This window comes from Perca fluviatilis, chromosome 6 (genome assembly GCF_010015445.1).
Source record: "Perca fluviatilis chromosome 6, GENO_Pfluv_1.0, whole genome shotgun sequence".
NCBI lineage: Eukaryota > Metazoa > Chordata > Actinopteri > Perciformes > Percidae > Perca > Perca fluviatilis.
This window is the reverse complement of record NC_053117.1, coordinates 39127246-39199334: the sequence shown is the minus strand read 5'-3', so window position 1 is coordinate 39199334 and position 72089 is coordinate 39127246. Positions and strand designations below refer to the sequence as shown.

At 41.6% G+C, this 72089-nt stretch overlaps 1 long non-coding RNA gene across 1 annotated transcript; it reads left to right on the top strand.

Moving 5' to 3' along the window:
- Positions 1–30771: 30771 nt before the first annotated feature.
- On the top strand, positions 30772–36616 carry LOC120559961. The gene is made up of 6 exons (XR_005639394.1): positions 30772–30975; positions 32188–32217; positions 32338–32497; positions 33915–34042; positions 35153–35248; positions 35825–36616. It is a non-coding gene; the product is annotated as an uncharacterized LOC120559961 (long non-coding RNA).
- Positions 36617–72089: the final 35473 nt, after the last annotated feature.

Sequence of the window (72089 nt, the reverse complement as noted above, 5' to 3'; positions counted from 1 at the left end):
CTCTCTCTCCCCCTTCTCTCCTTTCCTTGGCTGATTTATTGGATGATGATCCCTTCTTTTCCTCTCAGGGTGAGCGTGTGCTTTGGGCACCCAGCCAACGGGCCCTGCTTTAATTGATGTCAGTAATCTGGTCACCTTGAGAGATAGTTAAAAGGGCAAATCTCTATTAGCTTTAGTTTATGGCGGGTACATTAATACACACACACACACACACACACACACACACACTTTTGAAAGACAATGTGTTTCAACAATGTGTTGAAAGCTGCGCAGGACGGAGAATGTATGGTAATGTAATACACACTGCAGATATTAGCGACAATTCTCTGGGCGCTAATCTCGCCGACTGCTGTTTGGGTAAACACGAAGGTGTAGTCTGTCTGCCGAAACCCCCTGTTTCCCCCTTAAACGCTGTAGGAAATACATTACGACCAGTGCAGAGCCAAGATAAGTTATTTCTGGTTGGATAAGCACAAGAGGATGTATCTGAGGGAGCCAAAAGAATCTACATTAAGGAGAGATATCTGTTAATTAAATCTGTCCCTGCCTGATCTCTATCTGTAGAACGTAACTTACACCGCTGCTGTTGCTGCCGCTGGATGAACACACACACGAAAACACACATGCACACAAACACATACAACTTAAAGTCCCAGACTTCCTTTCTATCACCCCACAGAAAAGAAAGCACATTTCATAACATAAAGGCAGTTCAGAGTGGTGTAATATATTTTCAAACGGGTGATATTGATATTCTTTATCATACCGTAATACCTAATATTACAGCTTTTATGCCCATATTATATAATTATATGCATAAAGGCTAACAATCTTAATATAGCTTTTATGCCCATACTATATAAATATATGCATAAAAGGCTAACAATCTTATAGAATCAGGCCTCTCAGTCAGCTTTCGTATGGCGTTTTTTCTCAGTCCATGCTATGGAAAAGAAAAGAGCTCTCCATTCCCACGAAGAGGGCGGTAAGAAGCAAAACATTCATGTAACATCAAATTATTCAGGCTGTTTTACTGAACCATTCGTACCGATCGCTACAAAAGGTAATGAACTTAAATTTCTGTATAAGAGTGTGAAGATCCTTGTAGGGAGGACGTCGGGGGGGGGAGGGGGGGTGGTGTTTGGCTCCTAAAACACAGGGCTTTCAAGACAGGGAGCGGAGTTCATGTCCTGGAAGAAGTTAAGGTGAAAACACAAGACTTTCACTCAGGAAACGGGTGCTTGTGTCCTGGGAGTACGACTTAAAGGGACCGGGGTTGCCAACCCAAACCTCAATCCTTTTTTAAATCTAATCTTAACTAGTCGTTTTGGTGTCGGCGTGGAATGACGCTAGGGGTGGGAATCACCAGAGGCCTCACGATACGATATCATCATGATACTTATGTCACGATGCGATATTATTGCGATTTTAAACATATTGCAATATTCTTCGATATATTGCAATGTATTACCTTTTTTCCAACTTCAAATTTTTCCCAATTTCAAATGATGTCCCCAAAGGACAGTTTTGTCAACATCTGTTTTATCTAAAAATATACATTTCTCTGTCTGTTCATCTCACTTCCATTGTATTGCTGCAAAATGGGATTGTCAAGCAGACAAACTGACCAACACATATATAATAAAAGATCGATACTTGGCGTCTGTGTATCGATACAGTATTGCCACGAAAAATATCGCGATACTATGCTGTATCGATTTTTTCCCCCACCCCTAAATGACGGTCCCCTGTTGTCAGCTAAACTCAAAGGCAACGACTGCTGAAACGACCGACACCTTGCGGTGCTCTGTACCCGACTCACAGCAGTGTTTCCTTTAGGATATTTTTCGCTGCAACACAAACTAATATATTTATTCACTTCTATTCACACACAATGAGGCATTACTTCAGTGTTGTGATTGAACTGTAATTTTTGAGGAACTATAGGGCACTTAACAGGTCTACGCTTAGAACGGACCCACCGCGGTGACCTTTTTGGTGGAGCTGTTGGTTTAATAGTCGACTCTGAAGAAAGCAAATGTTTTGACAATTAACTCCATCAACACAACAGTATGTGGAGTTAAACAGGACGGGTCCAATAACCTCTGAATAGTTCTACTTGTTGTTAAATTGCAATGTGAGCGGCAGCCAACGGGGGGGTGCCTCATGTCGGCAGGATCATTTAAAAGGCAACCGTGACTACATTGTTCGTCTGCCCTATTTCTTTTTCTACCGTGGCGGCGGAAATTTTGCCATGGCGGGCCGCCAATACAAAATCAACACAGAGGAAACACTGGGCCGCTAAACTGACGTAACTGTCATGTGACTGGTTGTCACATGACCAACCGGTCGCAACGTGATCAACCTGTCGTAATGTGATAAATGGGCGGCCGCCGTAATTTCATACAAATTGTGCGTACGTTTTCGTACGATATCATACGGACCCGTTCGCGAGAATGTGTTGAATCATTGTACATTTAACCAGTCATCTGTTACGAATCCATCTTTATGTTATAATACAGCACGTTTTGCTTCACAGCAAGGGATTCATAAAGCTTTCTGTGGCTTCACAGAAAGCTTTATGAATCCCTCATCTGTTTCTTCCTCTTCACATTCATGTTTTTCTTCTTCTTCTTCTTCTCCATCTTGTTGTTCTTCAAGCGCTCAAATGTCTTGGGACCCAGTCTGGTTATTCCCGAGAAGGACAGGGGGCTCGGAGGTGACTCAGTGGGGAGGGGGGGGGCGGGGGATGAAGACTTGGGGGTGTATGCGGACCAGATGTCTGGGCTTTCATGAGGCCGGGGAGGGGCAGTGGGAGAGGACATGGCTGTTCTCAATTACCCTGATGATCAATGGAGGTGGGGGGTGTGAGTTGGGGTGGAGGACACAGATTGTTAAGAATGAGACAAAATAACGGCAAGATCAAGTAAGAAGTGCAGAGCTGCAAAGATGTATCTATTAGTTGTCTTTTAAATTGATTGCCAACTATTTTGATAATCGATTAATAGGTTTGAGTCATTTTGTATGAAAAATTCTCTGTCAGCGTGTTAAATGTGAATATTGTTCTAGTTTCTTCTCTCCTCTGGGACAGGAAACTGAATCTCTTTGAGTTGGGGACAAAACGAGACATTTGAGGACGTCATCTTGGGCTTTTTGGGAGACACTGATCCACATTTTTCGACCTTTTAGAGACCAAACTACTAACCCATTAATCGAGAAAATAATCGACAGATTCATCGACTATGATAATAACTGTTAGTTGCAGCCCTTAAGAAGTGTCATAACCATCACAAAAGCTTCGTACGGGTGAAGATGAACGGTACGCCAAGGCCACGTCCACACGTACCAAAACCATCTCCGTTGAAATCGGAGCATGCGCAACTCACATCGGCACTCGACACACATCGGGTAGTGACAGGGCATTAGGACGGATGCGTGTTTATGTAGGTGTTGTTGTTACGAGACGTCGCCGCGTACGCACTTGCGTATCGATGATGTCGTCGCCACACTCGATGATGTCGCCGCCACACCCCTCGACCTCTAGCCTTCGACCTCTTACCCCGCGGCGATGTCTCGTAACAACAATACGCAAGTATGCATACTTGTGTATCGATGATGTCGTCGCCACACTCGATGACGTCGCCGCCACACCCCTCGACCTCTAGCCTTCGACCTCTTACCCCGTCGCCGCGCAAACGAAGCCGCGAGGGCGGCGTTGTAGAATTGTTTTCACCCCGGGACCAGGTTTTATAAAAAAAAGTGCGTCTTCAGGCAGCAGGTTTACAGGATTCGTTTGGACGATCGGCCAAAACGATGCACAACGTGCGTTTGCACCAAAAAGCGTTACCATGTGGATGGCCCCTTAGATTCTTTGCATTGATTTCAATTAAAAAAAAAAAAACTTTCATTTTCTGCGGTGTTAAAGGCATTCAGTAATGTATACCTTCAGATTATTTATACGATAATGACCTTCTGGTATGGCAGTGGTTTTCATGCATGCGCGTGCTACAAATAGGGGTTTGCATGGAGCCAAGGTATTCATTAGAGCCGTGTAGGATAGCAATAATGATCGCTGGATTCGCTTCTTTAGACTGTGACCATTATTTGATTATCGTGGCTTCAACAACAATAAAAGATTCTGAGCTTGATGACGGTCGGGCTGAAGCGGAGATCAAGTGGAAGCTCTGCTCAGTGTTTTAATTAGGATTAGATGTCCTCTTTAAAGGATCCTTTTCTCTGAAGCCCTTTCCCCCGGTTTAGAGCCCTATAGGGTTACACAAGATTAAAAGCACTTTTCCATCTTTACCCCTCTGATACATCTTTGAAATTGTGCTTGGTTCCCTGTCTCTGGAACACTTTATCTCCCCCTAAGAAGGACCGCGGCGTGAGAGGAGGGGCGAGGCGAGCTTTGGGTGGTATGGCAGACTTTTTTTTTTCTTCTTCTTCTTTGTATTGACTTATACACAGCGGTGGAAGAAGCATTCAGATCCTTCTGTTAAGTAAAGAGTCCTGCACTGAAAATGTAACTCAAGTAAAAGACTGTAAGTATCATCAGGACAATGTACTTCAAGTATTTAAAGTACTCGATGCAGAAAACTCCTCCCATTGTAGAAAGAGTAAAGGATCCAACCAGCTGTGTGTTTAATGGTCTCATCATCTCAGCTGGAGACTTGTAGCCGTTATATTGTTGGCTAGTTTACTTTAGAATCAAACATATTTTATGCGTTTTGTGTGCAGAAATCTGAATGTGTAAAGTAACTAGTAACTAAAGCTGTAACAGATGAATGTAGTGGAGTGAAAAGTACAATATTTCTCTCTGAAATGTAGCGGAGTAGAGGTAGAAAGTGGCACGAAAAGAAAAGACTACAAGTACAAGTAGCTCAACATTTGGACTTAAGTACAGTACTTGTGTACGTAGTTGCATTCCACCGCTGCTTATGCATTTACAAGGTAGATCGCAGTGGGATTTTGGTCGTGATACTTTGATCAGCGGCAGGAGAAGTGTCACGTTACACACTCTGTAGCTTTACTGTGTCCTCGGCGTTTGATACAACAGGCCTGTGTCCAATCACAGAGATCTTCCCCCGTGACCTCCGACCTTTACTCCTGCGAGTAGAGAAAGAGAAAGGAATTGGTTTCAGCAGAGGGAGGGGTGTTCGGGCTGGCTGTCTCTAGCTGCAGACGGCTCAGTTCTTTGCTTTACCCCCCTTCCCCCCCCCACCACACACACACACACACACACAAAATTTTTTTGCTTCTTCTTGAAACTAACTTTATTCTAAACACTTGAAAATTCTCCACATGTGCAAGCAATTAGGTTTCACGACTTGCTCTGGATGAGAACGAGCCACACACACGCACACGCACACATACACACACGTAGAAAATATGAATACATATAGGCGAAGACACAGACACATATAGATAATGCATTACCCAGACATACACACAGATTTGTAGCTGAACACCTAAAACACACACACACACACACACTGAACTGTACTATGAATCTACTTTATAATTCAACAATTAAATTAAGAAACGGAGAATCACATCATATCCTTTTGAAATATATTCTGCCCCACACGTGTCACAGCGCGACTCACATTCTTCATTTTTCCACTATGGGAGGAATTTGTTGTTGTTCGTCCTTGCCAATCAAGTTCTGTGCAAGTTCCCAAATAAAATACTTAAGAGTTGCATCTAATGCCTTAAAAAGCTGTGGTTTCCTACATGTGCTCTCTCACAATGATGTGTCAGCATCGGCAGCAAGTTTTAGTATTTGCAGCTGAAACTATCTGGAATAAAAACACGACAACAGAGGGGGAAACAATCACAGACCAAACAACTGCTCTCTGTTAGCTCCAGTGGAAAAGCAGGTTCTTTGTGCAGGAAAAAAAAAAAAGCCAAAAGGATTTGTCTGTCTTCTGTCATTAATGAAGGGAAATGGCTACTGTTTTCATTTTGTCTCTCAGACCGTCCTAACTGTATAATGCACAAGGAATCACTGTTGACTGTTGTGAGACGCTGCTATATCGATATTATATCGTCATTGATTCATGAGATTAGATATCGTCTTAAATTTTGAGTACTCTTAAATCGTTAATTGTTCTTTTCAGGTTCCACTGAGCTGCTGACCTGTCGGTGTGTTCGGGGTTCAAGCTAAGTTTACATCAAGCCCAACCAGCGGGCCCTGAGCCAGATGTTTTTGTGCCTACCTGAGCCAAAAACTCCAGACATTAATTACCTGTAGCATGAAGCACTTCTTATCCCTGGAAGAACACAACTAGACCCGCAACTACCAATTGTTTTCAGTGTCGAGTAATCTGTCGATTGTTTTCTGGATTAATGGATTAGTTGTTTGGACGTCCTCAGATGTCTCATTTTGTCCACAACTCAAAGATATTCAGTTTACTGTCACAGAGAGAAGACACTAGAACAATATTCACATTTAACAAGCTGACATCAGAGAATTCATAGTTTTTTTTTTTTCATAAAAGAATTACTCAAACCGATTAATTATCTGAATCGTTTGCTATTATTATAATAGTAATTACTAAGCGATTTATCTTTGCAGCTCTAAACAAAACATAAACTGGTGGAAAGTATACAACTGCAATAGAAAAGACTGCAGAATATCCTGTAGTCTACACAATGCTGCCCACTCAATAGTCTCACATTGCCAGACCCTCCTCCACAGCGCTGCCGAGGAGGGTCTGGCTAGTCCACACAGCATTCCGGGATGGCAGAAAAACGTCCTCTGTTTTATTGGCATTTCTTTCAACCAATTGCAATCGTCTTGCTAAGCACCGGACGGCGCCACGGAGCCGCTGCAAAATAGCCTCATGAAGGAACTTGTTTTGGTGGAACGTGTACGTTCAAAAGTAGTTTTAGTCGTGCAACAGAAAACTCATAAATCCACCAGAGGTTCGAACACCAACACAAAGAAAGATGAAGGTAACTTACATCCGGCCGAGAAGAGTAAAATCCGGCAAAATTTCCGTCGCCAACAGAGCAATCCCGGAAGCGGAACGTCGTGGATATAGACTGCCCACTCTGACACAAGCGACTCACAGCATAACCCTTCTACATTTTATTCCTATAGGCCTGCTTGCGTACGCCTTTCTAAGCTTTCTAAGCTTGTGCATTTCAGTAATCCATGTGTGGGACAACTGACAGCTGTAAGTGTTCCACTTTTGTTGTTTAAAAAATAGTATGACAGGCAAATCAGGATATCACAGTTTGTCCTCAATCTGATGTCACAGATCTGCGGCTAATGACCAAGAGATGAGACAGAAAAGAAAACAAGCAATGGAAAAGTGTCCTGCAAATTACAAGTAGTCCAATTGGGCAAATGACTCTAGAGGGGAAATTTGTTTCAGGTTTAAAGGGGAATTATGCAGTTTTTTTTTAGCTTAATTTACTTTAACTGAACAGCTTCGGAGTCATTTGAATGGTTTTATGACTTTTTTCGGGTTGAATGGTGGTCGTCTCGCTCCCCCCTAGCGCCTGTGAGCCGCCTCACGGCACTGCACACATATACGCCCATTCAGGAAACCGGCTAACAAGGTAGCGATGGAGTTTTTCACACTATCGTCATGGCTGAGCCGGCTAAAAAAGAAGCAGAAAGCTAGGAAAGCATTGTCGGAGGAACAGAGGAAGAGGAAACAGCAGACTGACCGAGAGAGGAGTCAGACACGAGGAAACATAGGAGCTGCCAAACCTGCGAGCAAAAGGCAAGAAAACGGCAAAGAAATGGCCAAAACTGCATAGCGCCCCTTTAAGTAAAGCAAAGCAAGCATTTGTAAATGGTTGAAATGTAGATTCATAAAACGTACAATTTGTTTGGGCCGTTTACTGACAAAAGGCATCTTTTTAATTGGGGTAAAAGATATCTTCACTACTCCTCTTCAGACAGTGTTTCCAGGCTTAGTTACAACCGTTTGGTAGCAGCCAAACAGGGGCATTTCTAGCTGGTCGGCCATTAGAGTAGAAGCTTTTGTACATGCTCCACATTAACAACAATTTAGTTAATTAGCTAACAGTGATTTGTATACCGAGGGCTAATTCCTTAAGTGGCTGTCAGCTGGACATGCGGTGGCTTTGGTTTAATTGATTATATGTACTTTTCCCCCCCGCTGTTGTAAAAGTCATCGGCTGTGGCGTTTGTACTTTACCGAAATGACCCGCAAATGAGGCGCAGCTGGGGGAAATGACACCGACCAAGCTAACGGGAGGGTGCCGCCGCCACTTTTACTCCGACTATCATTTTATTGAAAAGGATTCTCAGAAAGATTTTTGCCTGTGTTTGATGATGAGTGTGACATGTCACCTTATCGAGACTAAACGGCTAAAGATTCACTGAGGTAACATCGGTGCGATGTGGATAATCATTACATTAATGACACACGCTCACATGGAGTGTAATCTAAAAGCAATTATGGGATCAGTAACCTTTTTAATCCAATCATCAACCGAGAGTAGGCGCCGTGTGTCATGCTGTATCACCTGAACCGGTGGCAAATGGAAACATTAATAAAATGTTAATCAATCACAGAGAAGGGGAGGAAGCTGACAGGCAGGTCACATAGAGTTAACATATTGATAGAGGCGTTGACTTTCTCCCCCAGATTCTGGAGAAATATTACATTACACGCTTTTGCCCAGAATGTGTGTGACACATTTTCCTACGAAGTTAACTCAATATACTTTACACTGAATTTTCCAAAAAGTGCCATACACCATACATATAAATGGCAACAGACAGACACACACACACACAGACACACACACACACGCATGAATTCATACGTGCTTAAAACACAGACCTCCAGTTTTGCCACAGGTTGCTGTTTTCCAGCTGTTTAAACCACGACTCAAATTAGCTGCTCAGCCATTGGAAGGAAAGGCAGGCAGGATACCAGCAATTACTGTCTGATTGGTAGAGCGGCTGCAATTAGCAAGTTTAAGTCTTAAAGATTTGCATATATATATGAAAAGCTCGGTGTAGCAAGGTGAGGTAGCTGTAGTCCCTTATAGTTTAGAGTTGCAAAGATGAATAGATTATTACATCTACATTATTTTGATAATCGATTGCTTTTTTTTTTTTTATGAACAACAAAGAAAAACGATCTGATTCCAGCTTGTTAAATGTGAATATTATCTAGTTTCTTGTTAAGAATGAGACAAAGTTACGGGAAGATCAAGTAAAGAACTGTAGTGCTGCAACGATTAATCGATTAGTTGTCAACTATTAAATTAACCGCCAGCTATTTTGATAATGGATTAATAGGTTTGAGCCATTTTGTATTAAAAAAAGATTCAAACTTCTCTGATGTCAGCTTGTTAAATGTGAATATTGTTCTAGTTTCTTCTCTCCTCTGTGACAGTAAACTGAATATCTTTGAGTTGTGGACAAAACGAGACATTTGAGGACGTCACCTTCGGTTTTTTGGGAAAACGCTGATCCACCTTTTCACCATTTTCTGACATTTTACTGACCAAACAACTAATCCATGAATCCAGAAAATAATCAACAACTTAATCAATGATGAAAATAATTGTTAGTAGCCTTAGCATAGTTTAGTGGTCCACTCAACAGCTAAGGATGAACAAAAAAAAAACGTAACTGCACAAAAATAATCCAACAAATCTTTGTGGTATTGGTGACACAAATATAAAAAAATTTCAATGATGTCATGTCAATGGGAGAGACTGAAAAACGCTCCCATAGGTCGTTTCTTAAAACAGCATTTACGACTCGTCTTTAAATTTATAGTGGCGGCGCCCTCTAGTGGCCGTAGTAGTTATGAATGGAGCAAAGCAGGAAGTGAGGTGATGAAATATGAGAGTGCCAAATTCAGCGTAAGTTGGCAGTTTGTGTGGGTGGATGGGTCAAACCAACACTTTCACCCAGGAGAACGGTGTTCATGTCCCCTTTTTAAAAAAAATAAAAGTACACGGCAAGTTTTTTTTTTTTACTTTACCAAACAGAAATTATGCAACGTTCAGCGTCACTTGTGTAACTGGGAGTAAAGTTAACATCTGATTTAAACCCCTAAGGTTTTGTGCCTAAACCTAACCAATCTGCGACTGTCTCTTTACGTTAACGACGTGTTCAAAACCGCGACCGTTCCCTTCTCTGTTCTAGATATGAGGACGGAAAACTCTCGTGTTGGTCGGATTAGAGGGTACAAATGACCTGTATCGTCGTATAGTTTGGAGTAGGTTTGCAGATGATCTGTATCGGTTTTCTTATTTGCCTGATAACTGATAAAAAATCAGTTTTTTACTGTGTATAATGTTGAAAGTTTCTAATTTATTAAATAATTGCTTAAAGCATTTAAACAAAGTTTTGTGTTGGAGTTTGTAACATCCCACAATCTTAGATTTTCATTTTCACTGTAAATGCATATCGTTTCCAAATATCAGTTATCGGTTTCATTAACTGCTAATAATCGGTATCTGCCTAGAAAAACCAGTATCGGTTGACCCCTAGTTTGGAGGACTTGTTGCAATGGTGGCCGGTGTTGTGTATACACGCCATCATTGTGTTATCTCAGCCTAATGCAGGGCCAACCACGGAACAGATACAATCCATTAAAAACAGTGTGTAGGAATCTATTTTGCTGCCTGTACAGTATCTGCGTGCCTCCATCCCAGCAGCATCCGAGGAGAGTCTCAGCAGTGGTCCTCCCTTATCATAGCACATTTAACAGGGGGCTAATCCAATCAGGTGGGATAACAGGGTTGCTCTCTGTGAGTGGAGGAGGATCAGGCGAGTGCTCCTCTGCTTCCCATTAGTGTGTGTATCTCCAGCCGGGGCCTATCCTAATCCCATTTCCCCATCTAAAGCCTTAACCCAAACAAGCACGCAGGACAATAATCTTAGGTCGCACTCCTGTCTGCTGCCCCGGGCCTCCTGATGCCGCTAATGGAGGGGTAGCCGGAGAGATGCCAAGACACAGTGCAACAGGGGGACTAGATGCGGCGTGTTCAGCCAAGGAACCACAGCATCTACAGCTGTTTCTTTGTTTATCCCCTCCGTATTGTTTTTCTCCTTTTTGTATTTAGTAGTGGTGTGTATCTGTTGCTGGTTTGCATTTCCTTTTGCGCCACCAAACACATTTAACCACAGAGAAAATCTTTGCAAAGATCATTTTTCAATTGAGCGTGCCAGTCAGAATCAGAATGGGGGTTTATTGCCAAAGTAAGTTAGACTTAAGGAATTTGCCTGGGTGCTTGGTGCATACATAAGCATAGTGAACATTTATATGAAATAAACAATGAATACAGAAACAAATATATACAAAATAGCTGTTTAACATAAGGAAAAAGCGGCTAAATGGATTAAACGCATTCGATTATAAGCCGTTTTATTGGACTCACCATTCATTGCCACAAGAGCCGTTTATAAACGACATTGTGAAGTTATAAAAGGGAATAGGTACATATTTGTGGCATGGTTAGGAAAGACATTGGATTTTTTTTTTTTTTTTTGTTTAGACAAAGGGAAAAAAAGAGACTGAGCGAGAGAGAGGTTTTGGCTCTGTATCCCAGTCTTTCTGTCCCTGTTGACGGCACATGTGCCCCAGATGCAGGGTCCTGATCCAAACCCAAGGCTCATCCAGACGCCACCCTGAGTGTCTCAGATCACTCACACACTCTCCAAGGACATTGGAAAAAACAGCCTCATCCATTTCTCATTTCTCTCGGTTTCCATAAGAAAAATGTAGCCCCTATTTTTTTTTAATGAATTCCAACTGAAATATGGTTGGTGCAACAGCATGTACCTCAAACAAGGCTTTGCGGCTCAGTGTTTCAAGTTCCATATGGAAGATATTAGTTTCCCCTTTTGGCCATTGTACAAATTTGATCGTTGGATTTTATTTTTTCGGGGGATGAGGTGGAAAAACCTAACCAGAAGTAGAAAAGTGTCTTTTATTTTTTCTGTAGATATTTCCTCCCCATTTTGAATAAACCTCTAAGTAAAACTGATTTTCACCCATTTTCTGTATCCACCCCCGAACCTTGCTATCATCAAACCAGTTGAATGAATGACGGGATGGTAAAGGTGCTCTGTGTGTACACAGCTGCCAGCAGAGCTAAATCCCAGCTATTAGACTAAATCAATTATCAGGCTGATTTTTCTCCTCATTGGCAAAGCCCATACCCGAGTGTGATTGCTGTCCGTTTAAAATATCCTGTTGAAGCGAGACTTTTATTAGACAATAGCTGCATCTCAGGTCGCTTAAATTGCCTCCTCGAGTCCTCCACTTGCCTCCCTTCCTCACGTCTTCGTCCCTCCCACCGAGGAGGTATGGGAGTGACGCGAGGAACTCCCGGGAGGAGAGAGGCAGCGAATGTGTTTCAGAGGGATGAGACGTCCGTTCCTCTGAAGCGTGAATTTGTCAGTTGCTCTCGTGCATCCTTGATGATCCCTCCTCCATGCTCGGTCCTCGCTCCTCGGGGCAAAAATAAGAGCTTTGAGACGGCCTTCACCGAGGAGGGACTGAACTAGTTCCGGTTCAGTCGAGGACCGAGGAGTCGAGGAGCATGGGATGTACCTATTGAAGCGTTCGGAAGAACAACGGTATTCGTTGATTGCTCCGTTGAACCATCCTGTTGTTTCTTGTTCTTGAAATTTGGGTTTCCATCAACCAAATTGCCGAATTTAACATGGATGGTTCCATTCGACAATCTACGCCAAGTGAAATGAATTATCAGTTCACTACTTTCATTGAATTTTGGGTCTTTTATTCAGTTTTATAGAATTTGATAAAAATGTTTAAATGGTTTCAAAACAGCATCCTGACTAAACTTTCAGTTCTACCAGTCCATGATCATCCACTTATCATCCTCTCATCTTAACTTTTAGTCAAAATAATTCATAGTTTCTGCTTTTTTAACTCATAAATTAGATATAATTGCATAGAAATTAGGCTTATTGACCATGAATTCCAAGAATAAGTGTAAAATTTGTGGTAACAAAGTGGTATTAGTGGTTCCAATAATAATGGTAGTGGGGGGGGCGTTTAAAAAAAAGGGACGGAAACGTTAAAGAAAAGCATAAAAAATGTGTTAATCTTAGGTTTTGCCATGATACGATAATATAGCGATTCTAGGCACGATATTGGAAAAAACTAACATTGTGATCCCCCCCCCCCGCAATATATATTGCAGTATGAAAAAAAGACAAATTTTTAAAAGATGACATAAATAGCATTATTTAGAAATACTAAATAATTCTCAACTACTGGCGTTGTTTTGTAGGGGAGTGCATCTGCTTTACATAGAAAATAAAAAATGAAAAAGGAAATTTTCAGTCTTAGTTGAACTTTAATGCTTTACAAAAACCAAAGCAAGTAAGCGCTGTGACTACTCTTCTGGAGAGGGACATTAGGAAGAAATACACTGGTTGACTGACATGACACCATTGTATTCATATATGCTATCAATCCAGGCTAAAGTGAATGATATTAATAATGCATGCATGTTGCTTCCTCTAAATGTCAGGTTGTGGTCGACTGGCTTTGGTTGTTTGATAAATTGATCAATATTGATTGCGAACTGTTGGTTTGCTGTGTGTGCAGATATTGCATGTCACACACACGTAATACTGTATATGATTATTATTGGAGTGCTCACAATGACTGTAACATGGACCTGTGTTTGACTTACGGTCGCTAAGATTTCAGCAACATGGAAGCTGTTTCATTTAACATGGAGCTGAAGTTATTGGCTAGCTAATTAAGTTGAAGTTACAGTTCATACTATTATCATCTAACAGTGGCTTTACTATTCTCTGGTCCCTTTTAGAAAACATATTTTTTTTGAAGGTAGGCAATGCTTCTTTTGTAGAATTGGCTTATTTTAAATTATAATGGGAAATGAATGTGTGTACTGTGTACATTAAACAAATATTACTGTATTTATCAGATTGAATTGTATCTTGTATCGCACCGAATCGTTTCGACATTGAATCAAACTAAATAGTTTAATATTAAAAGTTATCGTCCCTGAACCGTATCTTAGCACATGCATCTAGATACATATCGGATCGTCTTTATAAGGGAGAGATGCACACCCCTACAAATTATTATGTGAGCGAAAAAAGGAAGCAAAACGTGAATTAATAAAACGCTTATAACCATTAACTCAACATTTACTTTAGTCCGCCATGTTTCTGCGTAATATGACGCTATCTCGGCAAGTCGTGTAGCAAACCTCGTAGACTTTTAAAGTTGTTTTTCCGACTTGAGGCGGCATTCACGTGAATTTTCTCAGTCGGGAAAGTAGGGTTGGGTATCGTTTGGGTTTTTCCTGATACCGGTGCTATGATACTTTTAAAATGGTGCTGGTGCCTGAACCGATACTTAAACAAATAGGGTATTTTACAATAACTTTGAATGCACCACGGCTTACTAGTTTCAAGTGAATGCACCGTCTGTGTTGTTTTTCTGACAAAGGCAGGTGCACACTGCGTAACGTCCCGCTGTTGGAATCCTCTACAGCGAAATACAGTCACACTTTACACCGTTGAGCTGTCAGCATTTTAACCGTGTTTAATCCAGCTGCTAGCTAACAGTAGGCTAACGTTACCAGCTGTCAAGTGTAGCGTTAACTAGCGTCACATGCAGCGATGCTCCTGTTGCCTTTAACGTCTTTTTCGGAGCCTCAGAGAGCAGCGCAAAAGGCATTTAATTGGCACCGAAATCTCCGTTGCAATTCGATCGTTTAGGCACCGTTACCGTATTAGCACCGGGTTTTGGTATCCAACCCTATCGGGAAGTCATTTTTCGATTATTTCGACACCACATGAATGCAGATAATTCCTGCAATACATGGTTAGATGTTTAGTTCTCTTTAACAGCCAATTGTCTGCTTTAGCTTTCTACTTTCATGCTGGGCTGCAGTAGCTTATGTCTCTTGTGTGAGCTCATGTACTGAGATGGGTTGCCACAATTTTTACTGTATTTTGAGTGATGGAGCCGTTGGTCAACCATTTGCGTACAGAGATTCTCACTGGGATTAGCACTTGCAGCCCTTCATTCAGTGGTAATATCAAAACTGTTGCTCAGTGGAGCTTTAATCAACCATAATAATACTAGAGAATCTTTTTTAATCTTGTCAGCAAGTTTATGGTCTCAATTGCACTCATGTCTCGGAGTCATCCCTCAAATCTCCGAGATCATTTTGTCAACTGGAGATGCCTGCTGTTGTTGATTTACTTAGCAGCAGCTAATGACTGCATGGGATTGCTGCGTTACTGGCAAACTAACCAGCGCAAGTCTTCTTGAGAAAAAAAAAAAAAAGAAGAAGAATCATCAAAATTATTCTAAATTGTTCTAAAATTATTGACAGCTGTGGAATGTGGCAGGAGGAAAAGTTCAGCCATCTAAATCATCGGTGCTAATCAGGTTTTTAGAGGCAGCCGATTCGAAAGGCATGGTCTCAGTTTTACCTCAACGTTCAGCAGTCCTACGGGGAGAGAATCATTGTACAACAACCTAGAGCCAACCAGTTCCTTCACCAACAACCTCAATGATGCATTAAACATTATGTAAGGCATTTGCGTCAGGGGCGACTCACTTTTTCTCAGCTGGCAACAACAGTTAGCACTCTGTCCACCCACGGTGTAAAGGCTGTGTACAGCCCACGCCAGGCTCCATCAATCAAGTGGTTAAAGTTAACTGATGGGTTTGGGCCTTTTCGTGTGCCAGGTGGATGTGTTCAAAGCTTTAAGGTAATGAACTCAGAGTCGGGGGCCATTCCAGGAGTTTTTAAGTGGGGTCACACAGTGGGGACCAATAATCAGTCAGGCCCAGGGGGGTAGGGAGAGGGACATTTTATCATAAATATAGGAAATATTAGATAGGATAAAACGACATAATGTAATTCTGCTAAATAAAACCTCACATCCATTATTCGTTTCACATGTTTTCATTTTAAACAAATTGTATATCTGAATACAATACACATTTTTTTCTATAGGCTCAGTCTGCCACAATTCCAGTACTGGTTCCATGGTATCTGAGTTTTGGATAGTTGTCATGGAAACATTAATTGGGTCATGTGACAAGGGCTGGGAAAGTTGGGATAACCAATGGATTGGTGTGTGTGTGTGTGTGTGTGTATGTGTGTGTGTGTGTGTGTGTGTGTGTGTGTGTGTGTGTGTGTGGGTTGGGGCGGTAATCTAGCCCAGCCCCTGTTCAAAATCTACAGACGTGTTTGGGGGAGCGTACTGCAGTAGTTTTCATATTGGATGTTATTTATGTTATTGCTTTATCTATAGGGCTGCAACTAACCATTGATTTCACTGTCGATTAACATGTTGATTATTTTCTGGATTGATGGATTAGTTGTTTGGTCTATAAAATGTCAAAAAATAGGTAAAACTAATTTTAATCAGTGTTTCCCAAAGCCCAAGATTTCCTTGCATGTCAAACACAGAAAATAAAATGTATAGTGTTTGGACTTACCACTGTGCTAAAAAAAAAAGAAAAAAAAAGAAGCTTGTTATGGTACATTATTCAGAAAAATAGCTATGCTATGCGACAGCTACTGGGAAATGTAGTTCAACTAGTAACACCACTACAGTATATGTAGTGCGACTATACCATTTATCTCCCGCTTAAATACATGCTCATCTTCAATATATGGCATTTTCATATGTCAACATTGTATTCAAAATACTGTGTATCTGAAATAATGTTTGGCATGTCATGGTTGGGAAGTCTCATCATCTCCAACTGTTAAGGAATTGCTTTTGCCCACAGAGCACCGTGGGGCCTGTGGATCAATTTCCCCTTTCAAAAATATACACTGTGGTCTCAATGGAGGGAGCACAGTATGCATGGAGCAGAGAGGGAACGTGATGGACGGGAGGGGGGGGGTGACGGAGGAGGAGAGTTTGGCCCTGGAAGTCTCCACCTGGTTGGGTGGTTGAGGGCCAGCGAGGAGCCCCCTCTCAGTACACAAAGCTCGCCTTGTGCGAGATAAGCGGTGGGCACCAGGAGGGCCCTACGGCACTATTTTCACAATCAGAGCCAGTTTGTTTTCTCTGGGCCTCCGAGCCGGCGCTTGTCAGGAGCGCAGCACGCTGGCAGGGCTGGAGGTTGTGTTCAGGGAGCACCGTCATGGGAGGGAAGGGGGGGTCTCCTACAGGGTGGGCTCCCTAAACATTCACCTCTGTTTACTTAACCCTCATGTTGTCCTCGGGTCAAATGTGACCCCTTTTCAAAGTTTCTACATCAGAAATATGGCTTTCTTTTTAACCAGATTTTCCAAAAGTAACATGGGTGGCTCCATCTGCTAATTGATGATAGCTACTTTTATAGTCTACCCGGGTGAAAATCTGTAATCATCTATAAACATATGTTTCTCTGACCTTAACTATTAGTCAAGATAATTCCTAATTTCTGCTAATTTTACTCAAAAATTACCGATAATTTCATGTAAATTATGTTTATTCACCATCAATTCCATAAAGAAGTGTAAAACTAGTGGTAACAACTCATGAAGTTGGCTAAAAAGATATAACATACAATTGGGTAATCATTAAGAGGCTACTTTATGCTTTATAAACAGGTAAACCGAACAGGAGGACAACAAGTGCATGGTTGACGGGAAGACAATACGAGGTAGGGCTGGGCAATATGGAGAAAATCCAATATCACAATATTTTTGACCAAATACCTCGATATCGATACCGCAACGATATTGTAGTGTTGACTATTGGTGCTTTCACTAAATATTTATACAATGAGATTTTTGATAAATAATCATCAGTAATGTGGACATAATGTCTAAGTGGGGTAAAGGCAAATAATAGAACAGCTAGAACAGTCTGGTAAGTTCAGAAAAGTACATCACTTTACTGTAATGCAGCCTTTAAAACCAGGAAAAGACAACGCTTATGCCATATTACGTTATCCAAAATCTAAGTCGATATCTAGTCTTGTATCATGATATCGATATAATATCGATATATTGCCCAGCTCTAATACGAGGGTTAACGGATCCCTTACTAAACAGATTTCCAGTTTTAGGTTAAACATGTAGATGTATAGAAAGCCTTCAGGAGCGCTTCTCCTGATCAGTGCTGAAGAGATCCAGGAAAAATAATATTACAAGGACATAAAAACAACTTGAGCAAGCAGACATAAACAGCCAGCAACACGGGTTCAAACCTAAAAGTAAGCAGAGCTGCAAAGATGAATTGATTAATCAGTTAGTTGTCAACTATTTCAATATGTTTAAAAATCCGATCCAGTCCAAATGGGATTCCAGCTTGTTAAATGTGAATATGTTCTAGTTTCTTCTCTCCTCTGTGGCCGTAAACTGAATCTCTTTGAGTTGTGGACAAAACGAGACATTTGAGGATTGGGGAAAAAAATGCTTGATGAAATATTTTTGTTACTATTTTCTGACATTTTATAGACCAAACAACTAATCGAGAAAATAATCAACAGATCAGTCGAACAATGACAGTAATCTTTAGTTGCAGCCCTGAAAGTAAGATATAAATCCACTGTAATCTAGAATACGAGTTTGTATAACGCTATCATAACTGTAAACATTACACAGGTGTGGATGCAATTCAAACATAATAGAATAATAGATAACAAAATGTATTACTCTCTAGTTAGAAAAAAGAGCTTTGTGATTATTTGTGTGTGCTATTTTTATTATAACCAAATAATTTGGGGAATAAGTACTTAATTATAACTTCAAGTAATCTGTACAATGCCTACTTCTTTAAGAATAAACTCATTATAGTCTCTCTCCGATAATAGTAATATATTATTCAATTTGCTGCTGCCAAAGAGGCTGAATTGTTCGTTCTTGCCCTGTACCAATATTGAGATTTGTTTTGCTCAAAAGTGTGTTTTAGAGCGTGTTGCGTAACGCTGTGATAGCTGCATGTACATATTTTCATATTTAATCAAACCTCCAGCATGCAAACTCCTTTGCTAATGTTTCTTTCTTTTTTTTCCCCTCCCTTTGGCAATAAAGTTGTGGTGTAATATTATGAGTGTTTATAGTGCAAAAGCCACAGTGTAAAAGACTCCGAGTTATAAGAATGTTTCCTTGGTAAAGACTGTGTGGAAAATGATACTAAAATGTAATTAGAAACAGTTGTTTTACTGTTGTGAAGATGAGACGCCTCGAGCAAAGTCTTTTTTTGAGTCGACTAGTTTTATCCAGACGGGAAACAAAGAGAATACAGAGAGCTAATATTCAGAGGACGAGAAATATTTCATAGGAAAAGTGGCTGAAGTTAAGGAACCGCAATATGCAGCCGTTCCTGCGATTTATTTTGAGTGCTTATCTGATTATAAGTTAATTTCTCATTAGGACGCTGGTGGTGTATAAAGAGCGCTCCAAGCCGTGCGTTGGGATTATTTAAAAGTGGTTTCTCTGCAGGCAGGTTTCATGATTTTTTTTTTCTCTCCCCATTCCACAGTGTGTCTTGGCCCGTCGGAGGCGGCCGGCTGCCAGGACTCCTCTCAGCTCGCTCCCCGAAGACCCCTGGCTCCGCAGAAACAGGAAATGGTAATAGTATTGCACTGCTTTTCCTCCCCCTATCTGTATCCCCATTTCTCTCCTCTGAATGAACAAAAAAAAAGAAAAAGAGGAGAAAAAACAGACGTGTAATAACATATGTGTGGAAAAATGGCCCTAGACCATAAAATAAACCAAAGGTACACATAGTGTTTTTTTGCACTTTCTTTAAAATCCATGTCGGGGGAAAAAAATTGCTTGCCATATGATCAATCAATAACAGTTGTCAGACTGTTGTTTGAAAATAAAATCTTGAGCTTGACCTACATCTACCCAATCTTTTCCACAAGCATGTGTTTTTTTGTTGTTGCAATAATCCAACAGTGTTTTTGTCACTGCAAACTTTTTTCGCCTTTTTAATTTTTACTCGTGCTTCGGTAGAGTCGCAGGCTGTCCTCATGAACCATGCGTACGGAAAGTACTTTTTTATTAAGTGCACTGTAATCCGTATGTATTCCACGTTTTTATTACTGTATGCTCCAAATTAACTGCCGCTGTATTAGAGCGTGAAAATCTGCATAAAACACAGGGCTTTCTAGCGAGAGAGCGGAGTTTGTGTCCCGGAAGAAGTTAAGGAGAAAACACAAGACTTTCACCCAGGAAACAGGTGTTCATGTCCTGGAGAAGTTTAGGAGAAAACACAAGACCTTCACCCAGGAAACAGGTGTTCATGTCCTGGAGAAGTTTAGGAGAAAACACAAGACCTTCACCCAGGAAACAGGTGTTCATGTCCTGGAGAAGTTTAGGAGAAAACACAAGACCTTCACCCAGGAAACAGGTGTTCATGTCCTGGAGAAGTTACGGATCACGATACTTATGTCATGATACAATATCATCACGACACTTATATGTCACGATATATAGAGATATTATTGCGATTTTCAACATTTGTACAGTTTTGTACAATATCATACGAACCTGTCGCAGGAAAATAAATGAAATATTATTTAAAGAAAAGAAGAAGAAAAAAAGTTGTTCGCAAGAATTAGGGAAGGAGACAGGCTAGGGGTGGGAATCAGCAGAGGCCTCCCGATACGCTATCATCACGATACTTATGTCACGATACGATATCACGATACTTATGTCCCGGTACTTATGTCACAATGCGATATCATCACGACACTTATGTCACGATACAATATCATCACGATACTTATGTCACGATACAATATCATCACGATACTTATGTCACGATACTTATGTCACGATACAATATCATCACGATACTTATGTCACGATACAATATCATCACGATACTTATTTCACGATACAATATCATCACGACACTTATGTCACAATGCGATATCATCACGATATTTATGTCCCGGTTACTTATGTCACAATGCGATATCATCAACGATACTTATGTCACGATACAATATCATCACGATACTTATGTCACGATACTTATGTCACGATACAATATCATCACGATACTTATGTCACGATACAATATCATCACGATACTTATTTCACGATACAATATCATCACGACACTTATGTCACAATGCGATATCATCACGATACTTATGTCCCGGTACTTATGTCACAATGCGATATCATCACGATACTTATGTCACGATACAATATCATCACGATACTTATGTCACGATACAATATCATCACGATACTTATGTCACGATACAATATCATCACGATACTTATGTCACGATACAATATCATCACGATACTTATGTCACAATGCAATATCATCACGACACTTATGTCACGATACGATATTATTGCAATTTTCAACATATTGCAGTATTCTGAGATGTATCGCAATTTCATTTATTTAATTTTTTTCCAACTCCCAATTTTTCCCAATTTCAAATCATGTCCCCAAAGGGAAACTTTATATCACGATACTATGCTGTATCGATCCCCCCACCAATGAAAATGCGTTGCATAAAAATTTAATATATGATTAAAAAAAGGGGAAAATAAAGTTCAATTGTTGAACGAGAGACGGTACCAGAACATCCGAGCCAGTTCTGGCAAACAGCGTCATTCCCCAGGCTGTCAGGAAGCTCAACCCCCTCCCCTATCTCCCTCCCCTCCCCTTCTGTTTCCAAGAACTCTGGACTCTACACCCCCCCCCCCCCTTTCAGAGACCACATTTCAAATATATTCATCTTTAGTTTTCTGTACTGTTTGACTTTTGCCTTATTTAAAATTCATTACTTTTGGTATATATTACTTATCTTTCTTTATTTGTATATATTTGTTACCTTTTATATTATATTTGTTGTTCGTGTTCTTATTGCACTATGTATTTTCAATTGCTCTGTATGTCTGGCACATATTGCAGAACTGACAATAAAGTTGACTTGAAGTCTCCGACCGCTGAGGCTGAGTTGTGTCCGTCCACACTGCAGGTGGATGAACACACACACAGCCACAGCCTCCGAGTGTTTACAAGTCCCTTCACCCCCGGCCAAGCATGTGGTGAAGCCCCCCAGCTCCAGTCATATCAGTGGGATCTGCTAACTAGCCCCAACGGACACTGCCAGGTTTTTGTAGTAAATCGTGGAGCAAAACCACAATTGACTAAAAAGGAGATAGGCTCGCTCTGACTTCATAGCATTTTGTGGTCTACATCTCCCTTTGAGTTCTTTTTCCTCTTCTTCAGAGTTCTTTCCCTTCTCTTTTTCCCCTTTCATCTTAAATAAAAAATGCAGCTGGATCCACCATTCGTCCTAATAGTTTTCTTTGTTTTTAGCCCTTTTTTAAAAAAACTGTATTTTATCGCTTTGGCTTTTTGGAAGATTTTTTTTCCTTTTATGAAAGCCTTAATGTGTTCAAGAAGTCCCAAAGTTAGCTGCTATATAATGGTCCAGCTGCAAAATTTGTCTTCAAACACAATCATTTGTACAAAGACTTTCTGTCCGACAGCACATTTCTATAGCGTGTTGTCCACACGGGGTCAGCCCTATGTTCCCACAGCCCAATGGTCCCACAGCCCTATTTGCACTATTTAGAATGTATTACTGTATTGTATATACTACTTATCTTTCCACAGCCCTATTTTCCCACATTTCTAGGACATTTTCCAAAATAAGGTCTTGTGTTCCTACATTTCCCTTCAATTTAAGCCCTATCCTCCCACAATATTGTTTTAGTGTTAGGGGGATAAAATCTGATACAAATTTATGAAAAAGGAAATGTGGGAACATAGGGCCTAATTTTGGAAAAAAATCTTAGAAATGTGGAAACATAGGGCTGTGGGAACATAGGCACGCTCCCGTCCACACCTTAGAGCAGGGGTGTCAAACTAAGGGCCACCCTGGAAAATAAAAAAAAGCACATCAAGGGCCAGACATGTAGAGTTAATTGACATGCTTATGACTGTATTACTGCATGTCATTTTTTATGCTTTCTCTGAAACTTTCGTCGCATTTTTGTTAACATTAAATCCATACAAAAGGCAGCAAAAGAGTTTCTTAGCAAATCAAGCAAAACAAAGATGATGTTGTTTTAAAAGCAGGCTACCACACAGCCGACTCACAGCCAACCTGTTTCACAGCCTGAATATGAAAAGTCTCTTCTTCTTCTGGGGGAATTTCTAAGTCTCAAAGTCTTTAAATCTGCCAAATTCTGTTGAGTGTCGCGTAACTGCAGTTTGAGAAACAGTTTCCTGTCTTTCTGGGTTTAGCGCGCAACCAGATTAAATGTATTGTGAACCTAAGTTGATATGCGGCCCGGATAAAAACCTGCGGCTCGCGGGCCTTGACTTTGACACATGTGCCTTAGAGCATCCGAAAATGATCACCATTACCCCATTCGCTCCTCACCCCTGTGGAGCACAGATGTGGTCAGCTCAAGCCAAAGGCACCAGCTCTCTCTGCCAAAGTACAACCATGAAAAATGTGCCGGCAATAAGTAACCATGAAACCAAAATGTCTCTTTTCCTATAGCAGAACTGTGGGATCTGCCCCATCGACTGTGAGCCGGGGTTACACAGGGGAACTCGAGGGGGGTGCTGAGGCCTGATTGGGTTGAAAACCATCTGAGAGCCGGAGTTTGTACTGGACAAAGAAATCTGCACACAGAAGTCATAAAACGTAGTGTGTACTCGCACACGTTTTCTCACACGGACCTTCAGTTTTGTGAGGCATACATCCCACACAGTAAACACAGATACAGTACATGACATTCTTACAGCATATAGCACTTTTCATACCGAGAGTGTGGCTCAAAGTGCTTCGCAACAAAGTGAGAAACCGCAAAACGAACCAAATCGCGCACAATGAAAGCAAGTGCAGACATGTTTGTGATAAAATCAAATGAGCAACAAGAGGCAGCAAGTATCAAGAACAGGTATGCCAAGGACAATAGAATATGTGAAAGATCAAAATAAAACATGGGGAAATATTAGGAACAATTGAACATGTAAACTATGATAATAAAACCAACAGTGTGACAATTAGCAGTGCTGAACTTAACAATTTCCCTCAGGGCATCAATAAAGTCTGAATACGTTGAATAATTGTAAATTGTTGTTTAAAATATGTTCAGGGAGCTAGCATGTCTTATATTCTTGGGTAGGGAGTTCCATAGTTTTGGTGCTGTGCTGAGCTGCAGACTTTTTTATTTATTTGTGTGATAGTTTGTATTTTTATTTGTTAAATTGATTTAAATAGTTTGCATTATACTCTTTCCTTAGGCCACACCTTGCACTCATATCCATTTTTGGCATACCAAAACACATAAGTAGTGCAGAGTCCAGGCATTGCTGCCAAGGGTTTCTTACCCAGTGCCCAACTCCTTTGCTCTGAGTCTGGCCAGAGGCTGGCAGAGTACTGGGCGTCTGTTCTTGTTCCCAGGATTGGATTCACTGTATTTTCTTTTTAACCCTGTGGCTTCTCTCAAAATGCCAGTGGTATGCTTGGCAGAAGTGCAACATTTTTCAATTTTTCATCTTATTCCTCTTCAATGTAGTGATGGATCAGAGCTAGGCCCTGCTTAGAGCTGTGTGTGTGTCTGTTATCGTTGTCTGGGGTTTATTTTCCGTGTGTTCTTGATGTAGTGTGTTGGCTGTTTTTATAATCTACTGCACATAGAGGAAGAAAAAAGTTGCAAACGGTTAAAAGAAATGAAAAAAGTGTGCGAGAATTGCTCCGGTGCCTCCGGAAATTCCGGCGCACGGGCTATGGTTAACTGGTCCTCAGATCTCTGCAGGGTAAATCCAGACAGCTAGCTAGACTATCTGTCCAATCTGAGTTTTCTGTTGCTCGACTAAAACTACTTTTGAACGTACACATGTTCCACCAAAACAAGTTCTTCCCCGAGGCTATTTAGCAGAGGCACCGTGGCTCCGTCTGGCGTTTAGCGCCGCCCAAAACAATTGGTGATTGGTTTAAAGAAATGCCAATAAACCAGAGCATGTTTTTTTCCCATCCCAGAATGCTGTGTGGACTAGCAAGACCCTCCTCCGCAGCGCTGTGGAGGAGGGTCTGGTAATGCGAGACTAGCGAGAATACAATTGATCCACAAAATGAATTTACAAAAATTCTGCCCAAACCACTAATTAGCTTATAACGCTAGTCATCGGGCCATGGGTAAAGTAAAAAGAAATCGCTATGAATCACTTGAAATCTCCCATGGTCCGTGATTTCCCAATGGGTCGATAGGAATTACGTTTATGAAATGTAAATTACATGGAAAAGCATGACAGTTCAGCTCACGTTGCACGGTTGGGACTGTTTTCCCAAGATGGCGCCCGCTTGTATACGTGAACAGTACTGTTTTTATAAACTACCTTTTTAATCAACTGTCTGTCCACTTACAAAGTCCTCAATGCTTCGGTGTTCATGTAGGGACCCTCGTTATGCTACCGTGGAAGTGTGGTGATATTTTGAGCCTTGTTAGTGGTATAGAAATAACGATTTATTTTTACTTTACCCATGCCCTGACTGCTAGCGTTATAAGCTAATTAGCGATAAAACTGGTCACATTCGATTAGCATGAAAACACATCCCAGAGAACGGTCAAACTCGGACACGTGTTATTAACGCCTAGGTTCATTTTGCGCCGGATTTCTCCCTTAACTAAGTATTTTTGGTGCTTAAACCTAGACAGTTTCACAACGTTAGCGATCGTTAGGGTCTCTGGTTCAGACCTAAGGACAGAAAATGCTCCTTTGGATCTGATTAGAGGGTTAGGAATAAACAACCATAGAGCATTGTGTGATTTGGAGGACTTGTTGCACTATTTGATACTTTTGTATTAGGGAGACATTATGTGTTTAGAAGAATTTACCCTTTTTAAAATATTTTAACTGTATAGTATTAAATGTATAGGCAACATGCCGTTTCATCCGTTAATGTTAAATGGATATAAATGAATGATGACTTCCCATCATAGACCAACATCTTAGCATGCTGTCAGTGAGGGTAGTGTGAATGCAACATGTTGTCTTTATGTAATAATATGCTAATTGTCTCGGTGCATTGAGGTTGGCAACACACACTCCACCCTCCTGGGTCTCTCCTCTCTCTCTGTCTCACACACACACACACCCCTGTGTTGCTGTGCGGCCGTTTACTCATGTAATGTGACCTGGAGGGGCGCCAACGAGCCCTGGGAAGAAGGTCCGTGGCCTGAGGCCGCCGACACCTCTCCCCAGCCCTGTTGAAATGTTTATTTATAACTCTCTTCCAGCTCCACCTCCCCCTGTCGTCTGCCAGCCGCCATGCCAATCCAAACACACTAGGCCCCTCCAGACGGATCCAGAGCGTGATTTTCAGAAAGAGGAGAACCCTTTCCCCTTCTTTTTCCCCCCTTCGCATGCCCAAAACTCTCCCACCCTTTCCTCTCTCCCTCTCCCTCTGTCTCAGTGTGTCTTCCAAGGAGTAACGCTCAGGGAGAGGCAACTGGAGTAGAGACAGAAGGGAAAGGAAAAGGGGAGGGAGGGATGGATGGATAGAAGAAAAGATGGAGGGGGGGGTGGTGGGGGGGGTGAGGTTCACTCCATCCAGCCCGGGCGGCTAAATTGGTTTCAGAGCAGCAGTTGGACTCCGGGGATGCACGGCACACACTGCAGACTAGCTGTGTTTGCTTTTGTGGGGTGTAGGAAATGTGATCTCCATCCATGTAGCCAACCCACATCCCACATCCCACCCATCACTACCACCGAGAGTGAAGGGAGCCGGCGAGGACAGTCTCCACAACGCAGGTATCGCCGATACCTTAGGAATAAGAATAACAAACATTCAAAAACCCGAGTGCGGAAAAAGTGCATATTCCGCCAAAATGTCGAACGGTTACATCATACGGGCAGGAAGTCACATGTGTTGTGAAAGGTAGGACGACATGTTGAGTCCCTGGCGAGCCCAAGGCTGAAGGCTCTCTAAATAGGTTTAATTGGGCCAGGCCTAACACTGCCATGCAGACACTGGCAGACAGACTTGAGGGGCTACAGGGAAATGCAGCAGCACCCAAGAGACCCCAGGCGCCGTGCCCCTGTATCTGACTTAGTGCTGCTGCTGCGGCTCATTTGGTACACTCACAGTTTTAAGGACACACCGCTCACACATCGGCGTATCCAAGGGAGCTGTGCCAAATTACCAATACCAGTTGTTTATCTAAAAAAAATACAAAAAAACATGCTCATACAGCAGAGCTATGATTGGTTTGTTGCCCAAGGCAAAAACTCTCGCTCTCAAAAGTGGGAATTGTTTACCTCCTTGTGCCTGTGTGTGTGTGTGTGTGTGTGTGTGTGTGTGTGTGTGTGTCTGTGTGTGTGTGTGTGCTTGTTTACGCGTCTCTGTGTATGCACTTAGTGCATTTGTCTGCATGCCTTAGCACAAACCCTGCAGCGCATGGTAAAATGTAGATCAGCCAAAGCAAAATTGAAATGTATACCATATTATTTCCACTCGATAAATGAAGCTCATATCTAATAAATAATATATGGCGCGTCAAATATTTATTCAAACAGCTGAGAGGGAAGACGGAGGGAACACGTGGACAGACACATGCATGTGTGAAATCTATCGTACATACAGGATATGTTAGCAGACAGCAGTCCAATTAATGCGGCCACCTTCAAGACAGAGAAGGGACTTAATGTGGTGTTAAGGCCACAGTGTTGCTTTGATGCACCAGCCACTTGTCTTCAGATTTCCGAGACACACACACACACACACACACACACACACACACACACACACCCACATATGCAAAAACATCGCCGTGCTCGTGGCAGATCCTCATTTCTCTCTCCGACAGTTTGCTTGCCTTGCATCCGAATGGACTTGTCTCATCTCGCCTGCGCATATGATGACAAATCCTACATTTAATTCACTCTGCCTTTTTGCAGTGCGCACCAACTTCTTTTATTTAATAAATGATCGGGCTTTAAAAGCAACCAAGTGTTGAATGAACCCCTACACACACTAGAACACCTTCCGCTGCAGCAAATGATTGTGTGATTTTTTTTTTTTTGTATCTTTGCCAAGTACGATTGTGAGTGTGCGTTCAGTGAGTGGAGTCTACTGTGTGTGGGTGTGGGTGTGGGTTCCTGTGTGTGCGCATTTGTGTGTTTTATATTCTTGTTTGTGTGCTCGTCATGAGTGAGTCCTGGGGGAATGCGGTCTCCACAGTAACCGTCTCTCTTGGTGGTCCGTCATTAATAGTCTGTCTGGTCTTGATGATTTAGATTCAGTCAAAAAAAAAAAAGAGAACGAGAGAGAGAGAGAGAGGGGGGGGGGTGCAGTCATATATATCAAGCGAAATCCCATAAAATCATTTAACAACACGGCACAATAAACAGCTCGACAAGTAAATAAATAATCAGTAAATCAAGAGGTCAGCCTAAGCAACCTTTGGTGATGTGTGTGTGTGTGTGTGTGTGTGTGTGTGTGTGTGTGTGTGTGTGTGTTCACACATATTGTGCTGTTTGTTTTTCCTCTTTGTCTCATCTCTCCCCCCGCCTCTCCTGAGTGAAGAGAAATTGAGAAACCAATCTAAAATCCATCAGGACTTCCCTGCCCACAAAACCCCTCTCCCCCCAACGCCACTCCACCCCAGCCTACCAAACCCCCACCCACCCACCCCACCTCCCCCCCCACACACACACACGCACACACACACACACACACACACACACACACACACACACACACACAGGTCTTGTTTTGTGTGTTGCAAGAGCCTGGAAATTGGATGAGATGCTCGTTTAGCGGGCAGCTGGTCTGGGGCCGATATGAATTGCGTTTCCCCACGCCAGGAAAGGTCAAGCCCCCTCGCCTTGACGGAGTGCATCGGCCTATTGAGTGGCGCTTTAGTCCATTTACCAACCGCCAATGGCGAGGCGGCAGAGGGGAGTGAGGGAAGCACACAGGACTCTTGTGTGGGAAGAGAGAAAAGAATGGCAGCACGTCGGATATAAATTCATTGTTTCTCATCACCCAGCTGGGGCAGGAGTGGCCGGGAGTGATTGCTGGGATGGGGGGGGGGGAAGTGAGCTAGGAATATTACCGTGCCTGTGTGACAGAAGAGCTAAGCAGCCCTCTTTTACCACCATCGGCTCCCCATTCAGCCTCGCTGCCCAGAATATTTGAAAGACTGTGTCGAGTTAAGTGAAATGGGCCAGTACTCACCAAAACTCACTGGCACTTTAGATTTTTGTCCACACGAGTATCCTTACTTCTATTTGCTATTAACATTATTATTATTAGGCTGACATTTATACTAAAACAGGCAATGTGTTATGATGTATTGGGAAAAACCAAGCAATTCCATGTAAAATCTGACTATCAGCACCCCCATATAGCATGAATGGAATGATCCTTTGTAGGGCTGCAAAATTGAATCATCATGAATTGTCAACCATCAAAACTAATCGGCAACTATTTTGATAATCGATAAAATTGGTTTGAGAAAAATTCTCTGTCAGCTTGTTAAATGTGAATATTTTTCTACTGTCTTCTCTCCTCTGTGACAGTAAACTGAATATCTTTGAGTTGTGGACAAAACCAGACATCTAAAGACGTCATCTCGGGACTTTGGGAAACACTGATCCAAATTCTGATCGATCCACGGAACAACTAATCGATTTGTCCAGGACATAATGAACACATTTTCACACACTGCGACGATTCGACTGTTCGAATCCGGCTCATTTGAATCGCCAAATGGTCGACTTCTCGAGGTCGCCCCTGCAAGATGTAAATATATCCAAGACACGTGCTATGATCGTGTCATGGAACTGCTGAATAAGGGTTTTTTGGCAACTTCTTTGGTCCAATTCAGTCTCTGTTAGCGCCCACGTTGCCTTTTGAAACACCCAAACAGAAATCAGACGACGCGACCTTCCGTAAGAATTCGCTCAATAGAGCCGGCGTTCAAAAGAAAAGAAATTCAGTTGGTTCCCTTTCACGTTTCATAACTCCAGAATAATACCTTTACATTTAAAGAGAGCAGGAAATGTTGCCACATCACAGTTGATGCCTCTGTTAAAAGAGAGAATTTATTCCAACAGCTAAAAATAGGGACAATTAATAGGCTGCTGAAAACAAGACACCTCAACAGCACGCATATACATCGCCGCCTCGGGGCTGCTATCTCTCCCCGTCTCCCCGACTCTCACGCATGCACACAGGAAAAAGGGGTTGCTGTCCCTTTAATTTTCATCCCTTGCATATCTGGAGGAGCCCCGGCAAAGCAATTAAAACAAAGGCATATTTAACATGGGGTTAATGATTGCCTGACCCTGCAGTCAGCACTGTGACAATATCTTAATTATTGAGAAACCTAAAGTCATTACGCCTACGAATGGCCCGAGGAGCGTCTCTATTGATCGGGATCCAGTCCCATTACAGGCCCAGCCTGGACCAATGAAGCCCCCCCCCCCTCCCCATTAGACAGCCTCTCTCTATCTCTCTCTCCCTGTCTCTTGGTCTCTATCTTTCTCTCTCCCTCACTCAAAAAAAATAATTCAAGGGACTTGTAAATGTAAGAGTTACAAAAGGTATTCTTGCTTAAAAAAATACTGACCTTCATTATGATGAGCATTTGGGTTAACTGTATCAAAATCCATGAGTGAATCTCAAACAGCAATCTTTGTGTAAAATATACATGTAGTAAGTAAGTTTATTTAATAAAAAGAAATGATGACTTGACTGACCGATTACATTGTTTGGATATTTGTAATAATTACTGTATGTTTCAACAACATTTTTAAGAATACACTATGAATAGCAATTAGTTTTAAGAACTACAATTATTAGACAACTCAACTTAATATTTTTGGAGACTTTACTAAACAACTTAAAAGAACGAGTAAGTGGGTAGGACGTGACGTCATTTCCTAACGGTTCTGGCTCAGAGAGCCGACACCAGGGATGTGGCATGGCGGGCTCAGCTACTCCACGGTCTTACTGGACTCCACCGACAATACCTCAAGTAAGTAACATTTAACACAATAATAAGTTACATATATCTCAGTTACAGAAGCAGCATGAAATATCAGTCGACCAACATTACTGTCACGTCGAAGTCATTCTTTGCCAAAGCTAATTTGACTTGTTAGCACACTTTAGCTAGCTAGCTAGCTAGTTGAGTCTTATATATCTATGGTTGAGTCTGCACATGCTATGCATTTTCTTCAGAAGGCTAGCTACAGCTAAGCTTAGCTACATTAGCCACATTGATATTACTTACAGTTTAACATTAGTCTCTAACTTGTATAACTACAACACATTTGCACCTTGTAGGTCTAGTTAAGTTGGAGGCAGGTCTGACAAAAATATTTTTACTTGCTCAAGTCACTTAATTGAACGTGATGTTAGCCCCTAGCTAGTTGTCGAGGCTAATGTTTCTTTTTCTTTGACTTTCTTCAAAATCAGAGACAGGGTTATACCACAAAGACAGTGAAAGGCACTCCCCCCAGCGGTCAAAAGCGCGGAGGGGCCCGCGATAATTACCGGCAGACGCCGATGGCCGCTGCCGAACGGCGAATGCGCCGGACTATGACGGGTCGGGCAGCATCAGTAGTTAAGGTGGGAGGCTTTTCTGTGGGAAATCCTGACGTAAATGTAGCGTTAATGAATTAGTCAGCCACGCATGTGGTGGAGTCGGGCGATTGTCACAATAAAAGCAGAACCTATTTAGTTCTATCCTGAAGCTCAGTGTCACAGGCTGTTGCGCACAGATCCCTCTCCTAAACCGCTACAAGGCATCTGTCTCCCACTTGTTCTCAATTTTTTTTATTAAATATGCTTTATTGCTATCACTGTTAGGTTAACCTTTCCAAAGTTTCAAGAATACAATATAATAAATTAAGTAACAATGTAATTAATATAATATATAATATAATAGAAGAAGAAATATTTGAATTTCAATAGGGCCTTCTTACTGTTACTGTATGTTTTTGCATTTGTTGGTCTTTCTCTCTTTGTACTGAAGGATAAGCTGGGCTCTGTCCTAATTTATATGACATGCTGATCTTTAAATCTCAGTCATAGAGGAAATCGTGCATTGCTCTGGCAGAACGGAGCAGTATTCATTAATTGGAATTGCAATTCATGACTCTTGTGGAAAGTTGTTCTTAAAATTCATATCCTAAATTCAAGAGTTGTTTTAATCCTTGGTAAATATAAAAAAAATGTTTTTCAGATGGAAAACAGCAGAAAAAGAAAATATGAGGTAAGTTACTATTTTTTCTTTTCTTTTTGTGGGTAAATGGGTTAATTGTCTGTAGTCTATCAACTTCTATGGCAATAAAGGTTTATATCTCTTTTTTTCGATGTATGCTTAACTTGACAGAGAAACTGGAGCGACAGGAAGGCGTGTGTGAGAAAGAGGGGAGGACACCAGCGAAGGACAGCAGGCCATATTTGAACTTAGGTCACAGCGTAAAGGACTGAGCCTCACAGGACACGATCCACTAGCTATCGAGGCTCCCTAGCTTTTATTCCTCTTTAAGGTAACAGCTCATGGGATGGCAGTGTAAGCTCTGATTTGTCACATCATCAAAGGGTGGACTTATTAAACACTACCAACTGAAACAGAGATTTAGGTCGTGGACATTTTCTTCCTTGTATTCGTGTGAACTGTCCATGTTCTTTTAAAACTTGGGGTGGCTTACATACACACAGATCAGTGGAAACTGAATCAGCAAGATGTCAAAGCTTTTAAATGTAAAATTTGGGACTTATGTTTTCCGAACTACCAAGGATAATTTTCAACACATTAACTCATCTGAAAGACTAGAAACAATAGAGTGTGTGTTTGATGGTTGTGAGTTCAAAACTAACATATGTTATGCTACACATACAAGCCGAAAGCACCAATCCTACTTATGTAAGGACTTAAAAGCTGATGTTATTGTAAAACTTCTGATTTCTACCAGTGTTCGACACCATGACAGCCAGTTTGCATTTGATGTGGAGTTGGATGCCACTGTAGATTTGGATTGTGAAAGTTATCAGTTCTTTCTTGCTTAAGTGAGAAAGCATTTATAACGTCTCTGATAAATGTAGAGATGACTTGGTGGAACAGCTTCAGTTTATCTGCACATCATCATCTCAGTATATTCCAAATTTAGTGAGACATTTTGACACAATAACTGCACTGTTGATGAAATGGTTGTCAGGGATTTTGTTGAAAATTTGTCTTTGCAATCCTCTAGTACAGTGGTTCCCAACCTGGGGTCCGGGCACCCCCAGGGGGGGTGGCAAAGATCACAGGGGGGGCGCGAGTCTTTATCTGTTTTGAGGTTGAGGGGAAAAAAAGAAAATTGCACATGTTAAACAAATTATGATAATACACTAGAATATTAGCCTGACAAGCCAGACCCACATCAAGATGTAGTGTCTGGGAACTCACTATGACGGAGCTCGATCCGAGGGGCGGGATAAACGGTTGTCTTTCAAATTCCCTCTGCACGTAATAGAATAGTGCTACAACCAGGCAGAGCAACGAGGAAGGTAGCGGAGCTAGTTGATAGATTAAACTTTTGCCCTATCCGGTCGGCAAAACTCTGAACACATCTTCCTTTTTTAAGAATGATTTTCTGTGCCATTCTTTGTATCCTTGTTTTTCCTGCCGCTACAGCATCACTATTTTATGAATGAAACATATGTGCTGATAACTCCTCTGTATCAAAAAAGAAAGTAAGGCTCTATCTCGAGAGTTACCTCAACTTCGGTTTTGCGTGGGGGCTCAGCTTTTCTTAGACATGAATAGGGGCGCCAAGGAAAAAGGTTGGGAACCACTGCTCTAGTACAGCTCTTGGTCCTGATGGTCTTTTTTCTAAATATAAGAGGGAAATGTATTGTAACTTATGTGTTAAGCCAGTTAAATTATCACAATCTCTGTTTTTTTTTTGGTTTTTTTTAAAGGTCAACGCAGAGTTTCAACAAATCACCACCATAAATCTTGAGGCAAAATTCATGTCAATTTTGGACCTTCATTCCCCTAAACTCCTTTCCAGAGAGAAACATCGTGCAGAAATGAATATTTCCTACAGGTATTTCAGTATACTCCTCTGTTTAGCTGCTGCTTTCCCCCACCTGGCTTGTCATGAAAGTGCTCATATTATGCTTCTTGGCTTTTCCCCCTTTTCCTTTATTTATTTATTTTTTTTCATGTTCAGGTTTACAAAGTGAAAAAGCCCAAAGTCCCCAAACGAAGAGGTTACAATCTCCAAAAGAACAGAAAGCGCTGTTCACAAACTGCTCCAAACAGCTCTATTGTAGTCCAGCCTTTACTTCAGAGACAAACTGTCACTTTGTAACACACGTTGTAATGCTCGCCTAGCTGCTAGCATGGCACGCCCTCATACTCTGCTTCTGACTGGCTAGTAGTCCTTACCTAGGTACTGTCAGAGCACGCCCTCATACTCTGCTTCCGACTGGCTAGTAGTCCTCCTTACCTAGGTACTGTCAGGGCACGCCCTCATACTCTGCTTCTGACTGGCTAGTAGTCCCTACCTAGGTACTGTCAGGGCACGCCCTCATACTCTGCTTCTGACTGGCTAGTAGTCCCTACCTAGGTACTGTCAGGGCGCCCCTCATACTCTGCTTCTGACTGGCTAGTAGTCCTTACCTAGGTACTGTCAGGGAACGCCCTCATACTCTGCTTCTGACTGGCTAGTAGTCCTTACCTAGGTACTGTCAGGGCCGCCCTCATACTCTGCTTTAGACTGGCTAGTAGTCCTTACATAGGTACTGTCAGGGCACGCCCTCATACTCTGCTTCTGACTGGCTAGTAGTCCTTACCTAGGTACTGTCAGGGCCGCCTCATACTCTGCTTCTGACTGGCTAGTAGTCCTTACCTAGCTACTGAGCATGTGCGACTCCCAACAAAGATGGAACAGAAGTGAGATGTCTCACTCTGTATCAAAACACAAGGGCTCAACACACAGGGTGAAAAGAGGAGCTGCAGCAATGTGCAGTACAAGAAAATATATGGTGTTTTTGATAATTAAACCATATAAACTTATTCTGATATAGCCTCTAAATACAATTATGAACCTGGAAATGAGCATAATATGGGCGCTTTAATATTTCTCCAGGCCATAATGTGCACTGAGTGAATAGGTATCTTGTCATTAAAGAATACATTTTCTCCTTAACAGAGTGGAATTTCCATTCAGAAAACCATAGAAGTCATCCGATCAATCATCAATGATCAATCATCAATCACCTTGGTGAAGATGATCAAAGAGTTTGAGGTGAGTCCAATATATGGATTTCAGGCTTCTCCCTACAATTAATGTGTAAAGTTGAAATTATTGCTTCTGCCATCACATCAGTGTATTTTCTTTGTTCTTTAACCAATGAAAGAACCCTTATTAAACTGTTGTGATTAGAAATACACAGCTATTATGTAGCTCTAGCTGTCCACTGAAAATTAGACATTACTGGTGTGCCTGATGTTGATTTTTGAAAGTGTAATCTAAATACTATAGAAAGCAAACTGAACCATAACTGTTTTTATTTTATACAGTTTAATGCCCATTTACCCTACTGCTGCACAGAGCGCTGGTCACTTGTTTATTCAAGCTTTATTTATATATTTGTATCAACCTAGATACTATTATTTGCATGTTTTTTTATTTACCAACATTCGAACAAATTAAGCATATAACAGAAATAATCAACCCAAAGTTAATTAAAAGAATACTCAACTTACTATACAATCTTTGTACAACTGATTGATTTAGTTGTTATGATAATGGATTTGTTCTATTTTGGTGACATCCTGCCTGCCTGTTCTAACCAGTTTCCTTTTACAATGTGATGCACAGGTGATGGCTGTGTACCTGTTCCGGAATAAAAGTGGACAGGTCAATGATGTTGGGATCGTCATTGAAGGTTCCATTGTACTCAACCATCTTGGGGATCTTAGCAGATCCTGTTGCTTCCTGCTAGCACTGACCCTATGCTTTGGATCTGAAATATCCCAAAACTCATGAATACATTTTTGAGTTTGCTTGTGGAAGTGGATTCCGGAAACCTTTCAGCAAAGGTGCAAAGACTGAAACAATGTGGTCATATAGGTTGCTGAGAGGCAGCTGTTCAGATGAGAAAATATGTTTTATTTAATCAGACAATCTCCAGGTGTGGTCAGGCTCAAAGTGTTGGACAGATTTCAATTCTTATAACAAGAATGAATTTATTACGCTTTATTTTTCCATGTCTTTGGGTGTAAACACATTTACAACATAAGTTCCTTATGACTGGGCCATTTAGTTGTTTATTCCTTTTAAAACATTGCTCTGGGTTGTCCTTTTATATTCGAAGTAGATGTGTATAAAATCAGTGTCTCACCCTGCCTGCAGACTGTAATGTGTTGTGTAAATGTAGAATGCTAAAAGATGACTACAGTATTTTTTGAGTGTAAATGATTGATACCCGATGGCCGGAGTCAAGTTTTTGCATCTAACAGGTTCAGATTGTTATAAGTGTCTAGCGACATTGTGAATAGGATACCTTATGCACTTCTCACTTATTTGCGCTATACTTTGTCATTGATGTTGCTACTAGTGTTTCACATGTGCATGCATTGCAATCAAATAAAACGTTCATGTTTTGTGAGATCTTGGTCGTACTTAAATATTTTTAGGTTAACATGTATTGACATCAAGTAGAAAACACCTATACAATGTATTAAATTGAGTAAAAGAAATAAGTCAGTACAACAAATATTTTAAATAAATCATAGGCAAGTAGTCAGTTATGTCATACTAATGGTTTCACTTGTATCTACTCACTTTCTTCTGTGCCTTCTGCTAATATTTTCTATATGGTTTACACAATCTTTCAATTATATTTACTTAATTCTATTTGGTAATTCTACTAAATCAATTCATTCAGACATGATTAAAAATATTACTAAAATCTACTCATTATTTATGGTTTGTTTTACTTGATTTCAAAGCTTTGTAATCTACTCAATATTTTTGAGTGTAAAAATGTTTCACTAATTAAATTAAGTAAAGTGCAGTATTTGTTTTTAGAGTGCTCGCTCCTTCTCTCTGTCCCACTGCGAGCTATTGGATGTGTTGAATGCCGAGCCAGACGCGGCTTGTGGGCTTTTATTGCTTTCTAAAAAATTCATAACCGAGCCTGACATTTTTGCTGAGGAATGATTATTTTCCTCCATCCCCTCAATCTACTTTCCTTTATGGTCCTTCTCCTTTTCGTTTTTTTTATTTTTTTATTTTTTGGGGTTTAAGTGTTAACAATCAAACACTAACTGGATTGATCACTTCACTTATTCTATACGAACACTGTAATTCCTATGGCTTCTGTGTTTTAATTCTTGCACCAGTGGAATATTTTATTATCATTACTGCAATATTAAAACAAGTGCTTGATGCTTAAACGGCAGCAGCAACACTTGATTTGCACACTTTTGATTTAAAATGTATAGCTTTGTCGTGCTTTTTGTCTATTAACCCGACCGGTGTTGGCTTCCTCTCCTCACCTCCCTTTCTCTCACGTTTCAACTTTCTGTATTTTAGTTTGCTGATGATAGGAAGCTGGATTAGACCCCTAGAGCAGCAGTCGAACCTTTAATATAAATATATATACAGAAAGACTGCATTTACCTCAGACTCCCGATTTTAAGAAAATCAACGGCTTGGTGTTGGAGGTGTGAGTGTAACGGATGTTTTGGCTGAAAACTATTACATAGTTTGAAAGGTTTTGCTGTTATTAATCACTGTAAACATGCACAGATGATGGAGGAGCATTAAAATGATCTGCACTTTGCCACTTTGTCAGACTTGGTTGGAAGCAAGGGCGTAGCGGACACAGGGTTCGGGGTGGTGTCCCCCGCACTTTCCATGTCGGTCCCCCACACTAACAACACGTCTGAGTTGATTTGAACGCACCATAAGTAGGCGATTACCCAGGTTGCATCAGTTGATTGATAGACTCATATAGATATAAGCAATACAAAAATTACATACAAAAGAATGTAGGGAGGAAAACTCATTAAATGCAATAATTAAGATCAGTTTATATGATGGAATTGTGCCATTAGAATCTGCCAGAGGCCACCAAATTTGAGCTATTACAGCCAAAATATCAGTTTTTCCATCAATCATAAATGAAATGTAGGCTACTTGGAATCCGCGATTTGGAGAGACAAATGGGAGACGATCTTTTCAATAAAAATCATCCTCCTGAACACTGTTCCCCCCCCCCCCTCACTTCTGAAATGATGGCTAAACCCCTGGTTGGAAGCATCACATTTAATCTAATGGAATGGAAATTCCAAAATATGTCATCATTCTGCATATTTAATAACTTAGATCAGGGACCTTCAACAGGGGGTCCGGGACCCCAAGGTGGGTGCTCGGAGTCAATGCAGTGGCACCTCCAAATTATTGTTAATTTTTAAAAGTTTTTTCAAAAATTAAAAAGTCTTAACATGAATATAAGCAAATATAAATCCCCATTGCTCACTGGCCTATAGGTAATGTAACTAAGATGGCCATCCAAAGATCCAGTTAATTCTAAGGATTCACTGTGCCATGTTTTTTTTTATTTCATTAAAAAATTATTTATAAAATCATGCCAACATTTATTATTTTAATAGCTTAGTATTCTGTGCAACAAAGGTATGTATAAAGGTTTTAGGTTGCCCTACACATTATTGTAGGCCCAGTTTAATATGTAACTTATATAACTCTTTCAGTTAAAGGGTCCTTGGCTTAAAATACGCTAAAGACCCCTGACTTAGATTACATAATGACATAGCCAAAGATAGAAAAATGACATGTAATTGCTCTGTCATCACATTTACTCATTTAGAGCTGCAACTAACGATTCATTTTCTTATCGATAAATCTGCCGTTTTTTTTTCTCTCGATTAAACACGGAATCGTTTGGTCTATAAAATGATGATAGTGAAAATTGTTCATCCCAGTTTCTCAAAGTCTAAGGTGATGTCTTTAAATGTCTTGTCAGTCCAAAACCCAAAGATATTCAGTTTAATAACCTATAACACAGAAAAGAGCAGGAAATCTCCATATTTGAGAGGCTGAAAACAGCATTTTTTGCCATTTTTGCATGAAAAATTACTTTAACAATTCCTTACTTATCAAAATAGTTGCCGATGATTTTTCTGTCGATCGACTAATCGATTAATTGACTAATTGTGGCAGCTCTAAACTCACATGACATATTTGAAATTGTAGTATTTCAACAGCCAAAGAAAAGCTTTTAAGATGCTCATTTTTTACTTCACACCTACTGTTCCAAAATCACGATGCTGCATGGGTATCTGTGACGTGACTCTGATACAAAACAAACATTTCAAGTCACTGGTGCCTAAATTCATCATATGATACATCTGTAATGTTTTATGACTGCCGCTATAATGCATAATTGGGTATCACGAGTTCATGTGGGCACAATACGAGTGTCTTTATTGTGTTAGTAATCATAAAGATTTGTTATCTGACGTTACTAATTTGCATGCTTTTTTTGGAACTCAGCTTTTGATTTACTACGGTTGAATTTGAGACAAATGTAATGGCCATGATTATTTTAGGCTTGTAACCGTAAAATGATGAATGGTAGTATTACTTTGGTAGTATTACTAGACATGTCAGGTACACCTTTAACTGATAGACATACAATGCACTTAATGTTGTTGCAAAAAGAACTGAGGACTTTTTATTTATTTATTTTTTTTACATTTTTAATGGCCTTTTAAGTTTGACTTTCTGATGTGTAACTTTCATTTATAGGCCAGTTATAATACATTTACTTTTGAAGAAAAGAAAAAAACAAATTGTGCAGCCCTAATATACATGGAATACACTTAATGTTAACAACAACAACTTTTGACTTATTTTTTTATATTTGAAAATAGCCTTTTAAGTTTAATTGTCTGAAAGGGTTCAAAGACATGACACTAGATAAGTATAGACATTGAGTAGTATTATTCTGTGAGAATGTTGATAATGGTGATGATGATGAACATCATTATTATCATAATAGTTATCATTATTTAGGATATTATTCACCTTATGATGGCAATGTACTGTATATAAGTACTGACCCTTATGGGTATATGTAGGCATGTATGTATGTATATATGTAGGTAAGTGTATGCATGCATATGCAAACACTCTGTATGTATGCATGTATGTAGAAAGTTATCTGGTATAATAGGCCTGTAATAACTCAATTTAAAAGAAATCGAAAAAAGCCACTTAAACCCTTTTTCATATATCAAAAATGAAGACAAAATGAACACGTTTGCTTATTGATTGATTGTGCGCTGCTTGTCCAACAACCCTCTCATTTGACTATGGTGAGGCACAACCCAATTCCATCTGCAGGGTTTGTGCGGGGTCTTAAAAAGTCTAAAATTTCAAGATCCAAATTTTAGGCTTTAGAAAGTCTCAAATATTCTCAAGTATTTTGTTCTAGGTCTTAAATAATTTAAAGAGGTCTTTATTTTCCTACATCCATGCAACGCTTCCTCTGATGCTCATTGAAAAGCTCCCGGAGCGCTTTAATTTTTTGTATTCCGTGGTGTTGTAGTTCTTTCTTTCTTTATTCCAAATATAATCTGCTGTGTTACGACTACATATGAGACCAACATGCAACTTATACTGCAGCCAATCCGCTTTCATGTTATTGCCGCGAGTCTCTTTCAGATTGTACCACAGACATAAAACTGATTTTATTCTTTAGTTTAGCGATACTTGGCTTGGATAACTGAATTAAGGGCGTGAAATTCTGAATTTCCAGAAATTCTGCCGTATGTCCCTCTTTTCGGCCGGATGTCCGTAACCTTCCTCTTTCTCTGTGTTGGCGTTCTAACCTCCGGTGGATTTGTGAGGACTATGGTTAACTGCTCCTCAGATCTCTGCAGGGTAAATCCAGACAGCTAGCTAGACTATCTGTCCAATCTGAGTTCTCTGTTGCACGACTAAAACAATTTTTGAACGTACACGTTCCACCAAAACAAGTTCCTTCCCGAGGCTATTTTGCAGAGGCGCCGTGGCTGCATCCCTAGCTCAGGACCACCCAAGATGATTACGATTGGTTTAAAGAACTGCCAATAAACCAGAGCATGTTTTCCTCCCATGCCGGAATGCTGTGTGGACTAGCCAGACCTTCCTCCGAAGCGCTGTGGAGGAAGGTCTGGCAATGCGAGACTAGGGCTTGGTTGAAGCCAGTTGCTCACATATAAAGCCTACTACTTTTGATGTCGTGATATAGGTCTTATATTTTATTCATAGTGGTCTTAAATTTGAGTTGGTGAAACCTGCAGAAACTCTCATCTCTGACGGGCGGCCAGCGAGCAGGACTGCATGTCACGATGTGTTTTATGGTAAATACTGAAGGCAGACAACTTCTCCTCTGTCACACTGCTTCCTCCTCCCGTGGCCCCAGAGTGAAGCAGCACGGGGAGGGCTAAGATGTAATTACCCAATCAGTGTGTGCCATCCTTATTAAAACACTACTAACAGTGCTCCATTATTGAAATACCCCCCACCGGACTCTTCTTAATTCATTAAATAAATTAGCGCCAGCACCTTTAATAATTCATAGAATGATGTCTACGGGTTTTTCTTTTTTACCTCCCCCGCAGAGACTAACTATGACAAAAACCATGGAGCTGAAGGCAAAGGCTGTAAGATAATACTGAACACAGTGGCTGGTCGCACGGAGAACAGGCGATCAGTAATGAAGAAGAAATGAAACGCCGGCTCTTGTGATAGCTGGAAACCACCTTTACTCTGCACATTCTGACCTAACTATTTCAACTTTTAACCCTCTGAGGTCGCGTCCAAACAATGTTTTTTCAATGTCTCTATCAATATTTTAGCAATTTCAGAAATGTGTTTAAGATATACAGACCGTGTCTGTTCCTCGGTTTGTGGAAGACTGAGGTGCGGATATTTGGCGGGGGGGGTTAAGGGGTCCTTCCTCAAGAAAAAGGGTGCAATTTGATATACATTTTGACCGTTATTATCCCCATATTTGTGTCTAAAACGTTGGAGAAGCTAGATCAGATGATTAATAAAAAACACTCAAAAAGCTTAAAGACACAGCTTGTTAAAGAAGTCCAACTACAATCATCTCTGAGAAAAGTCTTTCAGTTTGTTGGATGCGTTTTTCAACGTTTCTGGCGCTTTTTTTTTGCCGCATTTCACATCCATTCGGTTTAGGTGCTGCCAAAAATGGCTCGGGTGCTGCACCTGAAACTTACAATGCTTGGGAAAACCCTGTATAGATTTCTGCCCAGATTTAATTTAATATTGTGCTTTTTCGTGTCTTTCATATATAACTATTTGATTTGAAAAAAGATTTTTATTATAAATGCATCTACTATTTTATTCATACATACTTAAGACTTTGGTCTGATTTACTTTAATCACCAAAACAATTTGTCCACATGAATGGAGGTTTGTTTTCACAAGAGATTTGTAGCGAATTTCAACTTTTCAGCTTCAGGGCCAAATTATCTCTTTACACATTGCTCTAGGACAGATTTGGGCCTCGCTGTACAGAAAGCTGAGTTTGTTCAGAACATTTTTGTATCAAACATATGGCCGTCAGTTTATATGCAAAGACCCAGGGCTGTAGTACTTGAGTCCGGACTTGGACTTGTCTCGCACTGGTCAAATATTGTAGTTGGTCCCGACCGAGTTCAGCACTATATGCTTTTTTTCCTTTAAAACTAAACCATTGAGGAAGCGCGCTGGTTCAGAAAACAGCTATTAGTTTAATTCAAAATCCACCTAGAAGGACGTTGAGATTGGTCACCTGGTATACGCCTGGCTGCATCATATACCTCAATCATCAGGCATCAATTATTTTCAGGATTCTTGTTATTTCTGTCTTTCATTTGGACTCGGTCTAGACTTGGACTTGAACCTCTTTGGACTCTGTCTTGACTTACACTTGAACTGCTTGCTCTTGGGGGGATTACTGGAATTGTTGGGTCTTTGTAAATTATAGAGTGTGGTCTAGACCTACTCTATCTGTAAAGTGTCTCGAGATAACTCTTGTTATGAATCGATACTATAAATAAAATTGAATTGAATTGAACCTCTTTGGACTTGGTCTTGACTTAGACTTGAACCTCTTTGGAATCGGCCTTGACTTGGTATTGGACTTCTCTTGGACTCGACAAAGGTTGCCTTGACTACAGCCCTGCAAATACCCTTAAAGGTGAATTTAAGAAGATATGTATAAAAATGAGAAATATGCCCCAAGACCTGAGAGGTTTAAGTTCTTTATAATGTAAATCTCTTGCTGTATCTGATGATGTCATGTATTTATTGATTGTTTGCCAATATCCGCTTGAAACACTGCTGAATTCGCCAGGTAAAGCTCCAACGCTAGCCCACATGAAGTGACGCACGTCCCCCAAAAGCACATCTTCATTTTCCCCACTCGGCTCCCTGGCTGTCTCCTGTGTCCCTCTCATTTGTGTTGCATTAATGTGCTAATGAGAATATCCTTGAGCTAGGCGGAGGAGCTGAAAGACAAATAAAGGAAGGAGTCAGACGAGGGATCTCGCTGTGAATCTACGTGGCTTTAATTGACACATCTGGATCCCTGATGACATATTTACCGCCTCTGACGACGGTGCGTCGGCGCGTGGCGATCGGCGCTGTGTTGCCGACGGTGATGTCAACGTGTGATTGTGTTATTGATGTTATTAGCACCGGCCTGGTTGAAGATCTAGATGCATCCAGCTTTGCAGAGCCATCGTCAGGGTTTTGCTTTTGCAGATTGTCCCAAGATTTTTTATTTTCTTTTTTTTATATTTTATTCCTCTCAAATGTATGGCATTTACAAAAAGAATTATTTATAAAAACATCCAGGAAGATAAAAGGTTGTGCGAATGATGTGAATTAGGAGAAGTTGAGAATGAATCCCATTTTCATTTGTATTGTCCTTACGATGATGAGTTAAGAACACCCATCTTAAATCCTGAAATTCTGGTGTACTGATGGAACCAAATTTATTTGAATTATTTATTTGACAGGGACGATGCACAGCTCCTTAGCAGTACCAGAGTTAGCTATAAGCTCATTTTCATCTGTAGTCCCTGGAAATGGAGTGGTTTTTTTTTTAGATTTAATGGATATAAGTTTTCGACTTTTGTCTCTAAAGCATAAAGACAAGAAGGTTGATTTGTCTAATTTGTATTGCTGGTCTGATATTTGGTCCCCTGTTATAAATGATGGTGTCTTGTAAGCCCGTTTGGGCTGGGCATACTTTTCTTTTTTTTTACAGCATGACACAATACTAAAATTATTCATTCATTCATTCATACAATATCTAACCCCGGAAAAACAAACTCAGTGGTGTGATTTTGTGCTCCGTGGTGAGACTCTCAGCTGTCAACGAGTATTGTGGATGATGAAAGTGAAGATATGAGATATGTGTATGATTAGCTATGCAGTTAGGACAGGGGAGAGATTCAAAATGCCTCGTCTGTATTTCTACCCACACATCCTGCGTCATTGATTGATGCAAAAGTGTATAGAATGGGATTCATGTGTATGTGTGTGCTGGATTTATCTTTTTTTTTTTTTTGTCTGTCTGTACCAAAGGAGTGTGTGTATGATTGTCTGTATGCATACATGTGATTGTGTGCTGCATGTTTGTGTGTTCCCTGTGCTGTGTGTGTGTGCACGTGCGTGTGTGTGTGTGCATGTGTGTGTACCATGCCTGTTGGGATGTGGCGGCCCTCTCAGCCATGTCAGGGACAGCTTCGTCGAGGGTGGCAGCCGGGGAAAATGATGATGATGAAATTAAAATTCTGCGCCGGGCAGAAGGGGCTGCCGCGATTTCACTGGCGGCTGTGCGCATCGATCTGTTCCAGCATTTGACTTTCAACCATGACAAAACTGTGGGCAAATTAATTGTTCTCCAGGATATTAGGCATCAGAGTCCATTAATCCTCTCTGGAGCGCCACGCCGCATGAATACTAATCGTCTTTCCAGGCAGCCGTCTCATCCCTTGCTCCCTTCTCTCTTTCTCCTCTCTTTTTTTTTCCTGCCTTATCCCTCTTCTTTCCTGACTCTTCTCTCGCTCTTTACGAATATTCTCTGCTCTGTTTTTTCTTTACTTTCTGCTCTCTTCATTGCTTATATCTGTCCCAAATTTCTTTTTTCTCATAGTCTCTGTTGTATATTTTATCTCCATGCTCTCCCCCTCTAAAAAAAAAAAAACTGACAACAAAGCTGGTGTTTTATCTGCGAGCTTTTTCACAGCTATGTGGAAAAAAAAACTGATAAAAAAAATTCCCGAAAACAATCAAGCGATCAGCAGCGGGAGCATTTTGTTCATATTATTGATAACATTTTTGGCTTGACAATAGGAAAGAATGTGGCACCTAAAAAAAAGGTGATGATTAGGAAACGTGCAGAAAATAGTCTGTCAAGCCACTGCAATGGGTTTCTGAGTTATACAGTACTTTTCTATATATTTCATCTATATTACTTTGCCCAGATAAGATTGTGCTAATGGTGTAATATTAGTCTCCATAAGGATCAGCCTGGCATTTGAGAGAGGGAGAGAGGGAGAAAACAATAGCCCCCAACACCAATTATGTAAGATATTAACACATTAGTCGGCGCGCAATCTAATTGGATGGCAGCCCTGTGCACCATGACAACAATCACCTAGACCCTGTTTATCTCGTAATTGATAGTCTGGAGCTTAAGCAGCCGAGGCATCAAAAATTCATACAGCACAGTGAGGACTGGCCCTTTCTTTCAGACCACACATTGATTGGTTTTTATTTTCCTCCCTCTAACCAGGGTAATTTTTAGAGTTTGGGGACGAGCCTCTCATATTGACGTTCGGCTGTGTTTTGATAGATGGCTGGTGGGCTGTGGCAGTAATAGTGTAAGTTATCTGACATTCAGGCAGGCGGGGTCATGGGTCCAGACACAATATATTCACAGCCCTTGCTTATTGACAAACCATCGCAGGTATCGGCTACGTCCCATAATAAATATGTATGCTGCAGATTGGTATTTTTTTTTTTTCGGCACGAATAATCGGTTTCCAGTGTATTGTGGAGGTACGAGCCCGAGGGAAAGGTCTGGCATCATCATAAACTAATCTGAAAAGCATTATCATAACAAATCTATGGCCTGCTTGAAATGAAACCTGAACTAACTCTGACAACACAGACACGAATGACTGCAGGAGAACCATTAATTGTGTTGCACCACTACATTATACATGCATAGAAGGAGCTGGTTTTGATGGTGTAGTTTCAATTTAAAGATGAACAATAATACATCTCTGCTGGTTCTCCTTGGCATTACCTATGCACCTGCTATTTTGGCACCTCAATGTTGCTAAATGTCTCATTTAAGCTGCTATAATTAATATATATTATATTACCAATGGATCAATTGACTATGTTTAATGTAAAAGGTGTCACTTGTGTTGACGAACCTACATAGAATTCCCCCCTTAATCTGCAGTTCTCCCTCAGCTTCTACTTTTGGTTTCGTGGTCCGCAAATTAACTGTTTAGGTTCAATCTCACCGCTCTGATCTTATGTCTTGTTTTAGATTCAGCAGGTTGCTGTTTTCAGACCCCACTGAATGCAACCTGCCAAGCACCAAACGTAGTGACGGGCGGATGATACCGTGTGAAGCTCACTTTTAATACGTTTCAGCTTGTGTTCAATGAAGAAATATATATGTGAAAGATGGTGTCTGAAACTTCAACTTCACTGCTGCTTCAGAAAGTTTCTTTTAGTTAGACAATTCTAAAAGTACCAGCAGTTTGTGATACACCGTAAAGACAGCGTTAATGTAGTCGAGTCTACTGAAGATAAAAGCATGGACATGTTTTACCAAATCTTGCTGAGACATAAGTCTTTTAACCCTTGATGTATTCCTAATGTGAAAGTAGGTTGACTTTGTAATTAACCTTACGTGGCTGATGAACTTCAGGTCTGAGTCCATGACTACATTAAGTTTCTGTCTGTTGTTTTTAACATTTCCGATTAAAGTTGAGCGCTGACTTTTAATCGTTCCTCTTTGCCTCTAACCACAGCTACCTCAGTTTTGTCTTTGTTTAATTGAAGACATTTTTGGCACATCCAATAGTTGATTTGTTCAATGCACTTACCGAGTGTTTGTGTTGGACCGTAGTCCCTGGGTGATATGGTTATGTGAATTTGTGTGTTGTCCGTACAATTATAGAACTTTTTTTTTTGTTTTCCATAATCAGAACTAGAGAAAGCCCCAGAATGGAGCCTTGGAGAACTCCACGTCATATATGCCCGCTCAGACGTTAATTATCTAGTCCCTCTTCTTCACCTGATGTCCTTGTCTGTTCATCAGGTGAACATACAGACAACTTTAAACGAATGCAAATTTTTCTATGTACTGTATCTGCTGGTGTGTAAATTAAATGAGCCACTCTTTGCTAACACATTAGCCGTATCAACTTTATGACCCAAAAAAAATCAGTTAATGCAGGGTTAAGTGGTGTCGGTTAGATGAAACGTCATTAACATATATATTCTGTATCTGCTTGTGCCAGCACTTCACTAAAGCATGACTCATGTGCCTACAGTGTGTGAAATATTTAATGGTGTGAGTCATCTCACATTCAACAAATCCTAGATCCAATTTTTCTGGCTGTATGATATCAGATGAAAAACCTTAGATGTATTTTTGCATCATTTTAAACACATTGGTATGGAATTTAGCCATCTGATATCTTTGTGAACCTTAAGATCTTAACTTGAACTGAAACAAAACGTTCTGTGAGCTTAAACAATGTATGGCTGCGTAACATGTGTTTGTAATGACGGACCATGTGAGGGGTTTTACAGCAAGGTTCTTTTGCTGTATCTTCAGCCAAACCTTTTATTTATTTATTTTGAGGCAGCATTGTTTTGCTCAGAATTACCTAATGAGAACACTTTACAATGAATTTGTAATACCCACAAATTGGACAGCGTAGTGTTATCAAAAGCAGACTATAAAACTGCAGTCTTAACACCTCTACAAGACTGTTAATGACAGAGGGAGAGCATAAGGTGAACTGGGAGTCAGAGGAGCTTGGTGTAAGAATAAAAGAATGAGCAGGAGAAGGAGGGAAATAGAGCATGGAAAAGAGTAAGGGTGAGGAGGCAGGAGCAGGAGAGCGAGTCCCTGGTGGGCACTTCCTGGCTAAATCGCTCCTCTGCTCTCTGGCTGCCTCTCCTCTCTTCTAGTGCTAATTAATTGGGCTGGGGAATCAACGCTCTCATCTTAAATCTGCTCCCTAATTGAGCAGTCCTTTCTGCCAGCGTCAGACAGCTCAGCACGCGTCTTCCGCATGATTTGGAGCTAAACGCACTGTCACTTTATTACCCACCACATAACCCGTAAAGCACTATTACACCGATCAGATAGTTACTACAATTAGCGCGTTGCCATTTTCAAGGCTCTTTATTAAAGCTCTGCCACATCTAACCTGCAAAAGGTTAGAATGAAACCATGTAAAGCATACAGTGTTGGCTCTGTTGTTTTGGAGTCCGTGTTCAAGTTGAATTCATTCACACAAAGACTTACGTTTGACGCTCACCTTAAAGTGCTCATATTATGCTTTTTTTGGCTTTTCCCCTTTCCTTTATTGTGTCATATATCTTTTGTGTGCATGTTATAGGTTTACAAAGTGAAAAAGCCCAAAGTCCACCCAAAAGGGACTTACCATCTATCTATCAGTATGTAATAGTAATAATCTTATTATTTGATTTGATATAGATACAGGGAAATGAAGAAGATAGATGGAAAAGAAAGAAGTGTGAGAAAATGTGAGTGTGTGTGCATGCATGTATGTATGCATCTGTATCTATGTGAATGCATGGGTTTATGTGAACAGTAGGTAGGTAGATATATGGTGTATGTAAAGATGTATGTATAAAAGAAGCATCAAATTGTTTTGTATTTAATTAAAGGATAAAAATAGAGAAAGGGGGTAGGACCTGGAAAGTTTGTTATGAACTTCTTCCTGCTCCTTTTTGAACATGGGAATTTCTAATTTGAGTTACGGTAATTTTGGAGGATTGTGCGGAGAAGTACATGACCTTATTGAGCTGTCATTTTAATTTTATATATGTATGCATGTCTGTATATATATATATATAAAACATTTTATTTTATATTTTTTTACATGTTCAAAATAAACTAAAAAAAAACATCAACAGAAACCACTGTTCACAAAGTGCTCCAAACAGCTCTATTGTAGTCCAGCCTTTACTTCAGAGACAGACGTGGGTCACTTTGTAACACACGTTATAATGCTCACCTAGCTGCTACATTGGCACTCCCTCATACTGTGCAGCTGACTAGCTAGCAGTACTTACTGCACATGTGCGACAACAAAGAAGGAACAGAAGTGAGATGCCTCATTCTGTAGCTAAAACAGAGAGCTCAACACACAGGGTGAAAAGAGGAGCTGCAGCAATGTGCAGTACAACAAAAAAAATGTTTTCTGAAAATTAAACCACATAAACCTATTCTGGTACAACCTCTAAATACAATTATGAACCTGAAAATGAGCATAATATGAGCACTTTAAATGAAGCAGATTATTGATAAATGATCTCAAGGCCTTTTCTTTGACATTTTGGGAACTATGCTTAGCTTGGATGTTCTACATTACTTGGAATTAGATTTCATGCCAAGTGTGAACATAGCCTTAGTCATTTGGCCACAAACTCGTGTTATTGTATCCTCACTTTCTAATGGCTTAATAATGCCATTTTTGTGGTTAATACATGTTGATTCATGAATTTCAATCATGTCACATTAGCAATGTTACCTTATACAGTTTGTTATACTTACTTATAGTACTGAATGTCTCTGTTGCAGCAAAAACATGCACATGACATATAGGAATTATCTGTAAAATATCCGTCCAATAGTTCTAAAGTGCCTCCTGCGTAGACGATGATGAATTACTTCTTTTGTGTCTGGTGGTCTGTGGTGTTGAGATATTTAAGTCCTCTCACTTTTTGCTGTCGTAAATCACGACACACTGTACGCCTGTTTTTTTATAGGATTAACTGTGGAAACATAGGTAAAGGGAAAAAGTTATAAGGTGTTTGAAGCGATAGGTCACGGTCATGTCAGTTCATACGTCTGAGAAATGCTTTTCACAGGAGTAGCTTTCACGAGGAGATCAGGCATGAAAGAAACGGTGGGCATATATGCCTGAAAAGTCAAATCTGGTTCTACTTAGGAGAAGTTCCCACCCATTTCTTCTCTTGTTTCCATGGTGGTGAATGGTCACATGCACGTACACACATTAGAAATGGGGTCTAATAGTTTGGTGTGTGTGTGTGTGTGTGTGTGTGTGTGTGTGTGTGTGTGTGTGTGTGTGTGATGGTCTAGCACCGCAGTGCTTTGATTCTCTGTCTTGAAATGAGGGAGTGATGTCATTGTTCCTCTGGGGTTTCAGAGTTACTGGGGATGAGGTCGCGAGGGGTCAAGACAACCTTGGATTCATCGCTCTTTTCCTCCCCACCTTTCCACCACCATCACTTAAACACTACCTTTCTTATCCATACGTTTCTCATACAGAAGTCTCCCCTCACCCATCTCCCCCCTCACCTGGATTGGATTCCAAACGTGTACTGTTTAAACCTCGACTTTAACCTGAACCCCCTTCATTGTTTGGTACTGCAATGTGTTCTCATGAACGGGTCCGTACGATACAGTACGGAAATGTGTGCACATCAATGCGTATGATATCCTGCGAAACTAGGCAACCGCCGGCTGGTCACATGACGCCAGCTACAGAGCTCCGTGCTACAGAGCTCTGTGACACAGGCTACAGAGCTTTGTAGCATCAGCAATAGTTGGTAGGTCACATTATTCGATAATAGGTGACTGTGAGTCGGGTACAGGGCAACGCGAACTGTAGGTCGTTCTGGCGGCCGTTACAGTTAAGTTTAGGCAACAAAAGTGAGCGTCACGCGGCGACAACAGTTTAATCTAGGCACCAAGATGACTAGTTAGGTTTATAAAAAACATCGTGGTTTGGTTTAAAATACTCCCAAGGAGCAACGCGTTTCCTGGGTGACACTTCCCGTCACTCCCCAGCTTGGAAGCTCTGTGTTTTATGACCTAAACATCCACCCAGACCTCCTCCCTACACGGCCCACCGCGTTCTTCTACAGCAGCAGTCAATGTGTTGCATGCAGCAGAACAAATGTGGAATGCTTACGAATTACAGTGCTTAACTTTTCTTAGCCATATGGACTAACAGTATGGTTCATGAGAACAGCGGTAAAAGGAGGGCTTGCTTCGATGCAAATTCCAGATCCTTGTTGACCTCTCCTCGCAAAGGCCTTTCTTTCTTTAAGAATGCACTCATGTGCTAAAGCAATCAACTTCAGTTCAGAGGCTCAAATTTAGCTTTGCTTGGACTTTTCTCACTTCAGCTCCGTGCTTCTCAGTGCTGATCATGACAGGTGTATGTGTGTGTCCACCTCCTGTGTTGAACTGTGCGGAGAGCCAGAGGAAAGCAATATTATATTTCATTATGATGGTTTTCCAATACGCTGTAAAGCAATCTGTGAAGGAGTCGAAATTCTCCGCAAATGGCATTAATGCAAACATCTGGTATATTTATGAATGTACGCATAAAAAGTGTAGCTCATCTGGTATTTAGTTCATATGCTGCCGCATGCAGTGCGGTGCAGACTTTATCTATGACTATATCCCATGATACAGTCGAGAAGTCTACTCTAATCGCCGCATAAACACACAAACGCAGCTTATCGAACAGAAACACTTGCCACAATGGCCACATACATGTACAGCTGCAAAGATCAATCGATTAGTTCTCAACTATTGAATTAATCGCCAACTATGTTGATAATCAGTTAATCGGTTTGAGTCATTTAAAAAAAATAAAACATTCTGTGATTCCAGCTTGTTAAACGTGAATATTGTTCTAGTGTCTTCTCTCCTCTGTGACAGTAAACTGAATATCTTTGAGTCGTGGACAAAACAAGAGGAGGTCATCTTGGGCTTTAGGACACACTGATTTCTTTTTTCCCCCACCATTTTCTGTCATTTTATAGATCAAACAACTAATCGAATAAACGTGAAAATAATAATGTTAATCGACAATGAAAATAATCATTAGTTGCAGCCCTAGACACATGAGCACAGTCACAAACACAGATATCAGGAAGAAAGTTAAATCCCTGCCTGCATGAGTGAATGTCTGTGCATGCACGTGTGCTTGTCTAGGTGTTTCTAAAGCCCAGTTCAGACCAAAGATTTGCGTCGAGACAAAACCGTTGTTAGGCCCAGACACAGCGACCAGACGGCCGACCCTCGGCAGAAAAGCCAGTCGTACTGATCGGTCTCCCCGAGTTGGTCAAAAAAGTGCCTCGGACTACACCGAAGAGACGAGACGTAATACGTCTCCATAACAGCAGGCGGCGCTTATCTGTATTGTCACCCAAAAATGAAAACCGGCAGCTGATTGGACGAACGCGTCACGTGGGTCTGGCTCCTCCGGAAAGTCATGGCAGCTCGTTCAGAATCCGATCTCATTTTGTACTAAAATAGTTCACCGAAACATGTTTCTGAAAACATTTGAAGAGAGAAATAGGACATGCAGTTGCTGAATCTGTCTTCATTTCAGATCAACAAAGGTCAGTTTAAAAGATTTTCCTCAGATTTTGAGAGACTCTAGTCACGCTCATTCTGCTCGCCATTTCCGGGTTAGCGCTCCACCAATCAGATGGGTCATTTGAGTCCGACTGCTTGGCAGTGCCCGCCCCGCCGATTATACTTGTAAAATCGGCCAAAATGAAGGCCGACGGCCCCTCGGACGGACGACGGCAAGAAACACACCGAACTGACTCGAGTCACCGACCTCGCCAGACTGTCCGACGGCCGATTATCGGCTCGGTGTGTAGTAGGCTTTAGGGAGAAAAGTTTCAGCGGTCTGAACCGGCCCGTCTCAGCTCGACTCAAACCAGCTGATGGTGTCGCTGCGACTCAGCTGGTGGAGTCTCCAGAGGCTGGTTTTAGACCGTAAGAGACCTCTCCTGTTTCAACAGCCAATAGAGAAGTCCGCTGGTAAAGTCAGCTACAAACTATAGCAATAAAATGATCCATAATCCATTTTATTTCTATGTCAGCTGGTCGACATGGCAGATAGACAGAGGCTCAACGACCGTCCACGAGCACGGTAACGTGGTGGAGCGAGCTAGAGAGTGACTGAAGAGAGCGAGCGGCGTTAGGACAAAGCGCTGACGTTATCCACATTCATATTTAGACGCAAAAAGCCTGAGAGTTACGAAGCGTCGTTGCTATGGAGATGCTACACCGTCTCGTCTCATTGGTGTAAGACGGCAGCTTTCAGAACGCTGCAGACCGGTGCGTTGCAAGAAGTTGCAACTTTCAACTCGTCTCGTCGCGAATCTTTGTTCGGAACTGGGCTTCGTCGTCGTTTTATGCTCACTCTCTCGGGTGCATTTCGTCCTTTCGTCAAAACGGGGGCGGAGGTAAACATGACTTTTTGGGGCCAAGGGGAACAGTGGGTGAGTAACAGTGAGCTCATAGCGGTCGTTATCCTTTGCTCCATCCTTGGACCTCCTACATTCCCCAGAAGCACCTGGTATCTCTCCCCCCACTCCACCACTCCCCGACCTCCCTCCCTCTGTCTCCCATTGCCCCAGCACAGGTCCTTGCAGCGGGGCAGGGCGGCCTCAGGGTTCGAGGGTCTCAGCTGTGTAAATGTTTTCAGTTGCTGTGTGACTGGAACTGGGTCCTTTCTTTTTGATCCGGCGCCAAGACAAGCCCAGGCCTCGGTTGTTCTTGGCAGCTGCCGGGGACGAAAGAATGTCAGCATGACTTTAAAAATATGACGGTTTGTAATTTGGACCACAGAGTGAAAACTGAGCCGCTGGTACAGTTTTGTGATCATCTAATTATGCCACCCCCATCCCTCCCCTTCCCTGAATTCCCCCCACAAAATCTTTTATTCTTATCCAGGAACGAAGCCATGAAGCTGCTTTGTCCCCTGTGAATTATTTTCGGGGTAGGCGTAATGGCTTTGTGCCCTGCTGCATCACTTCTCCCATGTTTCCCCTCATCCCTCCTTCATGCTTGCGCCCGTCTGTGTCCTGTTCACATGCTAACCTGAGGTGCAGGCAACCGATGTGTTTGAAATACTCAAGGGGCTCCAGTCGGTCCAGTTGCAGTATTTAGACACAACTCGGTATGACGGAATTAGTGGATTTAATGCTGTAGCTGGAGTGGTACTTGGTCTACTAGGTCAACACCTGTTGGCGGGACACTTTGCACGAAGTGGCCTGGGTCAGGGGTGGAAATGGCTGCAATTTAGGATTATTCTCATTGTTGATGAATCTATTGATTATTTTTTCGATTAACCGATTAGTTGTTTGGTCAACAAAATGGTGAAAAATATCGATCGGTGTATCTCAAAGGTCAAGATGATGTCCTGAAATGTCTTTTTTTGTCCACAACTCAAAGATGAGGAGAGAAGAAGCTAGAACATATTCACATTTAACAATCAGAGATTGAGAGTTTTTTTTTTTTTCTCATAAAAAAAATTACTCAAACCGCTTAACCCATTATCAAAATACTGTAGTTGGTGATTCATTTATGAGTTGACAACTAATCGATTAATCTATGCAGCTCAAGGGGTTTTTAATTAAACATTTTAATTGCCATGTATTATTGCTGTAGGCCGAAAGTGAGGTTAGGAATATAAAACTTTAAAATGTAACAAAAAAATGTAAGTAAAATGTGCATCATAGCCTACGTATCTCTATGGCCCGGCACATTATTCTCTAAATGCTGCCTCTCTCTGCAAAGACCGTCAAAGACAGGGCCATAAAAATGGCAACAGACATCACCATATTAATGAATGCTCATTTAGATCTGTTAATAATGTGCATTGGCCAATATAGACTCAATAGAGACAATTTTAGAGAGGATTTTGTCGGAAAATGACTTTTTTAGTAGTAAAGGTTGCTTTGAACCCCTGGCGGGGTAGTGTGCGTGTTCAGCAACTAGGCAGTGATAAATCCATTGTCTTTGTTATAATAATGACATTGAAATCTTGTTTAAGACGTCTAAGATCTTTTGTAGTGAGCCAATAAGCCCCTTTAAAAAACATTAGTGCTGCATAAACAAAGACTTGTCTGCTCGGAGGCTCAGAGCACATTACATTGGAATCGGTGTTCGTATGCACATGCACGCCGTTGTCTGGCCTTCTGTAAATGTGCCAGGTTGTCTGTGACAGTATCGGGGGCATTTCTCCCACACAAGTTGATATGAAGTACTCGGCAAATCCCTAAGCTCAAAGCTCAAGCATAGATGTGTCAAATATTTAACAAATGAATGAGTTTTTAATCTGGGGCTCAGGGGAATGGAGCGTCACGATAAGGTTCTTTTTTTGTTTTCCCGTCATTAGCATAATTTCTCTGGAGTACATGTGCAGATTCCGTCGGCTTTGTTTGGGATCCCCACTGAGATCTGAAATGGAGGCACAGAATCATAAGAAGAAAAAAAAAACCTCGGAGATGTTAAAGAAGCCTAAGTGCACGAGTAAAGGCGAGCGTTGCCAGAAACATAGCTCCTTTTGTGTCTCTGGCTGTTCATCCGTTTGCCCGTAATTGGGTTAATTGAAAACTTTGTTTTTTCTCTCTCTCCTATTACCTAATTAAAATGTTGTTGTGCCCTTTATCCAATAACAGTGCGCACGGACACGGTGCCAATCAGCGGGGAAAAACACAAACTTAAGCCATTAAGGGCTGGATAGAGGATTACAAATGTTAGACCACCTCTAATCAGAGGGCCATTGAAAATCCACCTAAGCGGAGAAGAAATGATACATTAGGGTTACACACACTTACAGACTTATAGAGTAGACTAGATCGTCTTAGCTTTTAGCTATAGATAAATATATAGACATATTAGATTTTTTTGTAGCTTTCTGAACTTACCAGACTGTTGTAGCTGTTCTATTATTTTCCTTTAACCACTTAGTCAGTATATCCACATTACTAGCAACAATTGTCAACCCGACAATATCGTCGCAATATCGATATTGATGTATTTGGTCCGAAATATGATATCTGATTTTCTCCGTATCGCCCGGCCCTGCTTCACACTTACATTTATCCAAGAAAAGGTGACTGTGAGCCCGTTACAGAGCAACGTGACGTTACATGTCACTTCAGCGGCAGTTACAGTTGAGTTTAGCCGACAAAAGGTGACCATCCTGTGTCGCTGACAGTTAAGTTTTGACACCGAAACGACTAGTTAGGATAAGATTAAAGATTGTGGTTTGGGTTAAAACACCTGTCGCCTTAAAAGTCCAGTGTGTGGGAATTTCTCCCATCTAGCGTTGAGATCATATATCGCAATCAACTCTCTCGCGCCACGCAGTTCAAAGTACGTATTACAGCTACAGTAGCCTTCACGCTTCAAAAAGGGCTGGGAAGCGACCATACCCATTAGCAGCAGCTGTGAGTTTATCATGTGACAGAGAAAACGCGAAAGGCGGAGCAGTATGTCCTGTATGTCCCTTACCGGCTATCGTATTTCATGATGGAGCATGAATATGGAGCGTCTACCCCACATCATGCAAACGCAAATGTAAAATTTCAAGCCAAAAGGAATACTTGGAATTGATGGTGGAGGTAAATATTCATGAAAAAGGACAAGTTTGTGAACGGGCAACACAGATTTTTGGTAATGAACAACTAAAAATGTTACACACTGGGACTTTAAGTAGTACTTTCGGGACACAAACACCTGTTTCCTGAGGAAAAGTCTTGTGTTTTCCTTCTTAACTTGTTCCGGGACATGAACTCCACAGCCCCGCTTGAAAGCACTGTGTGTTTTATTTATACAATTTTATTTATAGTATCAAATCATAACATAGGTTATCTCGAGACACTTTAGGTCTAGTAGGTCTAGACCACACTCTATAATTTACAAAGCCCCAACAATTACAATAAGTCCCTCAAGAGCAAGCAGTGCGACAGCGGCAATCAATGTGGTGGATACGTTAATAAATACGTGGAATACATACGGATTGCAGTGCTAGCTTTTCGTAGCCATACAGTATGTACCAGTGGTTCACCAGAATCGACTGAACGTATTATAGGTCTCATAGTTTACGGCAATAATGCTCGATAAAATGTTCCCCTCTAATGTGAGGATAAAAAAAAGCCCAAAAGCCTAACTGCTTCTGGCAGAAATGAAGTGGAGTAGCTAGATCTGGATCAACCCCCCGATTGAACCCGCAAGGGGCCAAGATGATGACTTCTAGTGCGCACTGTGTCTCCAGTCTGATCCTCTCCCTGTTTTTATCTCGAGCGCCAACAACAACCACCACCACCAGCACAACTCGAGCTCGTGCAGAGTTTGGGCTCGCAACGATTCTATTTAAAACGCTCATGTCAAATGCCTCTAATGGCTCTGAGGTTAAAAGAAGGAGAAAGACAGCGAGAGTGGGAGGGAGGGAGCCGAGAGGGTGGCAGAGCGAGCGCCCACAGATACAGTAAACAAATTAAGTCAGACTTTATTTTGAGGGGCCGGCTGCACCGAGCATGAGCTGGCGTCTAGTCTCGGTGTCAGCTAGAGGACCTTTATGCGAGTACGCAGTCCATCTCACGCCTTAATGAGGCAATGGAAAAGCGTACAGGCCAGCACATCAACCGAAAAACAGCACCCAGAAAAAAATAAATAAATGCCCAACTTAATAAGGCAATACAAGCAAATGAATGATTTTTAGAATCATGTTTTAAACAAGTAGTCCTCCCTGAGCACGCAGAGATGGAAGGGGTGAGAGAAAATCTGCATATGGGAGTGTGTGTGTGTGTGTGTGTGTGTGTGTGTGTGTGTGTGTGTGTGTGTGTGCGTGCGTGCGTGCGTGGGCGCGTGTGTGTGTGCGCGCGTGTGTGTGTGTGTGTGTGTAAACAAATTCTTCTATAAACCTGGCAGAGCGGAGGCTGCCACAGACATCAGCTCTGCATTTGCATATTCATGGCTCAATTTGCACTTGGCTATGCAAATGTATGCAAACATCGTTTCAGAACATTTCAAAAATAGAAACCAGCATTCCAAACGACGTTGTGCCTCTTAATATGCAGCCACACAAGAGGAGAAAAAAAAAAAAAAAGGAAAAGGAAGAAATTAGTGGGGGAAAATCGAACGGGCCAAATAACGGCTGAATATCTGATTTAAAAACTGAGAGCCGCGCTGCAATCTTCTGCAAACAAGTTAGAGCAGGATAAGCCCAGTGCTAGGGCGGCTGTGCTGTAATGCAGATATGTAGTAATTACATGTCAGTTTTTTTTTGAATGCCCTTCTTACCATCCTTGTGTGTAGTATGTTTTAAAGACCCTATATATATATATATATATGTATATATGTGTGTGTGTGTGTGTGTGTGTGTGTGTGTGTATATATGTAAGATGTTCCCCTGGGTACAATCCGTTTCCCTCCAGCTTATTTTGTGTGGTAATTAGACTTGGATGGGTTTTTCAAAATGGATGGTAATAGCATTGTTTCTCGACTACTACAGTAAGTACATCAAAATAAAAAAGAGCATGATTTGATTCACATAACTCTGTATGAATCCGTTTTCGATTAATGGTTTTTATATGAATTATATGGATTTCCTAATCCTGGCGGCCGTGCCAGTTGAACTCATCCAACGCCAAAGATCGGGGGTCTGAGAGGATGACTCGACTCCGGCTCATCCACAACACGCCATTGTCTCCAGCGTGGAATGGGGGTTGGGGAGTTTTTCTAGACATGAGATGAATGGTGGGGGGGAAGAGTTCAGCAAAATCTACTTTTTGCTTAAATCCCATTCATCTGCTGGGCACCAGGCAGGGTAAGCTGTTCCCCTGGCACCGGGTCTGTCTGAGGGGCCGTGTGGGGCCCTCCGGAGCTTTATCTCTCCTCCCTGCGCTCCTCAGGATAAACGGCTCCACATGGAGCCCTAATCCCCCTCTTCACCCAGTCCATTTTCCTTTCCTTACATCCCTGCTTTTTATCTTCTTTTTTTTCTCTCTTTTTCTCTCTCTCTCTCTCTCTCTCTCTCTCTCTCTCCTCCCTTTTTTTCTGCCCCCACAAATGGCAATTGCTGGCCTGTAGGGACTGTGCTCTTTCCCTCTGTGTGAGGCAAACCGTTCGTCCAGAAGAGGCTTGTTAAAAGCCCTCCCCACAGTTTGAGACTGGTTCTGCTGTTTTGCAGAACGTGTTAATTTTACGACACCAAAGCCAGCAGTAAAAGCAAAGCCCCGGCTAATTAGCCGGCGGTGTGAGGTGAGCGGCAAAGAGTGGGCACGCCACCGCTCGAGGTGCCTTAATCATTGTTTACGAGGGAGCTCAGCAGGGTTTTTTGGCTCTCGCTCGCTTCTCTCCACCTTCCTTTATAGTCCCCATTTAGCCTATACCCGCAATTCCATTGCCACTCACTTAGCGCTGTGCAAATATGACAAAGATACAGTAGTTAGACACAGCGCTGCAAGCAGTGATTACTCTTTTAAAGAATGATTTCTGCAAAGACAAGTCCTCTCTTTTGCACCAACTAGGTTTTTTGTATGTATTTCATTACAACGGGAGCTAATGCAGCAGAAAATGCCCTTTAACTAACTGATACATAATCACAAAGCATTGTGTTTCTTCTTCTCCGTGAGGTTTATTTAAAGAGTGTCCCTTAATGGTGCTGCTTCTCATAAGTGGCTACAAGCCTCATTTGGCTTTGTTGGGCTGGTACAATGTGGGGAGGGGGCGGTGGGGAAGGGGGGGTGTCAGGGTTACCATTGAGAGGTAAGTGCATTACCATTCATGGAGAGAGAGGAGAAAAGGAGGTTGCGGAGCAGAAAGTGGCCGCTGCCTCTTTAAGATGGGTTTAAGTGATCAAAATTTCATGCAAGGCTGCAATTGGTGGTATAATGTTGCTCTTTAAGAGAGTTGCCTAATGATTGCCATGTGTGGACAGTGGGTTTTGGAAGGGGATTTTGTTGGGAGGCAGGGGCTGGGGGGCCTGAGACTAGGCCAGACTGTGAAGTAGACTGGTGAGGTCTGGGGTTGGGGGCTGGGGAGCTTTTGGAAAGCTGAGCGGAGAGGAGAGAGAAGTCTCACGGAGGGGCTCAGAAAAGGCCAACCATATGAGATTACAACATACCTAAGAAATGTGCTCGTCGGGAAAGTTTGTGTATTTTGGGAAGTGCTCCAAATTTTCCACAGACAGCTTTTCTATTTTTTGGGTTATCTCACTCTCTCCCCCCGCCTCTCCCCTCTCTCGCCGTAGTTTGGACTAATTGCGTGGCGTAGCGCCCGCTGAGTCAATATGAGAAACTCTGCTCCCTTTTTTTTCCCTACTTCTTCCCTCACCTCTCTTTCCAAACAGCCTGATACTGATAGTATGTGTATTTTTTTTGAATGCAAAGGATAACATGTCTGTATATTTTCCGAGCGCACGGGTTCAGGGTTCTTTTTGTAGGTTTAATTTGAAAAGGATGACATTTTGTAGCGGAGAGAACCAATGTTTCCAGTTTGTGGCTGACAGAAAAGCAGAGCGGTAGCGAGATCGGCTCTTAGGGGACACGCTCCGCCGCTGTCCCGGGAAAATAAACACCAGACATAAAGATGTGTGATTAAACTCGAGGAAAGCTTCATCTGATATTATTTTAGGAATTGTAGCGTTTATTTTTATGTAATGGTAATTATTGTTGCTGACCTCCTGCTGCACACATGCACCTCAAGCAAAAAAGAGGCGATCCTAAATACTTCTCATTCTTATTTAATTTCACAAACTATTCTATTAAAGGAGCTGCAGTTAAGTTCAGTCTTCGTCTAGACGATCGACAATCAGAACAAGTAGATTAGAGCCGCAAAGATGAATCCATTAGTTTTCAACTATTAAATGAAATAAATGCCAGCTATTTTGATAATCGATTCATCGGTTTGAGTCATGTTTTTTTTAATGAAAGCTTGTTAAATGTGAATATTTCTGTTAAGTCTGTTAAAGTCAGGAACAACACAGACAATGAAAATTCTTTAGGAAATGTTATTGAATAAATTACAAATTAAATTTGGCGGTATGGCTCTGTGCAGAGGAGTCCCCTGACCTTTCATGAGCACCATGAAAAAGAGAGAGTCGGGGGACAGCAGCAAGCAGCATCAGGGGACGCTCACACAGTTTTAAGACTGGGAGAGCTAAACTATTCCCCCATATGAACAGAGTGGCAACGATGACATAGAAGCCAAAGTCACGTTATACACAACAAGGTGGAGCTGGGGAGGAGGTGGGTTGCATAGATGCGAGCAGCAAGCAGTTAGGAACAAACTAAAGTAGCTTTAAGTGGGGCGCCCTGTTTGATTGTCGGCCAATAGCGGTTAGCGGCGTCTTGACTACTTGGCCTGCCAGAACTGACGCTGGACGCTCAATTTTCTACTTTCTTCTCTCCTCTGTGACAGTAAACTGAATATCTTTGAGTTGTGGACAGAACAAGACATTTGAGGACGTCATTTTGGGCTTTTTTGGGAAACACTGATCCACATTTTTCATCGTTTTCTGACATTTTATAGACCAACTAGGGCTGGGAGATATGGAGAAATTCAGATACCACGATATCATTGACCAAATATCCCAACATCGATATTGTGGGGTTGACAATTGGTGCTTTAACAAAATATTTCACAATTCAATTTTTAGATAAATAATCATCCATAATGTGGATATAATGACTAAGTGGTTAAAGGCAAATAATAAAACAGCTACAACAGTCTGGTAAGTTTAGAAAGTTACATCACTTACTGTATTGTAGCTTTTAAATCCAGGCTTAGCCAAGACTTATACCATATAACGATAACAATAATGTTACGATATCCAAAATCTAAGACGATATCTAGCCACATATCACGATAATGATATAATATCCATATATTACCCAGCCCTACAAACTATCTAGTGTTTCCACATACTGTCTCCTGGGTGACAGTCACGCGCGCTTCGAGAAAATAATCGAAACCCAAAACCAAGATCCCAAACTGCCCTAAACATTTTTCATTTTACCATCTATTTGCAGTTATGTAACTGTTTTCCCCCACCTGAGCAGACACATATCTGGCTCCTGCAGGTTGGACTGCAGCAGTGAGTACAGGCCATGCCTCCACCTGGTTTTCAGCTCTCGATCTGTGCACTCACACATCAGCAGCCGCTCCCGTTGCTCTTTCTGAGCTCCAAAAGGCCGGCTAACGCTGACCCGCTTCCACGGACGGGGGTCAGAGGGCTCGCCGCAGCGCTTTGACACCGGCACTTACTAGGGCTGGGTATCAGAAAGGAGTTTATTGCCACAGCAAGTTACACATACGTGGAATTTGCCTTTGGCGATTGGTGCATGCATACCAGACAAAATATTAAACAATAGTCATTCAGAACCTGGGGGATGGAGCCTGGACAGCTCTCAAAAAGACATGGGAAAGGGATCGGAGTATTACATTGGATGATGAGGAGTGGGACATAATTTGTAGGAATATCAAAACTATGTCAGGCGATGTGAGGGTTGGGCCTCATTCAGTTCAAGATTATGCATCGCTTCTGTTGGACTCCCTCCAGGTTGTTTAGACGTGGTCTGAAAGACACCGGACGGCCAATTACTTCATGTCCTGTGGTCCTGGGATAAGGTCTAGGAATTTTGGACCAGGATACATGATAACCTATGTCAGGGACCCAGGTTAATTTTTTTTGTTAGGATTAGTTTTTGGGGCATTTTCGGCCTTTATTTTGACAGGACAGCTGAAGACGTGAAAGGGGAGAGAGAGGGGGGAATGACATGCAGCAAAGGGCCGCAGGTCAGAGTCGAACCCGGGCCCACTGCGTCGAGGAGTAAACCTCTATATATGGGCGCCCGCTCTACCAACTGAGCTATTATATCACTTTTATGTGACCCAGATAATGCAACGTTGTCCCAGCGTTTTTGAAGCGGAAAAAAATAGTCATCACTGTTGGCAAAGCTACGTGGCAAAACCGTGATCGCTGCTTTGTTGTTGCTTTAACTGGACCCGCAGTCTAACAGTAATAGAGGGTTAGGCTAAAAAGTATTGAATTGATTTGGGTACCCAGCCCTAGCGCTGGCTGCCTTGCTCCACAGCACCTCAACACCCTCTCTACCAGAGTATTCTGTTACATTCATGTAGTCAGGGTTGTGTTATTATGGTCTTTACTGCCAGTAAGTGGTTGAAAGAGTACAAAAATGTTCTACTTAAAGCTTTAGTGCGCAACTTTTTGATATTAATGAACGTCCATTACATTCAAGCCGTTGCTACAAAGCTAATTAAGACTCTCAGCTCCAGACAACTCGCACTGGATCTCTCAGTAGGACTATGTTCAGAAGATTGTGGCGTCCGGCGACTTTCCCGCGCAGAAACTCGAGTGAAGATAATGACCTCTTCTGAAGAGTCCACCATGTTTTTTCAATCCTCCGTGTCCTCCTTGGCTACTAGCAGCTGTGTGGAGGAGGGTGCGCGATCACGGATGTTGTTGTCATTACTTAGAATTCCTCATGGGGGAGACAGAAACAAAGCACTATAGCTTTAAGTAAAAGTACTATTAACTATAAAATATGGTGTTTTCTGAAAATGAAACCACGTAAACCTATTCTGGTACAACCTCTAAATACAATTATGAACCTGAAAATGAGCATAATATGGGCACTTTAAAAAGTAAAAGAACACAAAACAAATACTCAGTTACAGTAACGTAATTGTAATTTGTTACTTTCCAACTCCAGAGAAGACGCTCAGTAAACAGTCAGTGTCAGAGTCAACTGACTGTTTTGTTATTTGCCTGCTACCCTGCAGCCGCCATGTTGCTTATCTGCTAATTAAATTGTTCTATCCTCTAAGGACAGTAATAAAGAGCTGAAGCAGGTGGCAGATAATAAGCGAAAATTAAATTAGCCTCGTTGTTTTTGCTCGTGTGAATCCTGTGAGTTGAGTTGTATTTTGAGGGTTTGCAGCATTTAAAATGATAATTCAAACATAATGTTTTCCATTTCAATATGTTAAGAGAACAATATGTTGAAGCTTACGGTATTAATGTGCTCAGTTTCTTGGTACACGGTTAACGTTTTATCGTTTAACCCATGTGTTGTCCTCAAGTGAAATTTGGTTTTCATAGTTTTTTCATAATTTTTTACATCAGCACACACTGTCTTTGACCTCCTCCCCTCTGGCAGGCGCTACAGATCCCTGCACACAAACACAACCAGACATAAGAACAGCTTCTTTCTCCACTGCCGTCACTCTAGTGAATAATAAGTGGGGTCATCCCCACTTTGGCCACTCACCCACTTCTCTACACATTACATACTTATTATTCCAATATGCATCTTGCACTCTACTTTGCACTATTACTTTTTGCACTCTACATCCCACTCCATGTGTACTTCTCTTAATATTATGTCTTGTATATTGTTATGTGCCTATATGTATATTGTTGTCTCTATTGTACAGCATGTCTATATTACTATTTGTCTACTACATGTCTATCTGTTGAATGTATTGAGAGTGAACACCTAACAAAGTCAAATTCCTTGTGTCCTTATGTAGGTATACTTGGCCAATAAAAGTGATTCCGATCAGAAATATGGGTTTCTTACAAGCAAATTGCCCCAAAATAACTTGCATGCATGTATTTTGTATGGAACCTAGACAATACTCTTTGCAGGTAAAATAAATAATTACTTTTTTATTGTATTTTAGTTTTTTTATTCTATTTCATAGCATTTAAAAAAATATATGTTTAAATGGTTTTAAAACAGCATCCTGACTAAACTTTAACATAAACCAGTCTCCAGATCAACTCAACATCCTCTGATCTTAACTATTAGTCAAAATTAATTCCTAATTTTTGCTTCTTTTTTTTTGGTATTATGTCATAAAAAATTAGGTTTATTGAACATGAATAATAAAAAAAAAAACTTAAAAAAAAGCGTCAAAAGCAGTAAAAAAAAATTAAATAAAAATAACCCCCAAAAATGTTCATTTTCAATTTTGACCCTGGAAGACAAGTTTGTGGTCGACAGGAAGACAACACAAGCGTTAACGAAATGCTTTTTGCAATATAACAGCATTATTTTTTCTTTTCTTGTTTTAACATATCTTATATATAATCTCATATTGTGAAACCTTTGCTTTTATTTCACAAAAGCAACCTTAAAGTGCTCATATTATGCTCATTTTCAGGTTCATAATTGTATTTAGAGGTTATATCAGAATAGGTTTACATGGTTTAATTTTCAAAAAACACCATATATTTGTTGTACTGCACATTGCTGCAGCTCCTCTTTTCACCCTGTGTGTTGAGCTCTCTGTTTTAGCTACAAAGTGAGGCATCGCACTTCTCTTCCATCTTTGTTGGGAGTCGCACATGCTCAGTACCTAGGTAAGGACTACTAGCCAGTCAGAAGCAGAGTATGAGGGTGTGCCCCGACAGTAGCTAGGTAAGGACTACTAGCCAGTCAGAAGCAGAGTATGAGGGCGTACCCTGACAGTAGCTAGGTAAGGACTACTAGCCAGTCAGAAGCAGAGTATGAGGGCGTGCCCTGACAGTGCCTAGGTAAGGACTACTAGCCAGTCAGAAGCAGAGTATGAGGGCGTACCCTGACAGTAGCTAGGTAAGGACTACTAGCCAGTCAGAAGCAGAGTATGAGGGTGTGCCCTGACAGTAACTAGGTAAGGACTACTAGCCAGTCAGAAGCAGAGTATGAGGGCGTGCCCTGACAGTAACTAGGTAAGGACTACTAGCCAGTCAGAAGCAGAGTATGAGGGTGTGCCCTGACAGTAACTAGGTAAGGACTACTAGCCAGTCAGAAGCAGAGTATGAGGGCGTGCCCTGACAGTACCTAGGTAAGGACTACTAGCCAGTCAGAAGCAGAGTATGAGGGCGTGCCACCCTAGCAGCTAGGTAAGGACTACTAGCCAGTCAGAAGCAGAGTATGAGGGCATGCCCTGACAGTACCTAGGTAAGGACTACTAGCCAGTCAGAAGCAGAGTATGAGGGCGTGCCCTGACAGTACCTAGGTAAGGACTACTAGCCAGTCAGAAGCAGAGTATGAGGGCGTGCCCTGACAGTACCTAGGTAAGGACTACTAGCCAGTCAGAAGCAGAGTATGAGGGCGTGCCCTGACAGTACCTAGGTAAGGACAACTAGCCAGTCAGAAGCAGAGTATGAGGGCGTGCCATGCTAGCAGCTAGGCGAGCATTATAACGTGTGTTCCAAAGTGACCATGTTTGTCTCTGAAGTAAAGGCTGGACTACAGTAGAGCTGTTTGGAGCAGTTGGTGAACAGTGTTTTCTGTTGGAGATGGTAAGTCCCTTTGGGGGGGGGGGACTTTGGTCTTTTTCACTTTGTAAACATATAACGTGCACAAAAAGATATATGACACAATAAAGGAAAGGGAAAAAGCCCAAAAGCATAATATGAGCTCTTTAAAAAAACAAACAAAAAAAAAAGTTTCTCCTTTAAGCTGCTATGTTGTTATAACAGGAAACTCACGTAGCTGTATGTGTCGAGAAAGGAGAAAAGGATCCGTCATTGCCCGAGGACAGCAGTCACATGACATGAATGATGAACATATTACACCATTGATCCAGACATGTCATGTGGCAGCTGTCTGTAGAAGTTACCTGATATAATGAGAAAGGTTTCTAGTAATAACAAGAACATGTATGTCATGATAAGAAAACACGAGAAACGTTAAACACTTAGGACGGGACAGGGCATGATTATTGTAATATTATGGCGTGCCGTTGAGTGCTCAAAGTAAAGAGTCTGTTTTTCAACCAGTTCGTTCTGGTTTTAGAGCTCCTGTACCTCCTCCCGGGGTGGAGGTGGTCATTGATAATCTTTTTAGATTTTTAATTTTTCAGAAGCAACTCTTACAGAAAATAAATCTCACTTTTTTTCCCCCCAAATGGACCTTTTGACGTGATGTAATTTCATCGTTGATGGGAATCAAAATAATACATGGATAACAGGTGGTATAGATGCACGGAGCATGTCGCAGGAACAGGTATTTATCTGAGCCCGGCTCTGCTGCTGGCTGCCCTGCTCCCTGTTCCCTCTCTCACATAGATACTTATCAGCTTTTAAAGGCGCGCGATTCACCCCTATCACCCATCAGCGGCACCTCGCGACATACGCTGCCTCGCCACTACAAATCCCATTACTTTTATCCTTAGCTAATACTGGGCTGCTGTTGCCTCCTGTCAGGGCCCACGGCACAAACAATTTGCTTTCTTCCTCCTTCCATTTCACAGAAGTGCTCACGGTCAGGCTGGTTAGGTGGGGGGGGGGGCGAGCTGCAGGCCCTGCTAGAATAGTCACACAAACTTCTGAAGTGGTTTGCCAGAGTTTAAAGCAGCTCGAGGGCCAAAGAGTTTGATTTCGGGGGATATGCCGATGTTATATGACCAGCTAGGTACCTGAACGACGTGTCGTCGTTGAATGGATTTCTGTGATATCGTACTCCATCGCTACCTTGTTCTTGTCAGCCGGTTCCTGAATTGGGGGTGTATGTTGTGCGGTGCCGTGAAGCAATTCGTTACATTGCGAGACATGATATCACGTGATACTTCCTGACGCTGAGGCCGCCAAAGTTGCAAGGCTGGTTTTTCCACACACAGACGCTGGTGGTGGGGGGCGAGATGACCACCATTCAACCCAAAAAAAATCATATAACCATTCCAATGACTCCGAAGCTGTTCAGTTAAGGTAAATTAAGCTAAAAAAAACTGCATAATTCCCCTTTAACTTCTTCCAGGACATGAACTCTGCCCCCCCACCCCTACCCGACTTCCTCCCTATGTAGAATAGAGCGCTCTTATACATCAGCAGTCAGTGTGCAATAAATAGCAATAAATACATGGAATACATCAATTACTTTTACGTAGCGATGTGTACGACTAATCATCGGATATGTGCTTTTGTTCTACTTTGAACCAAATCATTTTAGGTATAGGGCGCCTTTACTTGCTCTGCAGTTTGATGTTACTATTTAAAACGGCCCACACACACACACACACAATTTACAGGGACATACATATTATAGATGCAGTTAAATACATAGACAAAATCGTGGGCCATTGTCTTACAGCTGGTCTTAATCATTTTAAGCATATCCCTCACTTCTCATGGGTATAAGTAACAGCGTCTTCACCATATATATATATATATATATATAACACACACACACACACACACACACACAGCGGCCCATCATGATGCGTCAGGGCTTGTTGTGTTCACTCTCAGCCCGACTCCGCCTGCCTGACCCTTCTGACCCGAGTGCATTCCTTTCTGAGGTTGATTGGCAGCCCATGCAAATACTACACAACCATGACTGGCAGCGAGAGCCACTCCGTGCCCTTCCCACAATGCCCCTGGCCCCTCCCCATCAGTAGACGCTGAGCTGGCGTCATTGTCCACATACAGTGACCTTTTACCTCTCCAAAGTTGGCGCTTCCTGGGAACAACCACAAGAACTTTTTCTCCGATCGGCGGTGGAATGTGTCGGCACGATCCCTCTGTTTACCTCCCCTGTCTCTCTCTCTCTCTCTCTCTCTCTCTCTCTCTCTCTCTCTCTCTCTCTCTCTCTCTCTGTGCTATCTCTGCGTTTTTTTCTTCGCTATCTTTGTCTGCATCCCTCACACACTGGCAGTCCCAGCTGCGAACACAACATAGCGGGGGGAATGTTTTTTGTTTGTTTTAAAGCCCACTAAACAATATTCTATTAGCATAAATTTGGTTGCGTCTCTCTCTTCCTTTCTGCAGTGTCACAGTCAGATCTCTCTTTGCTTTCAGGATTGAAAAGGCAAACAGCTTCAGGTGTTGTTTGTGGGTTGGCTCTTCCTTCTCGGCGTGACAGGGCCTCGGGGCACCCGAAACGCACCGCGCCTCTAACTGTGTCAAACCTCCGAGGGCTGGGAGGACCCCAGCCAGCCTGTGTTCTCTAATGTCACACACCAGCGGTAAGCCAAGTCAATAAAAATGAACACCCGGTGATCAAAGAGGTGACAGGGATGCTCGTGACAGTGGGATGAAAAATTTTCCGAGTTTCTCTTACCACGCGACGCAACGCGGCGACGCTAAAAACCCCCTTTTTTGCAGACGCATCTTCCCCCTGCAGCACTCCACTTTACGGGAGTGGGAGGCAGCGGTGGAGGAAGTATTCAGATCCTTTACTTCAGTAAAAATACTAATGCCACACTGTAAAAAAGGAGGAAAAACTCTGTTACAAGTAAAAGTTCTGCACTGAAAAGGTTACTTAAGTAAAAGTATGTAGGTATAGTATAAAAAGTAAAACTCCTCCCATTGTAGAAAGAGTAAAGGATCCAACCAGCTGTGTGTTTAAAGGTCTCATCATCTCAGCTGGAGACTTGTAGGCTGTTAAATTGTCGGCTAGTTTACTTTATATTATTCTATCTATCTATCTATCTATCTATCTATCTATCTCTACCTATCTATCTATCTCTATCTGTCTATCTATCTATCTATCTATCTATCTATCTATCTATCTATCTATCTATCTATCTATCTCTATCTGTCTATCTATCTGTCTATCTATCTATCTATCTATCTATCTATCTATCTCTAATAGGTCTAATCATTTCAACTCAACTCGTTATATTGTCGGCTAGTTTACTTTAGAATAAAACATCAGATTTTATAAACTACATGTGTTCTGGGTGCAGGAATCTTAATGTGTAAAGTAACTAGTAACTAAAGCTGTAACAGATGAATGTAGCGGAGTAACTAAAGTAACTAGTAACTAAAGCTGTAACAGATGAATGTAGCGGAGTAACTAAAGTAACTAGTAACTAAAGCTGTAACAGATGAATGTAGATGGCAGTAACTAAAGTAACTAGTAACTAAAGCTGTAACAGATGAATGTAAGTGGAGTAACTAAAGATAGTAACTAAAGCTGTAACAGATGAATGTAGTGGAGTAACTATAGTAACTAGTAACTAAAGCTGTAACAGATGAATGTAGCGGAGTAACTAAAGTAACTAGTAACTAAAGCTGGAACAGGTGAATGTAGTGGAGTAACTAAAGTAACTAGTAACTAAAGCTGTAACAGATGAATGCAGTGGAGTAACTAAAGTAACTAGTAACTAAAGCTGTAACAGATGAATGCAGTGGAGTAACTAAAGTAACTAGTAACTAAAGCTGTAACAGATGAATGTAGCGGAGTAACTAAAGTAACTAGTAACTAAAGCTGTAACAGATGAATGTAGGGGAGTAACTAAAGTAACTAGTAACTAAAGCTGGAACAGATGAATGTAGCGGAGTAACTAAAGTAACTAGTAACTAAAGCTGTAACAGATGAATGTAGCGAGGTAACTAAAGTAACTAGTAACTAAAGCTGTAACAGATGAATGTAGCGGAGTAACTAAAGTAACTAGTAACTAAAGCTGTAACAGATGAATGTAGAGGAGTAACTAAAGTAACTAGTAACTAAAGCTGTAACAGATGAATGTAGCGGAGTAACTAAAGTAACTAGTAACTAAAGCTGTAACAGATGAATGTAGAGGAGTAACTAAAGTAACTAGTAACTAAAGCTGTAACAGATGAATGTAGAGGAGTAACTAAAGTAACTAGTAACTAAAGCTGTAACAGATGAATGTAGCGGAGTAAAAAGAACAATATTTCTCTCTGAAATGTAGCGGAGTAGAAGTAGAAAGTGGCATGAAAAGAAAAGACTCAAGTTAAAGTACAAGTAGCTCAACATTTGGACTTAAGGACAGCACTGGAGTACATGTACTTAGTTACATTCCACCGCTGGTGGTAGTGGAAGGAGCTTGGTTTTATTTGGATCATTAATAGCTCTGTAGTACTGTATGTACACTGCCTGGGAATATTCCCTGATGATTTCCAGTCGTCTCAATCCCCTCCCTCCCTCCCCCCCATTCCCAAGCCTAATCTGTTATTCCTTTTGTTCATTTCCCCTTTTGTTCTTTCTCTTTCTATTATTTTTTTGCCTCTATTCTTTAATTACTGCTCCCACCCAGTGAGGCCCCTGTCTCTGTACCCCCCCCCTCCCTGCCATGTCCCAAGAGAAGCAGGGAGACGCGACCATGTGGCTTTGCTGACAATGACATGAATGGCCACGGTGGCAGGGCCACCTCTCTGAGGACTTGGGACGCGGGGGCGGGGGGGAGAAAAGATGGAGAGAATGAAAATGGGTGGGAAAGATGAGCGCAGGGAGCCCCGAGTTCAACCCCTTATTTCTCTTTCTCTATTCTCCCCGGTTGGGAAAGGGAATTCTCAGTTCCTTGGGTGGTTTTTTTTTTTAAGAGAAAAAAGGTGGAGTGAGGAGAAAGGGAGGGGAGGGGAGGAGGGAAGGGGGGGGGTTTAAATCACGGAGGACAACAGGCAAACAAGAGGCAAAACTTCAAACAATCCCAGAGTTCTTAGCCTCGGTGATGTAACAGCTGTGCCCGGGAGGCCAATACAAGTTAATGACAGGGGATTATTTTCGCCACCAGTCGAGCTCCGCAGAGGCCTTTTTGGAATCGAGGCGGTCAAGAATTTATTCCCAGCAAGCACTTCTGATCCATAAATAAAAGCAGCATGGCGTCCACTGGAGTTCTCCATCCGAGGGGGGGTGGTAAAGACGGCGACGATGATGACGGCGTGGTTGGCGTTGTTGATAACGCGCAGTTAAACTGTTTCAACCTTTCACTGTAGCGTCACGCAGGCTGTCAGGAAAAAATGCGCATCCCGCTGTGAGCAATCGCAGACGCTGCACCGTATAGGAGTATACACACACACATACACACACACACACACACACACACACACACGCATCTATGAATAAGTCTACATTCCCTCCAAGCTGACAACTTAATGCCGTCGCAGCCACGGCAAACGAGATGATATCAGATTGGCGGGATATCGTGGAAATTCAGACTGAAAGTGAGCTCGGGAACATCTGCAGAAAAGAATAATTCGCATCTAAGCTTGAGGAG